The following is a 72,089-nucleotide window of genomic DNA, read 5'->3' on the forward strand; positions in this document are numbered from 1 at the left end:
GTCTCCAGGGACAATTATAAGGGCTCTACTGGATTTAGGAATTTGTACAAGAAGATAGTGTATGATCAATAGAGGATCTACCCCTTCCAGTGAAGGAAGAGAATGTTCAATACTGATCCACTTATGCTAGTTCAGGAATCTCTGGCCAGAGTGAATGAAATTAGAAAGGAGTTTCTAATTTACATTAAATAGAACTAAGCATAGTGAATGGGAAAGCGAGTGATTAAATAACATAGGCTTGACACAAGTTCCATGCGTTGTATTTAATCGTGACATTGCAGGGTAGAAAGAATTGATTGTACGATAACTACTCACTGAATAGGTTCTTGGTATTCTAAGCAGTGAATTCGTATTATCCAGATAGTCGCGATATGCTGAAAAGTATCCTTCTCGATGATAAAATAGAATAATGATAAAATAGTTATCTTATTATTAAATATTCCTTTTAATTAATTAATCATATTTAATGAATTAGAGAATTTATATAAATAATGATAAAATAGTTTTATTATTATTTATTTATACTACCGGCTTAATATTGAACCTACAGGGTCACACCATTAAAGAGAATGATTTAATGGTGGAAGAATTAATTAATAAGCTGAGAAGTATCCCTCACGATGTAGAATAAATATGATTAATTAATTAATCATATTTAATGAATTAGAGAATTTATATAAATAATGATAAAATAGTTTTATTATTATTTATTTCTACTACCGGCTTAATATTGAACCTACAGGGTCACACCATAAAAGAGAATGATTTAATGGTGGAGGAATTAATTAATAATGGCTGATAATTATTTATTTATGAAATAAATAATTAATTGGCAAAATTTAATAATTGATTAAATGAGATTTAATTGATTATAAATTAATTAAGAAAAAGTTCTTAATATTATTAATTAAGAATTTAATTTTTGGAAATCAAATCAAGTGAGAGAATTATTTCTAAACTGTTTAGAAAAAGGATTAATAATTAAAAGGTGTTTTAATTATTAGTGAGAATAATAAAGGGTTAATAATAATAATACTTTATTGGAAAATTTTCAGCTGAAAATTTTGCATATAAATATACTATTATAAACCCTATTTTTGCCTCAACCCAAAAGATTTACAAAATCCTAATTCTCTCCACCTCATCCTCCTTCATTAGATCGTTTTCTTGGTGGATACCGGTGGAGTGCTTCACACTTGGGGAGCAGCTGCTAAGGATCTCCGCTCGTTGTTCTTGGATCGCTTATAAAGGTTAGAAATCGATCCCTCGATTTTATTTACGATCTGTATTCATATTATATGGATTTTATATGTGCAAAATTGGTTTACCATGCTTCCGTGATAGATAAAATCCTACACATCTAAAGTTCGTCTTCCGCTAGCTTCAGGAATGTCCAACTATGAGGCCCAACCGCGAAGGCCCAAGGCTCGTCCGTAATCGCAGGACTTCACGGATAGTGCATCTTCCTGCACAAGGATAACACTCCGCTACAGCTATCTCCCTTGATTTACGGACGCAGGTATAGCCACGGTTTACCCCAAATGCCAGACGCGTCCCTGTCCCCCGATGAGGATAACCCACCAGATAGCAGGACAGGTGATCTCAAGCTCTTGGGTGCAAAGTGCAGGATGACTCCAAAGTTCTCCAACGAGGACACCCGTTGAATAAAAGAACAGAGTTCCCAAAGCACACACCAATGTTAACCCCACATCCCCAACGAGGACACCCGTTGAATACAGGAGGAGGCCTTCAATCATCAGGCATACCCCTGGAGGCCTTCAAGCTTTTCATGGATATCCCCCTCCCTGACCGTCTCGGGGGGAATTCTTCAAAGAGCACCTGCAATAAATACGTTAGTAAAAATAATCTCCACCGCTCCTCTCCATGCAAGCTTTGTCCTAAAGTCACCATTAAGAGTGATTGACCAAACACAGGACGCGTCCTAAGACTCTGGGCGCTTCCTCACCTTTATAAAGCCAGCATTGTTTCTTCAACAACTGTTTCTTACAGCATACCACAGCGACAAGACGTGTCCTAATAGAGACGGGCGCGTCCTCCAGCTTCCATTGTCAAAAGACCACATTTGCCAAGTAATTTCACCAATGTTGACGCATCCACAACGATTGGGCGCATCCTTTCCCAAGCATGCACTCCCAAGTTTCGCCATCACCAGACCATAAAACATCTCCTCAAACGTATGTGCGTCCTCCGTACCTGGACGCGTCCTTACCTTCTACAATATAATACTAGTTTTGACTGTACTTAATCCGCATTTGATCCGAATCAATCCAATGCCAAATTTTGGGTATAACAATATGCAACGAATATCTTGCAGAAGTTTAATATGGAAGGATGTAACCCAATTTTAACTCCGCTTGTTCAAAAATAAGAAGTTTAAAAAGCCTGTCAGATCACTATCTTTTAAATGTCGATCACTGTGTTTTCTTGGCTAATCCAAAAGCAAGATATAACAAGATTCAGTTGCAGATTATGCTGAGTATGTAGCAGCAGTTAATGATTTAATATAGCGAATAAGGATTTTGTTAGAGTAAGGTAGAAAACAAAGTCAGCAACTAAAATTATTGCGGTAGCACATTAGCAATTGCTATCGAAAAGAACCCGGTACAACACAGAAAGTCGAACACATTTAGGTAATATATCATTTTGTTCGAGAATCTAAAGGCGAAGGGAAGGTAGGCGTAGTTTACTGCAGTACAGAAGAACAATTAGTTTATATTTTTAAGAATCCACTTTCAAGAAGTTCCAATTTTTTAGGAACAAGCTTGGCGTACAAGGGAAGTTTTTCGAGGAGTGTTGAATAATGAAGATCTTCCCGATTTAGTAAAATGAATATAAGCTTACATGTAATGAAGCATGAATCTATATGAATTATAATGGTTGTAGATTTTTCTATAATCATCACAACAGTAGATACTATATCATTAGTTTACTGTAATATATGGACTCTACTCAATACTCAATAGTATGAACATTATGGATTGTTCCTTCTTTCTCCAGTTGGCAGGTCCCAGTTAGTAGTAGGGTGAAAACAAATATTGATGCTGCTATTGATAGGGATAAATAAACCCTGATTGCATAATTAAATATTACAGTTTGGGCTGCAAGGCCCAATAAGAAGATGTATGACATTCAGACCAGAAAGGTTAACTTGTTGATCAGGCCTGACGGACCAAATCAGGCCTGATGGAACAAAGAAGGCCCAAAAACCCTGATTATTTATTAATTTCGTAATTAATAAATAAGGGAGAAAAATAGCTATTAAGATAAGTCCTAGTGGGGATATAAATCCTTGTAGATTGGCCTCCAAGGAACCTCATGGAATAAGGAATCAGCTTCCTACTCCCTAGGACTCCTAAGTCTATCCTAATTCAGAGACTTGACCACCAAGTCTCATATACCAAGTCCAATTCAAGGACTCTCACACCTATATAAGGGGTCTCACCCCACAAATAAGAACTGCGTTTTTTGACTTGATCCTTGGCAATCAGCAAGGTACGTAGGCATCTTGTTAAGGCAGATTGAGTCACAAAACACAAGAGCAGTCAAAATCGAGCTTTGAAGCTCATGTTCCTTAGTATTAAATACAGCAATTATATATATTAGTTTTTAATCCATAACATTTGGCACCGTCTGTGGGAAAGCACAACAACAACCATGGCGAGAACACGGAGAACAACTAGAGCTCTGGAGGAAGAAACACCATCGGGCACAACCCAGGTGATTTCATCCATCGTGGAGATACCTCCCCACTCAACTTATGCATCTACTCAAGCGGAAGCCCAGGTAGGGGCAACTCAACCTCAGCCACAAGGGACGACTCCCCCGAATATTCAAGGTACGAATCCTTAAGTTCAACAAGTACATATACCTGTGAATTCTCGACCCGTCGGGTATTCAACTGTTGTTACTACTAACCCCCCTTATGGGATGCCCCTTTACCCCGAGGTTGGAGGAAGTGGATATGCTGGGTGAAGTGAAGCACGAGGGCAATCTCCCCCTATATAAGAGGTTTGGCTCTTATCCCCGAGGATCGGGAATTTTCTGGTCCTTACACTGAAAGAGACTCTGAATCTTCAGATGATGAAGTGGCCCCAAGAAGGAGGCGTCCTGGCAAAGAGCCGATGGCTGATGGAAGGCAACGCCCTCAAAGCACCCAAGGGGCAAATCCCCAAGAAGAGCAGGAAAGGATCAGGGCTCATGAGGCTGAGATCCAAAGGCTGAGACGTGACTTAGAAGCTCACCAGGCCACCAGGCCCCAGATACCTCCTAGGGGGAGAAATCCTCCTCCTGTCATAGACCTGGATGGTCCGGTACGGAGAAGGGCTGTTGTCCCAAGAACTGATCCAAGCAATCTCCTTCACCTTGGAGATCCTGATGATCCAACTCCACCTTTCACAGAAGAGATAATGAATGCCCATATCTCAAGGAAATTCAAGATGCCCACTATCAAAGCCTATGATGGCACGGGAGACCCCGCTAATCATGTTAGGACATTCTCTAATGCACTACTGCTGCAACCCGTGAATGATGCTATAAAGTGTCGGGCCTTCCCTCAAACCCTGTCGGGTATGGCTCAAAGATGGTACAGTCGCTTGCCCCCAAACTCTATTGGATCATTCAGAGAATTAAGTCAGGCTTTTATTAAGCAGTTCATCAGTGGGAGAGTCCATGAGAAAAGTTCAGCATCTCTTATGAGTATTGTGCAGGGAGCTAAGGAATTCTTGAGAGATTACCTGAATCGTTTCACAAAGGAGGCTTTAAAAGTCCCGGACCTTGATGATAAGGTAGCCATGATAGCACTGCAACAAGGAACTAGGGATGAGTTTTTCAAAATGTCCTTGGCCAAACGTCCCCCTGAAAGCATGTTGCAGCTCCAAGAGAGGGCAGGGAAGTATATCAAGGTTGAAGAAAGTATGAGGAAGACCGTAGTGAGTAATGAGCCTACTGGAAACAAGAAGCGGAAAACTGATTTAGAATATATTGCTAAGGACAAGTATCCTAGAACCGAACAAAATTCTGATTCAACCCCCAAGAAGGGAGGACCTGGGCAAAAGTTCACTGAATATGCTAAGCTGAATGCTCCTAGAAGCCAGATTTTGATGGAGATTGAGAAAGATAGAGATATTCGCTGGCCTAAGCCCTTGAAGGCTGATCCCACAAAACTAGATAAGAGCAAGTATTGCAGATTTCATAAAGATGTTGGCCATGACACCGATGAGTGTAGGCAATTAAAAGATGAAATTGAGTTTTTGATTCAAAAAGGAAGATTGAACAAGTATACTGGAGAAGGAGGGGACAGGAATAATAATGGAAGGAAGAACTTTGAAGATCGTAGAAGGGACCAAAACGATCAGGGGCGGAATCCCCAACCTAGAGGGACGGTTATAAATGCAATTTTTGGGGGGCCGCGACCTCGAGGGCCTGTGATAAACACGATCTTTGGGGGTCCAACTGCTGCTGGATTGTCCCAAAATTGTAGAAAGGCATATACCAGAGAGGTTATGCATATTGTTGGAGAAGCCCCGAAGAGGGCCAGGACAGAAGTAATATTGGCTTTTGATGATTCTGACCTAGAGGGTGTAAAGTTTCCTCATGACGACCCGCAGGTCATAACACCGATAATAGGAAATAGCTCGGTTAAGAGGGTCCTTGTGGATAATGGTGCATCTGTGGATATCTTGCTCCACGACACCTTTCTAAGGATGGGGTATAACGACTCCCAGTTGACACCAACCGACATGCCGATATATGGATTTGCTGGAGTAGAATGTCCTGTAGAAGGGATAATCAAATTGCCAACCACCATAGGTACGGAACCAAGGCAAGCAACGCAGATGTTGGATTTTGTGGTAATAAAGGCTAGTTCAACCTATAATGCTATCATGGGAAGAACAGGGATACATGCCTTCAAGGCAGTCCCTTCTTCCTACCATTCAGTCATGAAGTTTGTTATGAATATGTTGAGTACTTGATGATTACCTAAACAAAACATCTAAGTAGATTTTACTTAGTGAAATAATGTAGCACTCGACGGATAAGAATTATAGTCTCGACGGATAACTCATTATAGTCCCGACGGATGATTAACTTATTATCCATCGAGTGAGTAGCTTATGTAATAATAAGTTTGTAGCACAGTATTATATGCACCTTTGTATAGAATCTGGAGTAGCATATAAGTCATGTTGACTTTAACTAGATATGCAGAATAGGTTGATTAACTGTACATAAGCAATGTCTTGTAATTCTGTATAAGTGAAATGAAGTCAAGTGACAAAATAGCTACCAACGGATGATTAACAAAGCTTCGATGGATGACCAAAATAGCTACCAATGGATGCTTAACAAAGCTTCGACGGATGATCAAATGACTATCAACGGATGTTTAACATAGCAGTCGACGGATGATCAATTAAGTCATCGACGGATGATCTGAAAGTCGACAGATGATCATATCAAGATTCAAACATCAGTTGAACAGTGAAAGCTGACACACAGCCGTTGAGTTGGATACAAGTACACCGTGGAAGCCCATTAACTGGGTAATAGAGGACGAAAAGCAGCAAAGATCAAGACTGTTAGATTTTATATTTGTTCAGTTCTTTTGACTTTGTAATCTTGGTAATATATAAACCAAGAGAGTAGCAAATAGAAAAAAACTGAGAGAGCTAAGAAACAACAACAGAGAAATCTTTGTAAGCACTATCTTTAGCATTTCCTGTGTTCTTAGCAGTTCTATTTTTTGTAAGCAGTTGTGAGCATTTCTGCACACAGAGTCCTCTCGATATATTAAATATATCTCTGGTGGAATTGTTTAAATCCACCAGAAAGTTTTTAAAGACTCTTGTTTTTAATTACTTATGTTTTGATTCATTCAAGTTTACATTCCGCATTGTGCTAATCAAAACAAATATATCCATAATCGAGTTGAACATTTTTATTTCAAGAAAAAGGTTCAAGAATTCCATTCAACCCCCCTTCTGTAATTCTTGCTATATTGTTAAGGGACTAACAATTGGTATCAGAGCAGGCTCTTAATCTACAAAGAGTTTAAAGATCAAAACAATTCAGCAAGATGAACAAGAAAGATGTTGGAGTCAAGATTCCTTTTCTTGATAAAGATAATTACCATCATTGGAAGGTAAAGATGCATCTTCATATGCTTTCTCAAGATGAGGCCTTTGTGGACTGCATAGAAAGAGGCCCTCATGTTCCAATGAGAGCTGCAACAGGAAATGAACCATCTGTTCTAAAGCCAAGGCATGAATGGTCTTATCCTGATATTGAACAAGTCAGGAAAAATAAAAAGGCCATGAACATTCTGTTCAATGGTGTTGATGCAGACATGTTTGATAACATCATCAACTGCAAGACTGCCAAGGAAGTTTGGGACACAATACAGATAATCTGTGATGGTACCGAGCAAGTAAGAGAAAATAAAATGCAGCTCCTGATTCAGCAATATGAGCATTTTTATAATGAAGAAAGTGAGTCACTCACTGACATTTTTAGTAGATTCCAAAAGCTACTAAATGCTCTTAAATTGCATGGAAGAGTCTATCAGACTAAAGACTCCAATCTGAAATTTCTCAGGTCTCTTCCAAAGGAATGGAAACCAATGACAGTCTCATTGAGAAACTCACAAGATTATAAGGAGTTTATTTTGGAGAGACTGTATGGCATTCTGAAGACCTATGAGCTTGAGATAGAGCAGGATGAAAGAATGGAGAGAGGAAAGAAGAAAGGAGGATCCATTGCACTAGTAGCTGAACTGGAAAAGGAGAAGGAAGTGAAGATGGAAGCTGTGGAATCAACTTCAAAGGCCTGTGAAAGTAAGGGTAAAGGGCTAGCTGCAGAAAGTGAAGATTCATTGAGCCAAGATGACATGGAGGACATTGATGAGTACCTAGCATTCCTTTCAAGAAGATTTTCCAAGCTCAAGTTCAAGAAGAACTTTGGAGCTGCCAAGCCAAATAGAAACATGGTGGATAAATCAAAATTCAAGTGTTTCAAATGTGGCTTGGCAGGGCATTTTGCAAATGAGTGTAGAATGTCAGATTCCGGTAAGAAAAGATTTGAGTCTGTGGATTATAAGAAAAAATACTTTGATCTACTCAAACAGAAGGAAAGGGCTTTTATTACACAAGAGAATGACTGGGCAGCTAATGGTTTGGATGAAGATGAGGATGTCAGCTATGTCAATCTAGCCCTTATGGCCAAGTCTGATGAAACAGAGATAAGTTCCTCAAGAAATAAGGTAATCACTACAAACCTTGCACATTTATCTAAAGCTGAGTGTAATGATGCATTAAATGACATGTCTACAGAATTGTATCATTTGCAGGTTACACTTAAGTCCCTCACTAAAGAAAATGCTAAAATCAAAGAAAACAACTTATTTTTGAGTGAGAGGAATAATGTGCTTGAGTCTTAGTTTGTTGAGTTTGAGAAACTAAAAATTGAGTGTAGAATTGCCAAGGAGGAATTAACTGAGTCCTTGAAAAAGGAAGAAATTTTAAAGAAGTAGCTCGATCGTGAACAGGAGGTGATTAAAGCATGGAAAACATCCAGAGATGTTCATGCTCAAATCACCAAGGTTCAAGGAATTGAGTCTTTTTGTGATGAAGCCTGGAAAAAAAATAAGGAGAAACTAGAACCTATTTTGGTAGATGGATTGCTGACAGATGTAGACTCGACGGATGATGAGGACTATCCGTCGGATAACAAAAAGTGCTATCCGTCGAATGATAAAAATCCTCATCCGTCGGCTGTGAGCAAACCCATTAGCAAAGCCAAATTAACCAAGCTAAATGAAAAGTATGGGTCTGTTTCCAAGAACTTTGTTTCAGGAGAGTCAAGTCAAGCCAAGAAAGGGAAGAAGGCTAATGTTGGTCACATGACTGTCAAACAGTTAAGTGACAGACTTGAGAAGATAGAGGTAAAAACAGAGACTAAAAGGAAAAATAATAGGAATGGTAAAGTAGGGATTAACAAAACATAATAACTACACACCTGACAAATATGCTCCTAGAAAAATCTGTGTCAAGTGTGGTAGTATAAATCATTTGTCTGTTAATTGCAAATCTGCCATGCCTACTCCCATGTCTGTTCAGCCACAATTCTCTAACATGAATGCCATGCCTCCCATGCATGTTAATGCTATGGCTACACAGAACATGAATGCACAGTTTGCTAACATGCCATTTGCACCTAATCCATATTATGCTGCATATAATATGCCTCAAATGCCATTTAGCATGCCTTACTGGAATAACATGTTTGTACCAAGCATGCCATTTCCTGTTAGCCATAACATGCATGATAATTCTGTTGCATCTAGTGGTTTCAAAGGCCCAACCCAAATGACTAAGGAAGAATCTGAAATTCCTAAGTCAAATGAGTTAAGACCTAAGAAACAGAAGAAGAAAGCTAACAAGGCAGGACCCAAGGAAACTTGGGTACCAAAATCAACTTGATTTGATTTTGATGTGTGCAGGGAAACAGAAGGAATCTTTGGTACTTGGATAGTGGTTGTTCAAGACACATGACTGGTGATTCTACCCTGCTCACAGAGTTTGAAGAGAGAGATGGCCCAAGTATCACTTTTGGAGATGACAACAAAGGTTATACTGTGGGATATGGCTTGATTTCAAAGGACAATGTCATCATTGAAGAGGTTGCCTTAGTGGATGGTCTCAAACACAATCTGTTGAGTATCAGCCAGCTTTGTGATAAAGGCAACTCAGTAACCTTCAACAAAGAAACCTGTGTTGTGATTAATAATCAAAATAATAAAGTGGTTCTCACTGGTGTGAGAAGAGGAAATGTGTATCTAGCTGACTTCAACTCAACTAAAGCAGAATCTGTAACTTGTCTTCTTAGTAAAGCAAGTCAAGATGAAAGTTGGCTATGGCACAAGAAGCTATCCCATTTGAATTTCAAGACCATGAATGAGCTGGTAAAGAAAGAGCTAGTTAGAGGCATTCATATGGTGGAGTTTACAAAGGATGGACTGTGTGATGCTTTCCAAAAGGGGAAGCAGATTAAAGCATCATTCAGAAAGAAACTTGATTCAGCAATTGAAGAGCCTCTACAACTGCTTCACATGGATTTGTTTGGACCAGTCAATATATTGTCAATCTCAAAGAAAAGATTTTGCCTAGTAATTGTAGATGATTTCTTAAAGTTCTCTTGGACCTATTTCCTAAAGTTCAAAGATGAGGCTAGTGAAATCATCATCAATCACATAAGGCAAGTTAACAATCATCCTGATTTCAAAGTTAGAAGAATCAGGAGTGATAATGGAACTGAGTTCAAGAACTATGTCATGAGAGCATTTTGTGAGGAAAATGGAATCTTGCATGAGTTTTCAGCAACAAGGACTCCACAACGGAATGGAGTAGTGGAAAGAAAGAATAGATCTCTTATTGAAGCTGCAAGGACAATGCTTGAAGAATCAAAACTACCAACATACTTCTGGCCTGAAGCTGTAAACACTGCATGCTACACTCAGAACATTTCTCTGATTAATCAAGCAAGATGCATGACACCTTATCAATTGTTCAAGAACAAGAAGCCAACTCTGAACTTTCTTCATGTCTTTGGCTGTAAATGCTATATTCTGAGAAATCAAACTGATCAAAATGGGAAGTTTGATGCAAAAGCAGATGAAGAAATTTTTGTTGGATATGTTGTTGGTAAAGCATATAGAGTCTACAATCTAAGAACCAACATTGTTATTGAATCTATCCATGTTGTGTTTGATGATAAAAAGATTGAAGGACTAAAAGATGGAGATTACCATGAGAGCCTCAAATTCGACAATGTTGAGATGGTCAGTGATGAGAGTGATCAAGAAACAATGTCTAAGGATAATGCAGACAAATCTACTACAAATGAAGCACAAAACTCAACATCCGTCGAGTTACATAATGCTTCATCCGTCGGAAGGCAATCTGTATTATCCGTCGGAAGACAACCTGCCTCATCCGTCGGTACTCAAAATTCACCATCCGTCGGGTTATCAAAAGGAGCAGGAAGTCAAGGCAGATCACCCATAGAAAGCACCCCAATCTCAAATCAAAGATCCACAAACTCAGAGGGAGTTTCTAGCAATCAAAACTCAATCACACATCAAGACAACATTGAGGTCTCTTCATCTAGGGCTAATCTACCTCAACCAAGAAAATGGACAAAAGATCACCCCTTTGAACTGATTATTGGTGATGTTTCTTCCAGAGTTCAAACCAGGAGAGCAACTCAAGAAGAATGTCTATACAGCAGCTTCCTGTCTAAGGAAGAACCAAAGAAGGTAGAAGAAGCCTTGTTAGATCCTGATTGGATTTTAGCTATGCAGGAGGAGCTAAACTAATTTGAAAGGAATAAAGTTTGGAAGCTAGTACCCAAGCCTACAGGAAAGAATCCAATAGACACCAAATGGGTATTCAGAAACAAGATGGATGAAAATGGCATAGTAGTAAGGAACAAAGCAAGATTGGTTGCTAAAGGCTATTGTCAGCAAGAAGGAATAGATTTTGATGAAACATTTGCTCCTATTGCAAGACTTGAAGCCATCAGAATCTTCTTAGCCTATGCAGCCCATGTCAATTTCAAGGTCTATCAAATGGATGTCAAAAGTGCCTTTCTAAATGGAGATTTGGAGGAAGAAGTGTATGTAAGTCAACCTCCTGGCTTTGAAGATCTAAATTTCCCAGAGTATGTCTATTATCTACTGAAAGCACTTTATGGACTGAAGCAAGCACCTAGAGCCTAGTATGACACTTTATCAAAGTTCCTTTTGGAAAATCACTTCACAAGAGGTACTGTAGATAAAACTTTATTTTTCAGAAATGTGAATGGCTCTAGCATACTTGTTCAAATTTATGTAGATGATATTATTTTTGGCTCTACAGATGAGAAACTTTGTAAAAAGCTTGCCAAACTGATGTAGAGCAAGTATGAAATGAGTATGATGGAAGAACTAACTTACTTTCTTGGTTTACAAGTTAAGCAAGTTAGTGATGGAATATTCATTAGTCAAACTAAATATATTTTTGATCTTTTAAAGAAGTTTGATCTAATGGATTGTACATCTGCAAAAACTCCCATGGCCACTGCAACTAAGCTTGAACTAAACACTACTGAAAAGTCTGTGGATATTTCAAGTTATAGGGGCATGGTTGGCTCACTTCTGTATTAACAGCTAGTGGGCCAGATATAATGTTTGCTACATGTTTGTGTGCTAGATTTCAGGCTGATCCTAGAGAGTCTCATTTGATAGCTATTAAGAGAATTTTCAGATATCTCAAAGGAACACCAAACCTTGGCATTTGGTATCCTAGAGATTCTGGTTTTAATCTAACTGGTTATTCAGATGCAGATTATGCAGGTTGCAGAATTGATAGAAAAAGCACAACACGAACCTGTCAATTTTTAGGAGACAAGCTTGTGTCCTGGTTCAGTAAAAAGCAAAATTCAGTTTCTACTTCTACAGCTGAAGCTGAATATATTGCTGCTGGCAGTTGCTGTGCACAAATTTTATGGATGAAAAATCAATTGCTAGACTATGGTTTGCAAGTTGAAAGGATTCCTATTTTCTGTGACAACACAAGTGCAATTGCCATCACTGAAAATCCAGTGCAACATTCAAGGACAAAGCATATAGACATCAAGTACCATTTCATAAGGGAACATGTAATGAATGGTACTGTAGAGTTACATTTTGTTCCAAGTGAGAAGCAACTTGCAGATATTTTTACCAACCCACTGGATGAATCCACCTTTTCTAGGTTGGTAAGTGAGTTAGGTATGCTTAATTACTCTTGAATTTATCTGAATTATTTTGCAAGTTGAAAAGTAGCCAGAAATTTAACTGACTTTTAGTCTTGGATGAAAATTTTGGCTAAGTCAAAATTTGCATCTCGACGGATGACCATTATCCATCGAGTTGAGTCATCCGTCGATATACAAATTGTAAATAAAAATCAATTACTTTTCTGGAGTATTTTAAAGCTCGACGGATATCAACTTATCCTCATCCTTCGAAGTGTCTAAATCTTAACCGTTAATTCTCTGAACATTATCCAACGAGTATACTTACAATTTATAAGCATTACACGACGGATAATGGGTAGAATTTTTAAAGTTTATTGGGTAATTTACTTCTCTTTATTATTTTTATTAGTTGATTTTGAGTAAAGTATAAAAGCTTATTTCATTCTAATCATTTTCTTTTATCATTCTCAAATTCAACTGTGTCACTTCATTATCTCTCAAGAAAAAATCATCTTTCTCTTCAAGCTTTTCTTCTCTAATAATGGCACCCGTAGTTAAGATCATGTCACAGACTGGGTTCATCTATGAGAAGAACAACTTCACTGCCTTGGTCAATAAGGGGATTCAGCAATCTGAAGACTATCATAAGATGATGGACTTCGTGAACAACTGCAAGTTAAGTTTTGCCATGCTGGAATCACCCACAATTTATTGTGAAGTTGTTGAGGAAATGTGGACAACAGCAATCTATAACTCTACTGACAAAACCATCACTCTAACCATCAAAGGTAATAATTTCTGTATCAATAGTGATGTCATAAAAGCATGTTTCAAGATTCCTGACGATAATGTAACTGCACCACACACTGACACTGATATTGTCAATATGCTCAATTCCATTCATTATGCACTTCCTACTGCAAAACTAAGTGAAATTAGAAGACTAGGTCTTAGGAAGGAATGGAGTTACTTGTGTGATGTAGTAACTAAAGTCTTTTCTGGAAAAATCAGTAATTTTGATTCTGTGAACATTTCCTTGCTTAACATGCTATACATGCTAGTTACAGACAAATATTACAATTTCAGTGACCTTGTTATGTATGAATTAGGTTTTAAACTAGGTGACTTAGCCAAAAGAGGAAAGAATATTTACTATGCTAAATTTTTTATGCTTTTGGCTAACCATCTTTGTCAAGAGATTGAACTTGAGAACCCAAACAACAAATTAGCTTGTTGGGTTCAAGAGAGAAGAATCATTGCAGACTTGAACAGAGCCAACCATCACAAGGATGTGTCAATGTTCTATTTTCCTGTAATGCTGTCACCTCAAGTAAGTGAGGTAAGTTCATCCAGACCCTCAATTACTCCAATCTCTTCTATTTCTTTGACTTCAGGCTTAGCTATGCCAAGGCTGCCAAAACAACTGCAATTTCTAAATCCAAATCAAAGAAAACCCCCTCTGGTATCTCTCAAAAGGTACCAGTTGAAAAATCTACCAAAGCCAAAGAGGGGAGTGTGACGGAGGGTAAGATAGGTGAGGGAAGGGGTGAACATCAAAGAAACCCCAAGGATAAGGTTGGAGAGTTAAGTGAATCCCAGCCTAGCCACACTGCAGTTTCCCAACAAACTGTAGTGCTTAAAAAGGACAAAAGCTCACTTCTAGCTGCATCCTCCCAAAAGGATGTGGCTATTGAACAAAGCTCTCATCCAGAGCACAGGCCAAGAGGGTTAGGGACACAAGCTCACACCAAACTTACACTAGAAAGAAGAAATCCAAAATAACTGGGGATGCACAGGGCACACACTTAGTGCAAACTGGTGCTAAAGACACAGTCCCTGCACCTTCTCAAATTCAGATTGATGTGGCTCCAATAAATATGGAGTCACAGCCAAAATCTCTCATAATAGAAGCCAAGAAACACAATACTCACCAACTAACTCACTGGAAGTGGACATGATAAACACTTCAATTCCTGATTCCCCTTCTTTAACTCTGTTGGGGAAGCCAAAATCTAGTGCAAGTGAGTATCATCTTTTAGATGATTTGTTGGCTCACTTGCCAATTCTTTCTGATTCTATTGTGACATCTGTGCCTCAAATAACTTCAATCAACACAGAGTCAACAATAGTTTCTTTTCCCACCTCATTCATTTCTACTCTCTCGATGGATACTGCTCATCCGTCGAGTAGTGATTGTATCCCAACGAATAAACTTAACAGCAGTTATCCGTCGGATAGCTTTACCACTCACCCGACGGATATCACTTATCCGTCGAGTGTCTCTGCACAACTTCAAACTTCAATAATTTCAAGTGCGGAAGATTTGGTGGTAATACAATCACTCTTAGGACTGAGAGAGGAGAGTGCATTGAGTGAGAAGCTGGGTTGCTCCCAGGCAAAAGGAGAGGAAAAGAGTGAATCTCAACAATCCATTCATTCAGGATTGGCAAAAGTGAGTGAGAGGAGTCCCACCTTAGTAGGTGAAGGTGAGGGTGTGAGGGTGGGGAGCCAGGGTGAGACCCTGATGCAACAAAAGAGAGAATATGAGAGAAAGGCAGGTACTGGAGAAATAAGGATGAAACTAGCCATTGCTAGTGAGTCAATGATTGTGGATGATGCTGAAAAGGAAAGACAATTTCAGCAACATTACAAAGCTGTAATTGATAACATTTCCTTGGATGCTGACACTTTTACTCACCCTGTTTCAGCCTAACAACTATTGGCTGCTCAGGGCAATGTGGAGGCAGAGCAGACTTTGAATTTAGTGCACACCACAGAATCTCTTCAAAGAGATAAAGCTGCTGTGAACAGAATGCCTTCTCAAGCTGGAGAGCCATCTGAAGAATTTGGAATAAATTCTGATGATGATGACTCTGGTTCTTTGGTTGGAAGCATGAACTTAGGGGGAGCTGAAAGCCCAAGTTCTGCTTTCAGTTTACCTAAATGGGCATGGGCAAAGGAATTTTCACCAGGGTAATTTGAGGTGTCTTTGGTAAAACAAGTAATAGCTATTCAGCAGGCCCTTCAGGAAGCTTCAGATGCTGATACCAAGGCTGTTCTTCAAGCTCACCTAGACTCCTTACATTTAATGAAGATCCAACACTTAAGACAGAATCTCAGTGTGGATGAATTGAAAAAAGGATATAGCTGACTTAAAGACATATAACTTTGAGAAGCTGGATTTAATAATGCCATATGGTACCATGCATGATCTATTACTAAGATTAAGGAGAGAATCAGATTCTGACAAGAAGATAGCCAAGCTGGAGAACAGAGTTCAGGTTATTGAGAATTCAGTGGCTCTACTTCTTCAAAATCAACAGACTCAGACAAATCTTCTTATGCAACTGACTAAAGCACAAGGCCTAACTCCTCTACTTGATGATAACAAAAAGGGGGAGAGAGAATCAAGTAAGGGGGAGAAAGGACCAACTGAGGGGGAGAAACTTCTAGTTCAAATCAGCAAAGTAATTGTACCTTCAATTACTATCTCCAACCCACCAGTTGCAGATGGTATAGATCTTATAAATGCAGCAGCAGCAAATTTGAAAGATGCTGATAAAGGAGAGTTGACTCTGATCAACTGGAAAAAGATTGATGAGGAAATACAGAAAAAGTTTCAATTAGTCAAGGAACCAGATCAGTCAGCCATCCATCACTCTCATGTCAAACCAATCAATGTGAATGAGATGAGCATGAACTATCTGGAGAAAGGACAATCTTCCTGCATCAAGACTACAAAGGCTGAGATAATTCTTAAACCAAAGGCAAACTATCCAAAGTAATCTTTGAAGAACCCTATGGATTCTGTGTATGAGACACCCAAGCCTGATGAAAAGAAGCTTCTGTCAAGATCTATTCTCCTCTACAAAGATCCAGCTGATTCAGTCTCAAGAAAGAGAATTGCAAAGATATTCAGAAATGGGAAGGAAATTTGTGTGGTAGCTGGACATCCACAATTTGCTCATGCAAAGGAAGAAGAAAAAGCCAGATTAAAGCAGGAAAAGAGGCAAGCTGCTCTAGATGCAAAGAAGTCTAAACAAAAGAAAGAACAATTTGCTATCTTGGCCAAGCTACATGCTGTGAATTCTTCTCAACAAATTCCCTCTCAACTATCTCAAGCTACTGAATCAGAGAAGAAGATTGAAGAACAGAAGAAATCCTCAAGAAAGAAAGAACTGGTTAAAAGAACAAAAAGAAAGTTGGATGTTGTTGACAAGGAATTGGAAGATCAATTTCCTAAGGAATCCACTCAAGCTGAAACTCAAGCATCAAAGCCCTCTGTGGTGTTTGAAGACAAGGGTGGTGGACCCATACAGGAACATACATGGAGAGCCTATTGTGCCAAAGGATGAGCCAATAGAGTGGGATAAATTACCAATTCCTGACTTCAACTTGCCAATTCTTACTAAGCCAAGAAGGACAAAATCAAGGGCAGTCAAGAAAGTGAAGCTGTCACCTCTCAAATCCAAGTCAGTAGTCAAAGCTCAACCCAAGGTCAACAGGGGAGACTACTTGTACTTGTGTGACATCAAAGAATTCTCAGATCTAAACCTTTATCTGGAGGAGCTGGATGAGGAAAGGGCAATTGATGCATACAGAAACCTACCTGAAAGGTTGGTGTTCAAGTACAAAGGGGGAAGGGAGATTCAGTGGCCTCTTCACAGGATACTTCAAGAAAGCCAAGCTGTGTTGATCAAAGTCTATTCATCCTTCAAGAAAAACTTTGGGTTCAATGTAACTGCAAGAAGATTAGTATTGAAGAAGATTGAAGAGCTAAGGAGTGTTAGAGCCAAAGATGCACTACCCAAAACTCTTATCATCCCATACACAGGGAGAAGAGTGCATCTAAGGCCCTACTGGCTGATGGAATTCATGGATGACAAGGGTGTGAGAAGATTCTTCAGATTAGAAGACCAATTGAGTATCTCTAGCAATGAGACTCTCTTGGAGATGTAAAAAATATTAGATCTCTCAAAATCTGATGAATTAGAATTCCACAGACAGTTCCAGAATCAAATTGAAGAAAACAACAGAAAGCTTGGAAGAAGATCCAGACCTTCAAGAATCTAGAAAAATCTGCTCAGACTAGAGGAGCATCTTGAACTGACTGTGAGCCAAACCTTGTACATTTTTTAAATGGAAACACTTTCAGTTCTATCTACTTATCTTTAAAAATATATGTTTAGGATGTTTTGTTATCATCAAGTATCTCTTAATTTATGGCTACAATTCCAGTAGACATAAATTGGGGGAGATTGTTGTGAATATATTGAGTACTTGATGATTACCTAAACAAAACATCTAAGTAGATTCTACTTAGTGAAATAATGTAGCACTCGACGGATAAGAATTATAGTCTCGACGGATAACTCATTATAGTCCCGACGGATGATTAACTTATTATCCATCGAGTGAGTAGCTTATGTAATAATAAGTTTGTAGCATAGTGTTGTATGCACCTTTGTATAGAATCTGGAGTAGCATATAAGTCATGTTGACTTTAACTAGATATGCAGAATAGGTTGATTAACTGTACATAAGCAAAGTCTTGTAATTCTGTATAAGTGAAATGAAGTCAAGTGACAAAATAGCTACCAACGGATGATTAACAAAGCTTCGACGGATGACCAAAATAGCTACCAACGGATGCTTAACAAAGCTTCGACGGATGATCAAATGACTATCAACGGATGTTTAACATAGCAGTCGACGGATGATCAATTAAGACATCGACGGATGATCTGAAAGTCGACAGATGATCATATCAAGATTCAAACATCAGTTGAACAGTGAAAGCTGACACACAGCCGTTGAGTTGGACACAAGTACACTGTGGAAGCCCATTAACTGGGTAATAGAGGACGAAAAATAGCAAAGATCAAGACTGTTAGGTTTTATATTTGTTCCATTCTTTTGACTTTGTAATCTTGGTAATATATAAGCCAAGAGAGTAGCAAATAGAAAAAAACTGAGAGAGCTAAGAAACAACAACAGAGAAATCTTTGTAAGCGCATTTCCTGTGTTCTTAGCAGTTCTATTTTTTGTAAGCAGCTGTGAGCATTTCTGCACACAGAGTCCTCTCGATATATTAAATATATCTTTGGTGGAATTGTTTAAATCCACCAGAAAGTTTTTAAAGACTCTTGTTTTTAATTACTTATGTTTTGATTCATTCAAGTTTACATTCCGCATTGTGCTAATCAAAACAAATATATCCATAATCGAGTTGAACATTTTTATTTCAAGAAAAAGGTTCAAGAATTCCATTCAACCCCCCTTCTGTAATTCTTGCTATATTGTTAAGGGACTAACAAAGTTTCCCACCCGGAACGGGATTGGAGAAGAGAGAGGAGATCAAAAAATGGCTAGAAGCTGTTATGTGGCCTCTTTGAGGGCAGATGGAGTCGGGGGCAGGTTCTTCCTATTGAAGATATGGATGTCCGAGAAAATGACGAGAAGAGAGGAAAGCCAGCAGAAGACTTGGTTTCGGTTCCTTTAGACCCCGAGAATCCTGAGAGGATGACTTTCATTGGAGCCACATTAGAGGAGCCCCTTAGAGGGAAGTTGGTGAAATTTTTGCAAGAAAATAGTGATGTGTTTGCGTGGTCAGCAGCTGATATGTCAGGCATAGACCCGGAGCTGATTACTCACAAGTTAAATGTGGATCCAAGCCGGAAGACAGTGAAACAAAAGAAAAGAAATTTTGCCCCGGAAAGACAAGAGGCTATAAAACAGGAAGTAGAAAAGCTCTTAGAAGCTGGTTTCATTGAGGAGATTCAATTTCCGGAGTGGTTAGCAAACCCTGTAATGGTGAAGAAGGCTAATGGGAAGTGGAGGATGTGTATAGACTTCACTGATCTGAATGATGCATGCCCTAAAGACTGTTTTCCGTCGCCAAATATTGATACTTTGATTGATGCCACTGTTGGGCATGAGATGCTGAGTTTCATGGATGGATTTAGCGGATACAACCAGATCAAAATGCATAAGGATGACATTCCAAATGTATCATTCATCACTGATTTTGGTGTTTATTATTATCTTGTTATGGCATTTGGTCTTAAGAATGCAGGAGCCACCTATCAAAGGTTGGTAAATAAAATTTTTAAGGACCTTATTGGTAAGACTATGGAAGTCTATGTTGATGACATGTTAGTCAAGAGTCTGGCAAAGACTGATCATATAACCCATTTGAGGGAAGCTTTTGATGTTCTGAGGTACCATAAGATGATGTTAAACCCTACAAAATGTGCTTTCGGAGTAGGATCTGGAAAATTTTTGGGATTAATGGTCTCCAAGAGGGGGATAGAGGCTAACCCTGACAAAATAAAGGCAATCCTAGACATGGAACCACCAAAAACCGTCAAGGATGTTCAGAAGCTCACAGGAAAGGTTGTTGCGCTAGGACGATTCATCTCCAAGTCAGGAGACAAGTGCCTGTCATTCTTCAAGTCACTAAAGAACATCAAGGACTTTGTATGGAATGAGGAAAACCAGAAGGCATTCGAAGAGTTAAAGAAATATATGGCTCAGGCCCCGTTGTTAGCCAAACCATCTTTGAGTGAAGTTTTATTCTTGTACTTGGCTGTTTCAGAGAGCGCCTTGAGCGCGGTGTTGGTTAAGGAGGAGCTGAAAGTCCAGAAACCCGTATATTATGTCAGCAAAATTCTGCATGGTGCTGAGTTGAATTATTCAACTATTGAGAAATTTGCTCTAGCCTTGGTAATGGCTTCGAGAAAACTGCGTCCTTACTTTCAGGCTCATCAGATTGAGGTGCCAACAAATCAACCACTGAGAAATATCATTCACAGTCCCAAGGCAAGTGGGAGATTGATTAAGTGGGCAATAGAGCTGGGAGAATTCGGCCTCAAGTATAAGCCGCGAATGGCAATAAAAGCCCAGGCATTAGCTGACTTCGTGGTGGAATGTACCATACCCAACCAAGAAGTTGGGGGGAAGGAAGATACCATACCGCAAGATAAGGGAGTCGATAATGGGGACAGAGAAAAGGATGATAAGGAGAAAGAGTATTGGGTTCTCTATTTTGATGGAGCATCAAAAACAAACTCCAGTAGAGCAGGATTGGTATTACAAAGCCCTGATGGGTTCTTAATTGAGTATGCTATGAAGCTAGACTTCCCAACCACAAATAATGAGGTAGAATATGAAGCCCTGATAGCTGGCCTTGGCCTAGCTGGGACACTTAGAGTCAAAAACTTAAAGGTCTGTGGAGACTCGAAACTGATCATATCCCAGATAAAGGGAGAATTTGAGGCAAGGGATGATACGATGGCTAAGTATGTCCGCCTAGTAAGGGCTGTGATGACCCAATTTAATGAATGCCATGTTGAACGCATTCCAAGGGAAGAAAATGCTAAGGCAGATGCGTTATCAAAGTTTGCTTCATCTGAGATAGAAGAAAGTTCAGGAAGTGTGTACTTCCGTATTTTGAAGACACGAAGCATAGATGTTAAGCTTGTGGCTCCCGTAGGCCTGGGGACGTCATGGATTGATCCCATCAAGGCTAACATTCAAATCGGTTGGTTGCCAAGCGATGCAACTGAAGCATGGAAGTTAACTGTTCGAGCACTAAGGTACTCTTTGATAGATGAGATTCTGTATAAAAGATCTTTCATGGTTCCTTACTTGAGGTGTCTCAAGCCCGATGAGGCATGCTTGGCTCTGGAGGAAGTGCATGAAGGTATTTATGGGCAACACTTGGGGGGCAGGGCCTTGGCTCATAAGATAACCCGTTTAGGCTTCTATTGGCCAGAAATGATGGCTGATGCCAAAGAATATGTGAAAAAGTGTGATCGCTGTCAAAAGCATGCACCAATTGTTAGACAACCCTCCGAGATGCTGACCTCTATCAACTCGCCTATTCCCTTTGCTATGTGGGGGATGGATATTCTAGGGCCTTTCCCCATGGCCACGGCACAAAGAAAGTTCCTAATTATAGCCATTGATTATTTCACCAAATGGATTGAAGCCAAACCTTTGGCCAAGATCACAACTAAGCAGGTTGCACAATTCCTGTGGGAAAATATTATGTGCCGGTATGGAATTCCCCGTATCCTAGTCACCGACAATGGAACACAGTTTAAAAACGAGGAATTTAAGAAGTATTGTGAAGAAAATGAAATTGAGTTACGGTTCACCTCTGTGGCTCACCCGCAAGCCAATGGGCAAGCGGAGGTAGCAAATCGAATAATCTTGGATGGACTAAAGAAGAGGATCGAGAAATCAAGAAATAATTGGATGGATGAGATACTTCCAATATTATGGGCCTATAGGACTACCTGTAGAGTCACTACTGGAGCAACCCCCTTCATGTTGGCATATGGGGCAGAAGCAGTTGTTCCCGTGGAGATATCACATTCTTCTCCAAGGATTCAGGCTTTCAATGCTGAGGAAAATGAGGAAGGACAAAGGTTGGCTCTGGACTTAATCGATGAAGTGCGAGATGGGGCACATGCAAAGATAGTAGAGTATCAGAAGAAGGCTTCATTCTACTACAACCTAAGGGTTAAAGAAAGGTTCTTTAAACAAGGTGACCTAGTCTTGAGGAAGATAGAAGCTTCTGGGGTAGGACAGAAAGGGAAGCTTGCCCCGAATTGGGAAGGGCCGTACAAAGTCAAGAGCGTTCAAGGTAGAGGAACCTACAAGCTGGAGATAATGGATGGTTTTGAAGTCCCAAGAACTTGGCATGCACAAAACCTGAAGGTTTACTATGTGTAGGCAATTGAATACGATTCTCACTTGTTTGGATGACAAGTAGGTTGAAAAGCACCTTGAAGCTTTGCTTGCATAGGATTTTATATTCCATTAGAATTTACATTTTCAAGTTATTATTGTTAAGGGTCGAACCCATATTATGTAAGGTTTTGAAAAACCAGACTTCAAATTGAAGAGTTCGAAATTATTTCAACCTATGGATGTTTGAGTTTTGATAGTACTTGTATGGCCAATTAGTCTAAGTTTGAATGCATACTAAAGTATCGGAAAGATAAAGGAGAAAGATGCGAATAAGGAAAGTAGCATATAAAATAACCCCGGAGGGTAATAAGTTTTGATACAAACAAAAGTCCAGACATAAGTTAAGGATAAAATTACAAAATGATAAAACTACTCCTCCATGCGGGAGCCTTCATTCTCTTGCTCCTTATCAGCACCTTCAGCATCCTTCGCAGGAGAAGCGGGAGGAGAAGCAGTGTTAGGATCCAAGATGCGATCACCTGGCTGAGGGGAGTTGAAGAGGGCATCTATGCTGTCCTCCATCTCAGCCTGCTCAGGACTTATAAAGTCCTTAGAGTCGACTAAGCCCGGATGCCTCTCAGAAACCGCCTTTACGGCCGCATCCCATCCCTGAGTAAACTGTAGGGAATAAAGACCCTCATCATGAATCTCCATGAGATTCTTAAACTTGTCAGAATCCATGTAGTCATCAATGAGCTTATCCTTATCGCTCCTAAGTTTCACCAGCTCGGAGTGAGCCTTAGCCAGCTCCTCTTTCTTCGTGTCCAGCTTCTTCTCCGGGACCTTGGCTCTCTCCTCCCATTTCTTCAGCTCCTTCTCAAACTCATCAGAGTTACCCTTCCAGGACCTAGCCTGATGGAGGGCCGCCTGGAAGTAGGTATTACTCTGCAAAGAAATATGAGTTAACATAAGTTCGTTGAAATACGAGAAAGTTGGAATTCAAAGAAAAAAGAAAAAAGAAAAAAGAAAGTTACCGCAGCTTGGGCTTGAGAACCCAGAAGCTCAATAGTCTCGATATCACTCCCCGTAAAAATGTCAGTAAAATCGTGGGGAGTGATGGAATGCTACGACCAATCCTTAGCATGTTTGGTGGATCCAACCACCGTATCGCTCCTCCTGAAGCCCCAGTTAGGCCTGAAGGAATGTGCCTTAAGTGGAGGATCCACATCGTCTCCCAGCTCGACCACCGGGATGTGGGGCTTAAGGAAAGTAGGACCGTCAGGCTTGCTCCTGGGGTCCCTGTTTAGCTTGGCCCTCTTATGGCGGCCAGACTCCCCTTCCTTGGGTCTGTTGACGTTATTGATGGCCTCGCAAGCTGAAAGAAAAAGATAGAAGGAATATTAAATTGCAGGAGATAAAATGTTACAGTTAAAGGGAAGGAAAAATAGCTATCCAGTTATAAATTTACCCTTATCACTAGCCTGAGAGAGACCAACTTTCTTCAAGGAAAACTCCTCTAAGAGGGTCCAGGTGTCTGTTTTCCCATCATCTGAAATTAAGGCTTGATAGGCCACCTCCTCCTCATCAAATAACCTGATGCTACCTGGACTCCCATCTGACACTTTGCAAAAGGGCCTACGGAAGAGTGCGGCCCAATCACCCCCGGCCCAGGTCAGCCTAACGAACTCATCCCTCCATTTGGGGTTGTTCTCAACTATGGAATTACTATCAAAGATATGGGGGATTTTGGGCCGTTGACGAATTAAAACCCAACCCGGTTGACTCATGGAGCTATTATAGAATTGGAAAACTTTCCTAAAGACAGCTACGGAAAGAGGAAAATTGTTTCTAAGACAAAGGACCATAAAACAGATAATGTTCCTCCTAGCATTAGGAGGGAGTTGACAAGGGTTGATTTGTACATCAGCGAGTAAGCGAGGAATAAATTTATGGAATGGGAACCTAAGACCCGCGGTCAGGGCTCCTCGATAAATAAATAAGGTATCCCCCTCCCAGTTACATGTCCTATCTCCAGGGGCGGCTGGAGTAATCCTAAGGTGGGGTGGAAGTCTGTACAGGGTGTTCATGGACTCGATTCTACCATCTAACTCATGAAAGGTGTTACCATGGTTATACGAATCTAACTCAGATAGAGAGGGATATTTATCACCTCTAGAGTTAATCATATCAATTAGGGAAGTATACGGAGATTGAATTTGAATGTTTGTACCTCTCTTAGAAACATTCATCTTCTGCAAACGAGCCAAGTCACGATCCGCCATTGATATGCTTCGGTTGAATGCTTAAAACCCAGAAAAACTTGAGAAAGGTGGAGCTGCGGTGGCTGTGGTCGCCGAAAATCGCCTTCTCAAAGGGAGAACTCTAGAGAGAATTGTGAGAGAAAGTATGAGAAATGTGAAGTGAAGTGAAGGATTCTCACTTCACACTACACTTATATAGGCGCAAAGTTCGGAATACGAGGCATTTTTAGGCCCATTTAGCCAGGCCCAACCTAAAAGCCCATCTACCAGAAATATCAGGAATAATCTAGAAGCTCCCATGGAAAATGAAGGGTCGAAAATCGACCAGAATTTTAAGATGGTTCGATCAGAGTCCTGATTGACAAAGAAGTAAATCCTGATCGATATCTCATTCGACCAAAAGGGAAGAAATCTATTGAATTCAATCAGAGTCCTGATCGATAAAGAAGTAAATCCTGATCGATATTTCATTCGACCAAAAGGGAAGAAACCTATTAAATTCGATCAGAGTCCTGATCGACAAAGAATTAAATCCTGATCGATATTTCAATCGAACAAAAGGGTAGAAATTCACTTAGTTCGATCAGAGTCCTGATCGACAGAAGAGAAAATCCTGATCGATATTTTATTCGATCAGGGGGGTAAAAGTTCATTTAGTTCGATCAGAATCCTGATCGAAATCGATCAGAATCCTGATCGAAATCGATCAGGATTCCTGATCGATCCTGCGTAGATCCTGGTCGAAGATTTAATCGACTAGAGTGTCACTTTGAAGGCCAGTTCGATCAGAATCCTGATCGAAATCGATCAGGTATCCTGAACGATTCCGCATAGATCCTGATCGAAGATCCAATCGACCAGAATGTTATTTCCTGAGCTAGTTCGATCAGGATCCTGATCGAAACCGATCAGGAATCCTGATCGATTTGGTATACACCCTGATCGATTTTAAGGCAGAAAATAAGGATAAATCCCAGAAATTAAGGGAAAATCCAGAAAAATAGGGAAATTCCTTAAAGTATTTTCTGAAAAATGTTGGTATTTTCAGAAATTAGGGAAAAATCCAAAAAATTAAGGATAAATCCCTGAAAATTAGGGAAAATCCAGAAAATTAGGGAAAAATCCTGGAATTAAAGGAAAAATTCCTGGAGATTAGGATAATTCCTGAATAGAAGGAAAAATCGTTGTAAACGTGTAGGTCGCTCCACACTTTACACAGAAAAACGAAACCCTGTAAGGGAATAAATGAACTTAACTTTTGCGAAATCTTATACGGTTTCCCAAAAGTTGGGGGGTAAATGATAGGGATAAATAAACCCTGATTGCATAATTAAATATTACAGTTTGGGCTGCGAGGCTCAATAAAAAGATGTATGACATTCAGACCAGAAAGGTTAACATGTTGATCAGGCCTGACGGACCAGATCAGGCCTGATGGAACAAAGACGGCCCAAAAACCCTGATTATTTATTAATTTCGTAATTAATAAATAAGGGAGAAAAATAGCTATTAAGATAAGTTCTAGTGGAGATATAAATCCATGTAGATTGGCCTCCAAGGAACCTGATGGAATAAGGAATCAGCTTCCTACTCCCTAGGACTCCTAAGTCTATCCTAATTCAGAGACTTGACCACCAAGTCTCCTATACCAAGTCCAATTTAAGGACTCTCACACCTATATAAGGGGTCTCACCCCACAAATAAGAACTACGTTTTTTGACTTGATCCTTGGCAATCAGTAAGGTACGTAGACATCTTGTTAAGACAGATTAAATCAAAAAACACAAGAGCAGTCAAAATCGAGTTTTAAAGCTCACGTTCCTTAGTATTACAGCAATTATATATATTAGTTTTTAATCCATAACAGCTGTTAACAAAGTTGAATTTGGTCACATAAATATGAACTCTTATATATCCCAAATCCCTCCACAACCAATGAATTACTATAAGTCGACACGTGACATTAGAAAACTATTTTGAGTTAGCTCCTCCAAAAATCTTCATTTTTGGGAGACATCTAATGTTTATTGATTTGTAATTATGCGATTAATAGTGAGATAGCTAATTATTTGAGATCAACTAACATATGTTGGAAGTTGCGCTTTTGCCATTTAATTTATAATTTGTTCACCAAAGTAATCTTTTAATTGGAGAACACAGTTATGCACATGTAGGTTATCAGGAAGATGAAGATGAACACAGTGAAAGGCTTGTGGGAGTTACTGAAATTGCAATGTAGATGAGCGTTGTACTGGCTGTGACATTTGCGAGAGATGGTGTAGTGGAAAGTTTCTGGAAATAACACCTCCCAACGCTGAGAGCATAAAAACTATACAAATCCAATATTGAATGAAGAATGTGAGGACATTAGCACTATCATTAACACATTGTTGGGGGTCTTTACAGCTAGTGTTCATTTGGTGGCTCACAAAGTAGTAGACGTAAGTTGATGCTATATAATTAATCTATAGAACTTACTGTGACGAAATTGATGTGATTTTTGACTCATCGTCTCTCGTCGCTACTTGTATATACAAATTGCTTACTTCAGTATACAAATTACTTGTATTCTTGTCAGATACTTCAGTATGTACCTCTGCAGAGTGTCTCCTGTTTTGTTACTGGGCACAGCCGTACAGATGATATGAATACATGCTAATAAGTTCACTTGTATACTTAAACTGAAATATTCAAATGGTTAATTTTAACTTTACCGACTCCATTCTGTACGGCTGCCAATTTCTTAAAATCCAAATTCAGGTCATAAATTTGATTATCTTCACCAGGTGAAGTAAACTAGAGAACTTAGTTTGCAAAATGGTGGACTCTGTCTCTGCTTGATTCTGCGTACAGATTTTAGCATCTCCGAAACATTGTTCTACCATAGTGCCTGGAGTTTCTATAAAATTTGATGAATGTCAGCTTATTTGTAGAGTTATCATCTGTGTAGATCATAGATTGGGTGATTTTTGCGCAGCACCTAAGTGGGTTTGCATTTCCAACATGGATTTAAGTAGATCTGGTGGTGCAGGAAAAGAGCGACTGAAATGGACACAAGAGCTGCACAATCTCTTTGAAAATACAGTTAATCAGCTTGGAGGTCCTGATAGTAAGTGCAACGTTGAAACTAATCCTATAATCACTGATGCATGCATCGTGTTCCTAGGTTTTATTCCTGATCTTTTTCAGTAACATAAATTAGTTAGCAATCACCAAGTAATAAAGAAAAAGTTTCTTTCAGGGGTGACACCAAAAGGTATCTTGAATGCCATGGGTATTCCTGGCCTAACAATCTACCATGTCAAGAGTCACTTACAGGTGTGTGATGTCCACCTTCTTGTGCTTGTTGATTTTTATGCGTTCATGTTATACGACACTGGAATTGTTTTGTTGGGAACTTGACACGATCTTATCCAGAAGGGGATACCACAGGCCATACTTTGAGCATGACTGCTAATTTATTTAATGATTCATTATTTACAGTCATTTTGATTTGCATTGTCGTTTTTATTGTTGCACAATTCAAAATTCATGAACATAGATTTTTTTTTGTTTATAACATGTCAGCTTGAATTTGTCGATTTATTAATGTAATTGCTTTTCCTTTCGATCTTCAGAATTACAGGATGTCTAAATTTGTTCCAGAAACACCCAATAGTGAGTTCTTAAATTTATCTTTTTTCTTTCTTGAGAATCGAAGCAATAGCTCTTCATCTTGCAAGTCCCTATATTTAATTCTATTAATTCTGTGTAAATGCAGAGAACAAGTTTCCGAGAAGCAATTCACACATATTGCCAAATTTCAGTGAAACTGCGTGAGTTGTTATTTTTCTTTTTGGCTTGTAGTTACTCTTTTCATTATTACATCTTTACCAGTGTCTCTTTAGGTAGCATAGTTCAAGGCTTATAGTTAGAAATTTCATTATTGTATCTTAAACACGGTCATCTTCATATATGCAGTGGTGCTCAGCTTCATGAAGCATTACGGATGCAAATAGGAGTGCACAGGCGATTGAGTGATCAAAATGAGGTGCCATATTTTTTACTTAAATAGACCTGGTAGACAAAAATCAAGTTTTAATAGTTTCAAATGTATATATTATTAAGGTCCAGAGGAATCTGAAGGTTAAAGTCGAAGCTCAGGGGAGGTTCCTTGAGAGAATTGCTGAGGAGTATAAAAGCAGGTCAAATACTAATGTAAAGCCTAGCAAAGCTTTCATTCCCATTTCATTTCCATACCGTCTTAAAGAGTTGGTGTCTGAAATTAAAGAATCTGAATCTGATTCAGACATTGAAAGTTTTGTCATAAGGTCTGATGAGAAGTTGCAAGGACCGAAGAGGCTTCATGTTGATCAGAAAGATGTTGCACTGCCAAGATGTAAAAATTTTGCTCCAGGATCTCGTGCACAACAACTCATGTTTGTGCCTAGAGGTTGAAGAATACCATGTGGTGGGTCTCCAAATATGCTTTCCGCGGAATCCTGCTGTTGGTTGATTGCTAGTCACCTCTAATGCCATGATATCCTCCATTTTGTCAATACAAGGTTGCAGTTTTGCGTTCAGTAGCTTTAAGAGAAATGAATTTTTGTACCTCTACACTGTACAAGAAACTTGATCATATTATAAATAAGATCTAACCGACTTAATAGTAAGCACAAATTAAATAAACATCGTTTGTTTCCTTACAGATGTGAATATTGCAACTTATTGCTAATGTGGATTAGGATTTATTCTCAAGTTTAACTAGTTAGTTCTCTTAGAGTCTCTCTCATTAAGTTGTCCTTGGTATATGTCGATCTTAATGCAGACTTCGGTAAACAGGGATGGTGTAACTGTCCAGCTGAACTGCGTAAGTAGAATTGAGTTTTTTCCCCCTTGAGCAACCAAGAAAACTAACACAAGAAAATACAAGAACTTCATATCACATATCCATCGAGTCATTTGGAAGAGTTTTAGATATAATTCTCAATCCAACACTTGGTAGATACATTGAATTTTAAGAATTAATCGCCAAAATATGAGCAACTTTGCATCCTTTTCTGTACTTTAAAGACTAAAAGAGGACTGGTATATATTTTTCACTGACAAGGTATGTGCAATCTGTCAATTATTTTTAGAACAAACTAATATCTAATTGTAGCATGTTTTTTAGTATTAAAATTTTAAACAGTAAAGGTGAGACAAATATGCCGTCATCTCTAGACTTCCTCATTTGAACACTATATTACTGTAAATCAGCAAAACCATATTTTTACAAGATTAATCATTCAAACACAATCAATGTTGAAGGCCAATTAAATTAACTGATAACATGTTTCAATTCTGATAGAGTATATACTTCCATGCTCATAAAGCCCAGTAGGTATTTTATTCTATATTTTACATTGACATTTTCCTCTTTTCTCTGCTAACTCTTGCATGTTTTAATGCATATAGGCCTAATAGACCACCCATTTAGAAAAAAAACAGCATATATAACCAAGGTTTATATGATATACAGCTGCAATTTCAAATGAAGCATTCTCACTGCATCTCTTTATTAACTTAATCATGCTTTATAAAGCTTAAGAACATTTGCTTAATAATTATCGCGGTGACTTGAGTGATTCAACCTGAGATTTTCCACAAGGTCCTCTTGTTCTGATAAAAGTTCTGTATTCATTGAAAGTCATGGGGAGATATAAACAAGGAGAGTTCTCTGTAATGAGCTCCTTAATAGGTTCGATAGTTTTATCTCCCTTGGGATTATAAAAGAAAGCAAGAGAAACTCGTTCTGCAGCTGAATTTACTATCACTCTGTGTTCCACACTCTTGTAATTTCCATTACTTAGCACCTGTGTTACAGGAACAAGTTACACATTATAAACGGTTTAAAGTAATGAAATTAGGTACAATAATATACTGCTCTACCAATTATATAGTCCTGTTTGATGAATCCATCCCGAAAACGAAAACACATCGAGGGTTCGAATCTTAACAGACCAGTGCACGTCATGTGAAAAACTGTGACATTAAAAGATTTACCCCTAAAAGGAAATTAACATTTTTTGTTTGTGTAATTACGCGAAGATTATCTGCTAGGTGGTGTTTATTGACTTAAAGTTTCTTGTGTGTAAGTGTGTAATGATTCTAGGTACCATGAATATAAACCAGCATAGCCATACTTTTTTGTTTGTTAGACAATTTTCATTATTTGGTGTCAGGTATATTATCCATGTTATATGTAATGAATTCTACTAATATTTATGACAATTAATTATGTTTTTCTCATTATATGAGACAAAGAAACTATTATGAATGCAAACTTCATAACAAATTACTTAAAATATATGTTTCCCGGCAATTGCCTAGACACTGTGCTTCAGGTTATGACTGTGCATGCATGCATGCAATGGTCTCAAAACAATTTTAGTTAATTAAGCAATGTACTCTCAGATTACTAGATTAGCATAGCTATACTTATTTTTTTATATTATCTTTTTAATAAATTTGTGTGCATCTAATCATTTAAAAAGATTATCATGAACTAAATGCAGAGGTTCAAGATAGAAACTTGTTGTTAAGCAGAAACTATATATGATCATTACTTGGTTCGAATATTGCTTACAAAATAATTTGGGTGTCTTGGTCATAGTTTTGACGTATTTTTTTAATTAATATTTGGGTGGATACGTTACAGTAAGAAAATCTGATTCTGAAGGGAAAATATTGATATTAAAGTTATATAAACACACATGCGTAATGTGTATGCTCTTGCGGTCCTTCCTCGTGGATTAGGACTTTTCAGTATAAGTTTGTAGTTAAGGTTATATATCAAGTTCCACAAGGACTTTAAGTCAAATTTATGCTTCTTCCACTTTGACATATACATAAAGTTAAAGCAGGAGTACAAATTATTATAAAACATGATTTTTATATTTGCACATGTTGTAATTACTAGTTAATTAGAGATAATATACCTGAACTTGGTCACCTATATTGACAATGATAGCATTAGGAGCAGGCTTAACAGTGATCCAACTTTCATCTTTTCGCACTTGAAGTCCTGATACATTGTTGTCGACAAGGAGGAGAGTCAAGGCCCCGGGATCCGAATGCGGCGACAGCCCCAAAGTGAGGTCTGGTTGTGGGCACTTTGGGTAGAAATTCACCCTTAAGGAAGCGCCAACCTCTTCTCCTCCTAAAGCTTGTTGAAGCTGATCTTCGTCTAATCCCAGGTTTGTCGATAAAACCTTCATCAGCTTTTCAGCAAGTTCAGCCAATTCGGCATTGTAGTCCTCTACCAGTTCGCTGCAAAAAATGGTTACCAATCACGTGTTTAGTACTTCTCCGTCAGTGTGTGTGTGTGCGTGTTAATTTTTCAGCTGGTTTAACTAACGAGAAAAACAAAAAAGTTATGGTTATGCATGCAGGCACGTAAATTTCAACTCAGTACTAGACGCGGATCAACTTTCTAAGTGGGTTGCAGAAAATTGCATGTTTATGTAGTTATACATGTGATTTCTGTACAGGATATGAAAAAGATTAATCATGTCTCATATGAGGATTGAGAAATCAAAGTTTCCGCATTTTGCGTTTCGGTGCACAACATATAGTTCTCACAGTTTTACGATACTCTTAAGAATATCATGTGTATCATGTTAAATTATAAGAATTTCATACCAACACGAGGTAGGAAACTTGGGCCACTTATTCTGGTCCTTGAGATTAGTAGGAAGAAAATGAAGGAAGAAATAGTCACTCCAATCCAATTTGGCTCCTTTCTCGGTTCCGAGCCTACTTCCGTAACCTTCATACGTAGTCGGCGTATTGGCATAAGCTAGTTTCTCTTCAACCGGAAGGTGGAAAAATTTTCTCCAAGCCTCTCGAGTCTCCGCCATCAGTTGGTGACTAACACCATGATTCACCACCTGGAAAAATCCCCAGTCCTTGCATGCTTTGCCCACGGCAGCTACCGTGTCAGCACGTAACCTAGGCTGGTCAGAAAAAAGGTTTTGGAGATCAATGATGGGAATATTAGTGTGATTAGGCATTGGAGTGGTTAGTGAAAGTGAAGGTCTGTCTGTAGGTTTTTTAACGTAGCGGTCTGGAATTATTTTTATGCCACTGTCCGATAAGGATTGGACTCGGACAATCGGTTCCGGCCAACTCTGTAAGCAGTTCATGACTGAAAAACAAAAGGGATTAAAGAGAAATTATAGATAGTGAAGAGAGGGAGAGTGGTGATGCTTATGTTTATATTTTGGTTAATGCCTGCTGGTACCTATATATAGAAGAGTGATCGAGCTAGCTTAGTCACATAATTAACCTTGCTTATCTTTTTCAAGTTTTTACGTCTGTACGTTTAATCTTATCTTTTTGAAGTTTTTATGTGTTTTTAATCTATAAATTTAGGCTATATATATAAGGCTTAATATATTATTAACAGACAATATAAAACTAGTGAAAACATGTAATTAACTAGAGTAAAATGTATACTAGATATATACAGTCTTATATGAGCGAGCTAGCTATATATGTAGCGTGCATATATAGAGAAAAACGGCATCAAGTGATCTGAAATTGACCTTTCACTAAAGAAAAGTCTGTCCTTTCTTTTAAAAAGGATTAGTAAAAGTGTTTGCAGCTTAACATCTAAGATAAATTTGTTATAACAAACATGTGACTGTCGCAAGTATCTTTTCAAAAGGAGGCTATTAAGTTCTACAAATAATAATAATCGTTTTGTTTTTATTTTTATTTATATATATATAATTCACAATAATAATACTAGTATATAACCCGTGTGATATACGATCATTTTTATCATTATATATTATAAATTATAATATTAATAATATGTTACTTGTAGTATTCGATCTTATATCACTTGAATAATAATATTTAATATTATATCTAACGGTTCATCAATTTAATCTGACAACTAGATTGAATGATCAAGAACCACAAACCAAATTTTTAATATTACGTCTTTAATATAATAGTATAGATACTTTTGACGGAGTGTAAATTTGTCGTAACTTTCAACGCATTCATTCGGTGTAAATATTTGAGCTATACAAGATAATCTTTCATAAGATGGCCGTGAAGACTTTCTGCAGTAAATTTTCTGTTACAAAAGTTAAATTTGTTTGGAGCTTGAATATAAATTACGGAAAAAGTTATTAAATGATAACATATTGAGAAAATTATATGTATAATTGACATTAGAAAATATAAAACGATTTGCTTTGCCTTAAGATGGAGACAAAGAGAAAACATAAATGAGTGATTGATAGGGAATCAGCGAAGGACCATATGAAATGAGAGAGATGATTACATGGTTCCGGCGCCGTGATATATTTGAAAATGTGAGACATTGTAATATTCGTATTTTTAGCACGTGCTAAGTGTATATATACACTGTGAATGTAGGATATGAATGAACTGTTTAAATTTACAGCTTGAAATGTACACAGTGTTGGACATTTCCCATGCATGCATATATAGTAATTCTATTTTTTCTACATATAGTTGTGAATTAGATCTTTGAAATGTCGACTTGGGTTTGTGACTGATTTCATTCATTAAAGATAAAGGAGCATTATGCAGAGATGTGATTTATGTGGAGTTTTACTTAATAATTGAAATTGCTTAATTTAAAAGGATAATGATGGATACCTAAAGGGATCTATTTAAGTTGGTGTTTATTGAGTAATGTGGTACTTAATTTAGTTAAACCAAATATGGTTCATGTATCTAGTAAAGACGATGATTGATACCAAAAATGTTCCCCTAGACAAATTTATAATAATGTGTTTGGGAAATATCAAACTAAGTAATTTATAAATTAAAATGAATAAGTGTTTTTAAGTGAATATTATATTAATATTTAAAAATTATACAAGTATTTCAATTATTATACTTTTAATTTAGAGCTTTTTTATTAATAAATATTTTAAATATAATTATCTTTATTCATGAATTTTAAATTAAATTACATTTATGACATCAATCAATATAACTTTATATATATAAAGGAAAACCTCCGGAAGCTCCAAAATCGTCTGAAAATTATTTATTTATTTTTGTAGAGCTACTCAATTTTAATTCAATAAATTAAATTTCCTTTTATATATTAGAATTAATAGGAAGATAATAAATATTTGGAGGTCAATCATATTTATAATTTGTTTATTCGAATTATTTTGAATTAATAGGGAAGATAACAAATATTTAGAAATCAATTTTATTTAGAATTTGTTCGTTCGAATCAATTCGAATTAATAGGAAATATAACAAATATTTAGAAATCAATCATATTTAGAATTTGTTCATTCGAATCAATTCGAATTAATAGGAAAGATAATAAATATTTAGAAGTCAATCCTATTTAGAATTTATTTAAACAAATTTTTACCTTTTTCTCACATAACTTAAATCGTAATTTTCTATTTAAATTTGAAGTTCACTAAAAAATTGGAACTTCCTTATTTAGGTCCTATATTATAGAAAATAAAATTCAAATTCATGTAAAAGTAGAAATAAAATCCAAGTTTATATAGAGTACAAAATTTCCTTATTTAGTTTATATATTTTAGAAAATAAAATCCAAGTTCACGTACAAGTAAAAATAAAATTCAAGTTTATATAGAAGTAGAAATTTATTAAAATTCTATTCGAAATGGAAAACACTTATAATAATTAAAATTTGTTTTAACTTATTCGAAATTGTTGTAAAAGACATGTCTGCACTTTAACATGATTAAGACATTTTGTCAAATCTAAGTAAATTGTGTTGTTATCTTAATCTGTATTTTGTACTTGTAACATTTAAAGTCTGTAAAAAGGTCAAAGGAGCAGACTGAAGCCTTTTTTCATAAACAGTGTCAAGCCTCAGAATTCTATCTGGAAGAAGATCATGCCTCAGAAGAATTATGAAGAAGTTTGGAGTTAAATAAATCTATTTTAGGAAAAATACTCTAAGTCAAGATCTCTACAAGTCACAGATTTAATGTTGTAGAGAAGTCATTCGAGAACTCCAGAATGGCTTATCGAGAAGTCATGAAAGCTACTAGAGAACTCAGAGATATCGACAAGCCAAATTGAAGACATGAAGATTGGAGATATCGACAAGTCATTTCTTCACTAGAGAACTTAGAGTTATCGACAAGTCTACATTTATTAGAGAACTCTGAGTTATCGATAAGTTTAAGTCTACTAGAGAACTCAGAGATATCGATAAGTCAAAATTCACTAGAGAACTCTGAGATATCGACAAGTTAAATTTGACTAGAGAACTCTGAGATATCGACAAGTCAAGAAACTACTAGAGAACTAAGAGTTATCGATAAGTCAAAGTGAAGATGTGAAGACTAGAGATCTCGACAAGCCAAAATTCTCTTATAGAGAACTGAAGACCTCTACAAGCCAAACTAAATATAAAGTAGTAGAGATCTCGATAAGCCAATATACTTATCGAGATGTCAAGTGTTCTATAGACCTAAACTGGAGATCTCGAGGTACAATATCAAAGTACAAAATTGCAGATCAGTTCAATATCCAAGATAAACAATCAACAAACAATCCAACAGCTGGATTGACAAGTCTACAAAAAGCAGATTGAAGAATGTGGAAGATCAATGGTGAAGATTAACTGACAAAGGAAGATCAAAGTGAACACGGGATGCTAAAGATATGCTAAGCCAGAAATGGAAGATCTACTTTTCTATAAATAGAAATGAAAAGTGACAGTTTAGAAAAACTAATAGCATGTCTTATTACTCACTGTGTAAACCAACAGTTAACTGAGTTATAAAGTTAACACTGGTCCTTATTCAGTTGTAACAATTTAGATCAAATTTCTTGTAACACTCTCAAGAAGAAGCTAAGATCTTTATCAACAAAGAGCCTAAAATTTGTAGCAAAACAGTCTTAATTTTAATATAAAATTAAGTGAGTTTTGAAGATCAGTGTTCTTTATTTTCTACAAGCTCAAATTCTGCATGAACACGTTTCACTACAAGAATTAATTTATTTTGTTCAACCATAAACATTCAAGAAAAGCCTAAAAATAGTAAAACACATTCACCCCCTGTGTGTTATTCATTTCCTATCAAGTGGTATCAGAGCAAAATTTGAAGTAAAAAGATACAAGATCTTGGAAGAATGAATACACAGAAAATCAATAGTATCAAAATTCCTACATTTGACAAAGCTAATTACACTCTTTGGAAAAAGAAAATGATGCTGTTTATAAGGATGGCCATGTTGGATTTTAAACGCAGCGGGGGCATGACAAAACACTTTTACACATATAAAATCCAAATAAGAGCATACAGATCATGAATAAAAATTCGAGGGATCAAATCTAACCTTTAGAATAATTCGGAGACAACGATCAGAGATCCTTAGCAGTTGCTCCTCAAGTGTGAAGCACTCCACCGGTATCCACCAAGAAAACGATGTTAAGGAGGAGGAAGGAGGTGGAGAGAATTGGGTTTTCCAAACTTTTTGGGTTTATGGGGTTCGAATAAAAATAGGGTCTATAATAGTGTATTTATAGGCAAAATTTTCAGCTGAAATTTTTCCATAAATATTATTATTATTATCCCATTTATTATTCTCATTAATAATTAAAACACCTTTTAATTATTAATCCTTTTTCTAAACACTTTAGAAATAATTCTCTCTCTTGATTTAATTTCCAAAAATTAAATCCTTTAATTAATAATATTAAGAACTTTTCTTAATTAATTTATAATCAATTAAATCTCATTTAATCAATTATTAAATTTGCCAATTAATTATTTATTTCACAAATAAATAATTATTAGCCATTATTAATTAATTCCTCCACCATAAAACCATTCTTTTTATATGGTGTGACCCTGTAGGTTCAATATTAAGCCGGTAGTAGAAATAAATAATAATAAAACTATTTTATCATTATTTATATAAATTCTCTAATTTATTAAATATGATTAATTAATTAATCATATTTATTCTACATCGTGAGGGATACTTCTCAACATATCGCGACTATCCGGATAATATGAATTCACTGCTTAGAATACCAAGAACCTATTCAGTGAATAGTTACCGTACAATAAACTCCTTCTACCCTACAATGTCCCGATTAAATACAAGGCATGGATCTCGTGTCAAGCCTATCTAATTTAATCACTTGTTTATCATTTACTATGCTTAGTTCTATGCAAATTAGAAACTCCTTTGTAATTTTATTCACTCTGGCCAGAGATTCCTGAACTAGCATAAGTGGATCAGCCTTGAACATTCGCTTCCTTCACTGGAAGGGGTAGATCCTTTATTGATCATACACTATCTTCGTGTACAAATTCCTATACCCAGAAGAGCCCTAATAATTGTCCCTGGAGACTAAGAACTAAACCAAAGCATAGTTCAGTGTACACAAGATGACTATGATGACCTCAATTCTAAGGATACTTGTACAACTATCACTATGTGAACAACTGCTGACACGTGAGTGAACTCCATCAGTTGTTCAGCTGTGCGAGTCATGTTCAGTGAACTTATTCCATAATAAGCACCTACATACTAGCTATAGTGTCACCACACAAATGTCTATGAGAACAGACATCCTTCATAATGAAGCAAGCATAGTATGTACCGATCTCTGCGGATTATTAATTACCAGTTAGTAATCCTATGACCAGGAACTATTTAAGTTTAGAGTTATCATCTTTTTAGGTCTCACTATTATGATCTCATCATAATCCATAAAAAGCTTTACTCTAAACTATGGTATATCTTATTTAAACACTTAAATAGATAGAGCCCGTAATAAAAACAAAACAAGTCTTTTATTAATATCAATGAAATCAAAACAGATTACACAGGATGTTATTCCTAAATCCTAATACATGATTGGACTTAGGAAATATTACTTTCAATCTCCCACTTGTACTAAAGCCAATCACTCTGGTATCTAATACCCATCTTGTCTTTATGACGATCAAAGTGACTTTCATAAAGTAGCTTTATGAGTGGGTCTGCTATGTTGTTATGTGTGTCAACTCTAATTCAATACAATATAAGAAATGTTACCGCGCTCCCACTAACCCTTTTGTAGACGCATGGTTCATCTACGTTTTTGATAAAATCAAACTCTTTGATTGTCTCATCAAAACGAATGTTCCATCTACGAGAAGCTTGCTTTAAACCACATATGGTTCACAGTAGCTTACTCACTAGGCTTTCATTTCCCTTGGAAAGAAAACCATCTGGCTATATGCCAGATCTCATAGTCGTAGTAAGCAGCAATCGCAAGCAAAATCCGAACTGATTTTAACAGGGCTATAGGTAAAAAGTTTCATCAAAGTCAATCCATTGCTTTTGTCTGAATCCTTTTGCCAAAAGCTTGGCCTTAAAGGTCTCCACCTGGCCATCTTCTCCAATCATTCTTTCGTATACCGTATACATAGATTCCATTCCGGATTTCATGGCACTATGCCATTTCTCTGAGTCAACACTACTTATAGCCTCATTATAGGTCACAAGGTCGTCATCATCAATGATCGACAACTCATTGTCATTCTCAATGAGAAGGCCATATTACCTCTTGTTAGGGCGAAATCACGCACTAATATTCACGCAAGTATACGCGTTCGCAAGTAATATAGAATACTTTCTAGTTCGTTCCCTCAGAGACTCAGACTAATTTATTGTCTAATTTAACTCACTCACCAATGTATGACTACTTCTCAATGTTAAGATAATAACACTTAAAATTGTTGATTAAATATTAACTATAATTAACTACTTAATTAACCACTTAACTAACACTTCAATTTATCAATAATAAAACACTCATGAGATCACAACTTCATTATTACTTCCTTCTATAGCCATAGTTATTACCTTTAGCATGTGACAGTGATGATATTAATCGAATAACACGAAACTGATAAAAGCCAACTTTCATTGTACTAATACCATTCTACCAAACATCCACAATTAAGATAGAAGTTGAATAGTCATCAATTATGTTGAGTTCCTATATGTCTACAGAAATTGACAACACAACGATTTAAGCACAAGTTATTCCTTTTTTATTACATAGGGCAAATAAAACTGTTAGAGTTACCCACTAATCATGCACAACGTACATGAACCTATGCTAGCATGGCAAGTTCTAAATCTCAAGATCCACCGTCGCTTCACAAGAGATTAACACCCTATCTTATATGTTCGCGACGCACATAAGACGAATACGCACAACCAATACTAGATATCATGCAATCATCACATACTAAAGTATTAAACAATTAACTAAAGAATTCCATAATAAATCCGTTGCAACCCCATGATCACGATTAGACCATAATAGAACTTATCGCCATCATGGGTTCATATGAAATCATGATAAACAAACACAAGAAAATAATAACTAAACTGATTATATTAAAACAGAGTACGTCACAAGAGTAAATAAGTCAAAGCAAGAAAACTAGCATCCAACGTTATAACGAAACAAGAATCACAAGAATATATGCTTCCTCTTCGTTGCTGTGTGCTAAATCGGTCTTCTTCCTTATCTCCTTCGCTTCTTGCAAAACACAATCTAAAACATAATCTCCTCTTAATTCTCTGTGAAAAACGTCTCAAATCTACCTATATAATAGTCCCATAAAACTCAGATTACATAGAAGTTGGAAGCCAAACAGAAGTAGAAGTCTAAAATAATATATCTTTTTCCCCGACCCTGCGCGGCCGCTCAGCATTTCTGCGCGGGCGCGCAAGGCTGCTGCGCGGCCGCTCAGCATTGCTGCGCGGGCGCGCAGGACCCTTCTGGAAAAATTCCATGTTTGCTCCGTTTCTTCGCCGTAATCTGCCCGTTCTTTTCCTCTCGCAAAGGTGAACACATGCCAAGGCTTATTCTTGATGATTCCTCCTCCAAAATGCAACTAATACCCTGAAATGCATAAACACTAGAAAAACGCATCAAAATACACAAAATACTTGATTTCAAGACACCAATTTAAGCCATTTTAAGACGTTCTAAGTGGTATAAAATGCCACTTATCACACCCCCAAACTTAAATCGATGCTTGTCCTCAAGCGTCACAGACTCAAAACAAATAAAAATATGCATGAATGCAATCTATATCAAAATGCAACGATCCCCCTTACTACAATTAACCAACCAAATTGTCACGTCTCAACGAATGCAGTTAGACACTAAAGATCAATAAACTCATGCAAACGGACATACAGCCAGAAACATGGTGTGTGCAAATGCTTAACAGATATGCTTTGGAACTAGACCAATTACTATGACTAGACTATCCTCAAGGCAATCCTACGATTATACAAAGAATAAAAATTCTAGGCACAAAGTTATATACAACACTACAAGAACTCTGGAGCTTACTACGGAATCGTGCTTTTTATTTACAACTCAAATGCTTATTTGACCGTGCAATGAGTGAGGTCCACAAAAGACTTATACAATGTTATCCATGTAACGAGCGTTAGGTTAGCGGATCCCAGACTCTAAAAGCCTTAGGTAACTAGGCACAAAGTCCCCTAAGAACTTAATAACTCGAATACCAAAGAGCCCACTCTTGATCAATTATGCAAAAAAAAAATTTTTTTTTTTCCCCTTTTTTTTTTTCTCTGAGCAAGTGTGTTTCGCTCCATCTTGCTCAACCCTAGACTACTCGCATAACATGCGAGCCGGCTACTAGCCATTTGACGCCTAGCCACAACTAGCAACAAATTCCATTTTTACTCCATTTTTTTTCTTTTTCATGCCTTTACCACTAAGAACCTATTATCAAATTCTAAGCATAATAAATAGATTATCCTCGAAAATAATCAGATCATAACAACAATCTAGTCCTTAAGCATTCTCTAAGACTTAGTGACAATACAAGTGCTTCTAGCATGCATACCAACCTACACAACTTAATAACACTTTAATGCTATCACTACACTCGCATCAATATCACAATTCAGTCGATAAATCATTGCAAAAGGGATCATGGTATATGCATGAGCTATATGATATGACAAACAAATAAAGCTATATATAAAAAAAACTATATGGCAAAAATTATGGAACTATATGAACTAACTATCATGAATATGCAGCTATATGACACACACAAAATATTCCTTAAATACCACCCCCAAACTTAAAATCTTCACTGTCCCCAGTGAAGGTAGTAGAAAGGAACACAGGGTATACCTACTCGGAGTCATCACCATCATCACCCTCAGTGGGTGGAGTATCAGGCGGCGGGTATGCAGAGTCCTCACCAAAAACTGGCCACTGGATATCAGCTCCAAGGCCTCGAAAAGCAGTCCCTAACGCAAGAGTGAGCTCCTGAGCAAACCTGCTCTGCGTCTCATACATGGCATCCATCCGCCGTGAAAGCCTCCTATACTGGGCATCACCCATCCCCGCACCCTCCTGAGCTCTCGAAGAACTAGCCTCACCACGCCCTGGCCTGACCATAGTAGCACCCCGTGCTGGACGCCCTCCTGAAAGACGATAACCCAGCCCATGCTCCTCAGGCTCACCACCGGTCCACTCCTGCATCCCATTCAGAGTGCCAGAATCTATCGGAGCTGCTGGCAACTGCAACTGCTCATGAGCCGGCCAGTTCACTCCTACTGCTCGGTATAGCTTTGTAACCGTGGATGCATAAGGGATGTTCATATGCTTTGCTCCCCTCAAAAACTTCAGAATTCCTTGGTAGATAAACTCACCAAGGTCCACATAGTGTTCCTCATTCAGAATTCCCCACAACAACTGTGCTCTCTCAACTGTGACCTCGTGTGCATGTGAAGAAGGCAAAATATTAGCACATATAAATGCATTCCATGCACGGGCATACCTGTTCATGGCGATCGCCGGAAAGTGACGATACTCATTATTGGCTGGACTGCGGTTCCAAACTGTGCCCGGTCGACAGAGAGTCGCACAAATCAAATCCAAGTCAAAATCCTCAGCAGTCTTTTCATTCCAGTTCTCCTCCTCGGGCTTTCTCTCTCGTTGTCCAATCACACGGCGAATCGCCGCAGGATGATAATCAATCGTCAGCCCACGAACTACAGAAAACCCATTCTTTTCAGCCTTCGCGTTCGCGTAGAACTCGCGAACCACACTCATCGGTACTGCTTCGGGTGACTCACAAAAAGCTATCCACCCCTTCTCTGCAATCATGGGTAACAACTCACCATCCCTCCCTGATGGTAAAAACCCCCTCTCCTTCAGAATCGGCTTCCCCAACAGCCTAGTGTACTCCTCCTCCGCAGCTCTGTCAGTTAACCGAGGCCTTGCAGCAGTACCCCTTGATGAATCAGCAGTAGGAACTGTGCTGCTGCTGTCAATAGTGTGTGCTCTCTTGGGTGCCATTGATTTGTGAATAAAAGTGTGTAAGAACTGATTTTTGATGTTTATGAGAGGGTTTAAGTGTAGGAAGTTGTGGGAGATATGTAGGATAGGTGTATGTATATATAGGGTGTGGAGTAGGTTAAATTAGATTAGGAGTGGGGTTGAGGGATAAAATCATGGGGTAATGGGAAAAGAATTCATGGGTTTATGGGCTGTGATGGGTTTTTGTGTTTTTGTTTTTTTTCTTTTTTTTTTTTCTGAACTGCAAAAAATTTTCTGGAACTCGACCCCTGCGCGGCCGCTCAGCATTTCTGCGCGGGCGCGCAGAAAGCTGCGCGGCCGCTCAGCATAGCTGCGCGGGCGCGCAGAGGGTCTCTGGAAAAAAAAATTTTCAGCCCCTTTTTTCTGATTTTTTTTTGTTTTTGGATAGGTTATTAACTTCTAAGGGGTCCTGTAACAACAATTCATGGGTTGCCTCCCATGCAGCGCTTCTTTTTCGTCATTAGCTTGATGTTCCGTACCTTTCTCAAGTAGTCAACAAAATGGCACTAACCACCTCTCGGTTTGCCATGTCCCCATAGTAGTGCTTCAACCGCTGACCGTTAACCTTGAATGCTTGGTCCGAATCATTCTCAAAAATTTCCACCGCTCCATGTGGAAACACAGTTTTGACAATAAAAGGTCCAGACCACCTTGATTTCAACTTCCCAGGAAAAAGTCGGAGCCGAGAGTTGAATAACAGAACTTGTTGCCCTGGCACAAATAACTTAGGATGTAGCTTCCTATCGTGCCACCTCTTCACCTTTTACTTATATATTTTGTTATTCTCGTACGCTTGAAGTCGAAATTCATCAAGTTCATTAAGCTGAAGCATTCTTTTCTTACCAGCTGCATCTAAATCCAGGTTCAATTTCTTCAATGCCCAGTAGGCCTTATGCTCAAGCTCCGCCGGTAGATGACATCCCTTACCGTACACCAACTGAAACGGTGACATCCCAAGTGGAGTTTTGTATGCTGTTCTGTAAGCCCAAACAGCTTCATCGAGCTTTAAAGACCAATCCTTCCTTGACGGACAAACAACCTTCTCTAGAATGTGCTTTATCTCTCTGTTAGACACTTCCGCTTGACCATTTGTTTGCGGATGATAGGCAGTAGCTACTCGATGATTCACATTATAACGCCGCATCATAGAAGTGAACTTACGGTTGCAAAAATGCGATCCTTCATCACTTATGATTACACGAGGTGTTCCAAACCTTGTGAAAATTTGCTTATGAAGAAAATTTAGCACTGCCTTTGCATCATTTGTCGGTAAAGCTTTAACTTCGACCCATTTTGAGACATAATCAACTGCCAGCTAGATGTACTGATTATTGCAAGACGAGATAAAAGGCCCCATAAAATCGATTCCCCATACATCAAAGACCTCGACTTCAAGCATCACATTTAATGGCATCTCATCCTTCCTTGACAAATTTCCCACTCTTTGGCAACGATCACACCTTAAAACAAACTGATGAGCATCCTTGAACAAAGTAGGCCAGAAAAAACCTGCTTGCAGAATACGAGCTGCCGTATTCTCACCTCCATAGTGTTCACCATAAACCGTGGAATGGCAGTCTCGTAATATCCCCTCCGTCTCACAGAACGGGATACATCTCCTGATGATCTGGTCAGCTCCCTGTCTAAACAAATATGGTTCATCCCACATATACCACTTCACCTCATGCAGAAACTTCTTCTTTTGAGCGGACGTCAAATTAAGCGGCATTATATTGCTGACAAGATAGTTTACAATATCTGCAAACCATGGTTCTTCCTCCTGAATTGCAAACAACTGCTCATCCGGAAAAGATTCATTGATTAACGTCCTATCTTGTGAAGTAGAATCGGGATTCTCCAACCTAGAGAGATGGTCAGCTACTTGATTCTCAGTACCTTTTCTATCTTTGATCTCTAACTCAAATTCTTGAAGTAAAAGCACCCAACGAATGAGTCTCGGCTTCGAATCCTTCTTAGAAACCAGATAGCGAATAGCTGCATGATCAGTGAATACTGTCACTTTCGTACCAAGCAGATAAGATCGAAATTTCTCAAAGCCAAAGACTATAGCCAAAAGCTCCTTCTCAGTAGTGGTGTAGTTCAATTGGGCCCCATTTAAAGTCTTACTCGCATAGTAGACCACATGGAAGAGATTTTTCTTGCGCTGTCCCAGAACTGCACCTACCGCATAGTCACTTGCATCACACATCATCTCAAACGGTTCTGTCCAATCTGGTGCTGTAATAACTGGTGTCGTGATCAAACTCTCCTTGAGAGTCTCGAATGCTGCCAAACATTCATCATCAAATTTAAAAGGCACATCTTTCTCAAGTAAATTGCACAACGGCTTAGATATCTTTGAAAAGTCCTTGATGAATCGCCGATAAAAACCCGCATGACCGAGAAAACTACGGATTCCTTTCACCGAATTAGGTGGGGGAAGATTTTCAATGACTCCCACCTTGGCCTTGTCCACCTCCAGACCTTTGCTAGAGACCTTATGCCCAAGGATAATGCCTTCACGCACCATAAAATGACATTTCTCCCAATTAAGCACCAAATTAGTTTCCACGCATCTTTTGAGTACGGCGCGCAGATTATTTAAACATTCATCATATGAGTGTCCAAAGACGGAGAAGTCATCCATGAACACTTCGACGTTATTTCTAATCATGTCAGAGAATATAGCCATCATACATCTCTGAAAGGTGGCCGGGGCGCCACATAACCCAAACGAAACTCTTCGAAAAGCAAATGTGCCAAATGGACAAGTGAAGGTAGTCTTTTCCTGATCCTCTGGTGCAATACAAATCTGATTATACCCGGAATAACCATCCAGAAGACAAAAATACTCATGTCCCGCCAATCTGTCAAGCATTTGATCAATAAATGGAAGAGGGAAGTGATCCTTCCTTGTGGCTTTGTTCAATTTTCTATAATCCATGCATACTCTCCATCCTGTAACTGTTCGAGTAGGGATGAGCTCATTCTTTTCATTTGCGACCACAGTGATACCTCCTTTCTTAGGTACACATTGCACGGGGCTCACCCACGAGCTGTCAGAAATAGGATAAATGATGCCTGCATCTAGCCATTTCAAAATTTCTTTCTTCACCACCTCCTTCATGATCGGGTTCAGTCTTCACTGCTGTTCCACAGTTGGCTTACTTCCTTCCTCTAGCAGAATTTTATGCATACAATATGAAGGACTTATCCCCTTGATGTCTGCTATGGTCCATCCTATAGCCGATTTGAATTCTCTCAAAATCCTTAAGAGCTTGTCTTCCTCACTACCTGAAAGGTCAGCTGAAATAATAACAGGTAACGTAGATGAATCACCTAAAAAAGCATACCTCAAGTGTTCAGGTAATGGTTTGAGCTCTAAGGTAGGCGCTTCCTCTATTGATGGTTTGAGCTTCCCTTCAGCGTTCTTGAGGTCAGAAGTACCAAGAGATTCAAATGGTATATCCAGCTTTCGCTTCCAGGGAGAAGCGTTCAGATATTGTAATTGCTCGTTGCTATCTTCATCATCACTGTCAAATTCCCCCACTAAGGTCTTTTCCAATGCATCAAACATTAGCATGTGCTCGAGTTCCGAAGTAACTGCGGAATCAATCACATCCATTTTTAAGCACTCCTCATCTTCTGTAGGGAATTTCATTGCCTTGAATACGTTGAAGGTCACATCCTGGTCTTGGACTCGCATAGTAAGTTCCCCTTTTTGCACATCTATCAAGGTACGGCCAGTAGCCAAGAAAGGCATCCCCAAGATTATGGGAATCTTCTTATCTTCCTCAAAATCCAGAATAACAAAATCTGCAGAAAAGAAGAGCTTATCCACCTTGACGAGCACATCCTCAACTATGCCCCTTGGGTAAGTAATGGAACGGTCAGCCAATTGTAGCGACATGTATGTGGGTTTTGGATCAGGCAGATCCAGCTTTTTAAAGATCGACAAGGGCATCAGATTAATGCTTGCTCCCAAATCACAAAGGCACTTGTCAAAAGTTAGATTGCCAATGGTGCAAGGAATGGTGAAGCTTCCTGGATCTTTCAGTTTTGGTGGTAACTTTTGCTGCAGAACAGCGCTGCATTCTTCCGTGAGAGCAACGGTTTCAAGGTCATCCAGTTTCACCTTCCTTGAAAGAATAGTCTTCATAAACTTCGCATAACTAGGCATTTGTTCCAGAGCCTCAGCGAAAGGTATATTGATGTGAAGTTTCTTGAACACCTCCAGAAACTTCCTGAACTGTCTATCCAGCTTTTGTTGTTGCAATCTCTTAGGAAAAGGTGGTGGAGGATAGAGCTGTTTCTCCCCTGTATTAGCCTCAGGCAAAGTGTGTGCAACAGTAGTCTTCCTTGGTTCCGCCGCTTTCTCCTTTTGCTTAAATTCTTCATCTCTAACTTCAGCTTCGACTTCTTTTGCCTTTTCAGCATCAGCTACTTTTCCAGACCTTAAGGTAATAGCCTTGACTTGCTCTTTAGCTTCCTTCCTGCCTGGTACTTCCGTGTCACTGGGAAGAGTGCCAGGTTGACGATTGAGCACTGCATTGGCTAATTGACCGATTTGATTTTCCAAGGTCTTGATAGAAACCGCCTGACTCTTGCTCAACAGCTTAAGTTCCTCAAAATCAGCACTAGTAGGTGCAGCTGCACTTCCTTGTTGAGGATATGATTGCCTTGTAGCATACTGCTGTAGTTGCTGGAATCCAGGTGCGTTAAACTGTTTACTCACTCCTTGCTGATATGGTGGCTGAATAGCATTCTGATTATTCCCCCAGCTGAAATTTGGATGATTTCTGTTGTTAGGATGATAGGTCGCTGGCACAGGCTGCTGTTGTCACTGATAATTATTCACATACTGAACAGATTCATTGACAAGAGAACACTGATCCGTAGCATGAGAACCTGCACAAAGCTCACAAACCATAGCTATTTGATTAACTCCATACGTAGCCAAAGAATCAACCTTCATTGATAGCGCTTGGAGCTGGGCTGCAATAGCGGTGGCTGCATCAACTTCCAGAATACCTGCAACCTTGCCTGATGTCATCCTCTGAGTTGGGTTTTGATGCTCATTTACAGCCATCGTCTCGATAAGATTATACGCCTCAGTATAGCTTTTAGCCCATAAGGCGCCTCCAGCTGCTGCATCGAGCATGGGCCGAGATTGGGCCCCCAAACCATTATAAAAACCAGTGATTACCATCCAATCCGGCATTCCATGATGTGGACATTTTCTCAACATTTCCTTGTAGCGTTCCCAAGCCTCGCACATAAATTCTGTAGGTTGCTGCGCAAACTGAGTAAGAGCACTCCTCATAGCAGCAGTCTTTGCCATTGGATAAAACTTCACCAGAAACTTTTGCGCAAGATCTTGCCACGTAGTGATGGACCCAGCTGGTTCAGAATGTAACCAGTCTTTAGCTTTATCCCTCAGTGAGAATGGGAAAAGCCTCAACTTGATAGCCTCATCAGTCACGCCATTATACTTAAAAGTGCTGCAGATCTCGACAAAATTCCTTATGTGCATGTTGGAGTCTTCAGTTGCCGCTCCTCCAAAAGAAACAGAATTCTGCACCATCTGAATAGTGCCCGGCTTGATTTCAAAGGTGTTAGCTTGAATAGCCGGATGAAGGATGCTTGACTGAATGTCATCAATTTTAGGCCGAGAAAAATCCATAAGAGCTGGATCAGCTTGAACAATACGATCTCCCATGTTTACTGGTTCTTTTTGCTCAGTTCCTGAATCCGAATCCTCAAAATCTAACTTCTCCGGTGTATCAAGAACTTCGTCTTTCTCCTCAGCTGTATCTAAGGTCCTCTTGCGAGCACGAGAACGAGTTTGCATAAACGCTTGCTAAAGTACCTGAAACACAACCGAAAAGAGTAATTAACTACTACGTCCTAATCACTGAGTCCTAATGACCAATGATGGTAAGTACATAAACTAAACAAATACGCCGAGTCCCCGGCAGCGGCGCCAAAAACTTGTTAGGGCGAAATCACGCACTAATATTAACGCAAGTATACGCGTTCGCAAGTAATATAGAATACTTTCTAGTTCGTTCCCTCAGAGACTCAGACTAACTTATTTTCTAATTTAACTCACTCACCAATGTATGACTACTTCTCAATGTTAAGATAATAACACTTAAAATTGTTGATTAAATATTAACTATAATTAACTACTTAATTAACCACTTAACTAACACTTCAATTTATCAATAATAAAACACTCATGAGATCACAACTTCGTTATTACTTCCTTCTATAGCCATAGTTATTACCTTTAGCATGTGACAGTGATGATATTAATCGAATAACACGAAACTGATAAAAGCCAACTTTCATTGTACTAATACCATTCTACCAAACATCCACAATTAAGATAGAAGTTGAATAGTCATCAATTATGTTGAGTTCCTATATGTCTACAGAAATTGACAACACAACGATTTAAGCACAAGTTATTCCTTTTTGATTACATAGGGCAAATAAAACTGTTAGAGTTACCACTAATCATGCACAACGTACATGAACCTATGCTAGCATGGCAAGTTCTAAATCTCAAGATCCACCGTCACTTCACAAGAGATTAACACCCTATCTTATATGTTCGCGACGCACATAAGACGAATACGCACAACCAATACTAGATATCATGCAATCATCACATACTAAAGTATTAAACAATTAACTAAAGAATTCCATAATAAATCCGTTGCAACCCCATGATCACGATTAGCCCATAATAGAACTTATCGCCATCATGGGTTCATATGAAATCATGATAAACAAACACAAGAAAATAATAACTAAACTGATTATATTAAAACAGAGTACGTCACAAGAGTAAATAAGTCAAAGCAAGAAAACTAGCATCCAACGTTACAATGAAACAAGAATCACAAGAATATATGCTTCCTCTTCGTTGCTGTGTGCTAAATCGGTCTTCTTCCTTATCTCCTTCGCTTCTTGCAAAACACAATCTAAAACATAATCTCCTCTTAATTCTCTGTAAAAAACGTCTCAAATCTACCTATATAATAGTCCCATAAAACTCAGATTACATAGAAGTTGGAAGCCAAACAGAAGTAGAAGTCTAAAATAATATATCTTTTTCCCCGACCCTGCGCGGCCGCTCAGCATTTCTGCGCGGGCGCGCAAGGCTGCTGCGCGGTCGCTCAGCATTGCTGCGCGGGCGCGCAGGACCCTTCTGGAAAAATTCCATGTTTGCTCCGTTTCTTCGCCGTAATCTGCCCGTTCTTTTCCTCTCGCAAAGGTGAATACATGCCAAGGCTTATTCTTGATGATTCCTCCTCCAAAATGCAACTAATACCCTGAAATGCATAAACACTAGAAAAACGCATCAAATACACAAAATACTTGATTTCAAGACACCAATTTAAGCCATTTTAAGACGTTCTAAGTGGTATAAAATGCCACTTATCACCTCTCAGGTTGGCGAGACACTCTCCCTGATCTATGAATGGGCTGTTTCACAAAAGGTTGTTCAGTCAGAAAAGGTGTTTCCATTTGATCTGTAGTAGTTTGTGCTTCTTGAACTTCATCAAGTTCAATTTTGCTCCCACTGTTTCCTTCAAGGATAAACTCCTTTTCCAAGAAGGTAGCATGTCTGAAGACAAACACCCGATGATCGGTGCAAAAGTAATACCCTAAAGTCTCTTTAGGATATCCCACAAAACTACATTTTATGGATCGATATTCCAGCTTATCTGGGTCAACTTTCTTGACATAAGCTGGACATCCCCAAATCTTAAGGTGTTTAAGACTCGGTTTCCTTTCTTTCCATATCTCATACGAAGTTTGAGGAACAGATTTTGGAAGGCACCTTATTCAGTTAATATGTTGAGGTTTCCAATGCATAACCCCATAGGAATACTGGAAGATTTGCATAGCTCATCATGGACCGAACTATGTCTAACAAAGTTCGATTTCTCCTTTCAGATACCAATCTGGAGGAGTCCACTGGGAGACTATACCATTTACTTTGAGATAATCTACAAACACTCCATTAAAGTATTCAGCACCTCGATCTGATCGAAGAGTTATAATACTATGTTTGATTGTTTCTCCATTTCATACTTATATTCTTTGAAATTTTCAAAGGCCTCAGACTTGTGTTTCATCAAACACATATCTGAATCTAGATCTATCATCTATGAAAGTAATGAAGTATGAAAATCCACCCATGGCTTGCTTAGACATTGGTCCACATACATCTGTGTGTACCATTCCTAGCAAATTTGCAGTCCTCTCTCCATGTCTACTAAATGGAGACTGCGGTGCCACTATAAAGTGAGATTTTCATCATCCCTTTTCTTTTATTAGTTTGTTCAATATGAAGTAAATTATGTCACATATATACAGACCATTATTTAAAGTACAACGTCCATAAAAAATATTATCTCTAAGAATAGAACATTCATTATTCTCAATAATAAATGAAAATCCAGCCAAGTCTAACATGGGAATAATATTCCTCACAATCGAGGGAACAAAATAACACTTATTTAAAACAATAGTCTTGCCCGTAGGCATATGTAAATGAAATGATTCTACATCTTCAGCAGCAACTCTTGCTCTATTTCCCCTCAGTAGAATCACCCCCTCTTCCTCAAGAGTCCTACTTCTCCTTGGTCCCTGCAACAAATTACAGATTTGAGAACCACAGGCGGTATCTAATACCCAAGTAGAAATTTGATTTAATGACATATTCACTTCTATTATGAATATACCTGAATCAGAAGCGGTAGTCTCACTACCCTTCTTCTTCTTCAATTCTGCAAGGTAAACCTTGCAGTTCCTCTTCTAGTGCCCCACCTTGTTACAGTGAAAGCAAACAACTTTGCTCTTAGGGTCTTCAGCTTTTGGTGGAACCGGCATTTTCTCACCTACTTTCTTCTTCTTGGAAGAGTTCCTCTTCATTTTCTTAGGATTGGAACCTTCACCAATTAGAAGAACAGAACTCTTCTTAGGGGGAAAATTTGATTCTGCAGTCTTCAACATGTTGTGGAGTTCAGGAAGGCTGACATCCAACTTATTCATGTGAAAGTTCACAACAAACTGCGAGAACGAACTCGGAAGCGATTGCAAGACCAAGTCTTGGCTCAGCTCCCCATCCATGGCAAAACCAAGTTGTCCAAGACGTTCAATCAAATTGATCATCTTAAGTACATGGTCATTCACGGATGCTCCCTCAGACATCCTACAACCGAACAACTCCTTCGATATCTCATATCAAGCTGTCCTCCCCGCCACATCATACAACTCTTGTAGATGTATTAGGATAGTGTGAGCATCCATATGCTCATGTTGCTTCTGTAGCTCAATGTTCATGGAAGCTAGCATGATGCATTGAGCAACATTTGCATCATCTATCCACTTACGATACACAACATGTTCATCATTATGTGCATCACTGGCAGGTTCAGTAGGCTTAGGTGAGTCAATCACGTATTCCAGCTTCTCAATCCTGAGAACAATTCTCAAGTTTCGAAGCCAGTCAGCATAATTAGGACCAGTCAATTTGTGAGCATCTAGTATGCTCCTGAGTGATAGTGCAGAAGACATAACGTGCAAAGTAAATCTGTAAATGATAATCACATAACAACACTTAGCAAATATTCGATTTCATTTCAAAACACTATATGAATCGGGTCTTTATTCATAAGTGGCTCCCACTAGTTTATCTAATTTATTCAACCCCCTACGTGAAAAATAAGCATTCATAATGCTAGTGGGAATAGGGATCCTACATTCCATTATACAACCCCGGCTGTGGCACGAAACGCCATGTAATGTTCAATAGGCAGACAACTCTTGTCAATTACATCTAATGTTATTCCCTAATCAAACTTTAGCCTCTTGAATAATTGAGTCACGGCTGTGGCATGACAAACTCAATATTCTAAGTCAAGTCTAACCCAACATTTCGTACAATTGAATCAGTCCCCAAAGGCCCACGGCTGTGGCACGTAACGACCTTTAGATTCTTATTCAATGTACACATCTCTATGTAATAGACAAGTATTTCTTATTTCGAAATCAAAACCCTCGGCTGTGGCACGAAACGACAATGATTTAAAAATAAGAACTACTTTCTATCATGTTGGAAGGCTATGACCGACACAAGCCCGTTGTGTCATTGGCCAATTACTACTTGATATCATTTAATTTTAAAGGGATTATATTACGTTACAATCATAATCATATTATAAAGAGATTCTTCCTTTTAAATTAAATATTTCAAATCAATAATCAATAATCAGATGATTCCCACATCGGGTGGAGCATTGTCAAGAGGCGTCACTTAATAACCCTTTCTTACAGATAGAAATCTGTTGTTGACAGAATCATCCTTTCTCTCATATTGAAAATTCATATTCAATTACGTGTTTCATAAACACAAGAATCTCATGATTTTATTCATAATATTGTTATTAAGGTTATGAAACAATTTCACTATACTAGGTTATCTAACAAACGCCTTATGTTCATTTAAGTTCACCTAAATCTATCATCGCATGATAAACTAAGCATATATCACATATATAAACATGAATAAACATCAAGGTTGGCATGTTACATCATCTAGCATATTAGTCTCAGCATTATACATCTCTATGTATCACATGAAGCATTTAAAAGCAATTAAAACAGTCAAAAACAGCTTTAAAACACTTCATGGAAATATAAACAGTTCAAAACTTTTATATAAACTAAAATTGATCACTCCATTAGATCCATCTCGGAAAAACGAATCCAACGGTATATTGCACGCCCAAAACGGAGTTACGAAACTCCCTGAAAATCAATTTTAATGTAAACAGTCGGGCTGTAACGCATTACATCTGCTACTGTTACTGTGCTGCTGCTGCACGGAGAAAGAGACAAGGTACAGAGGTCTGACAAGGTACGGCGGCTGCTGCAAAAAAAACAAAAAAAAAGGGATGATGAAAATCTCACTTTATAGTGGCACTGCAGTCTCCATTTAGTAGACATGGAGAGAGGACTGCAAATTTTCTAGGAATGGTACACACAGATGTATGTGGACCAATGTCTAAGCAAGCCATGGGTGGATTTTCATACTTCATTACTTTTTTTTTATTAGTTTGTTCAATCTGAAGTAAATTATGTCATATATATACAGACCATTATTTAAAGTACCACGTCCATAAAGAATATTATCTCTAAGAATAGAACATTCATTATTCTCAATAATAAATGAAAATCCATCCAAGTCTAACATGGGAATAATATTCCTCACAATCGAGGGAACAAAACAACAATGAAATCAAAACAGATTACACAGGAAGTTATTCCTAAATCCTAATACATGATTGGACTTAGGACATATTCCTTTCAATCTCCCACTTGTACTAAAGCCAATCACTCTGGTATCTAATACCCATCTTGTCTTTATGACGATCAAAGTGACTTTCATAAAGTAGCTTTGTGAGTGGGTCTGCTATGTTGTTATGTGTGTCAACTCTAATTCAATACAATATAAGAAATGTTACCGCGCTCCCACTAACCCTTTTGTAGACGCATGGTTCATCTACGTTTTTGATAAAATCAAACTCTTTGATTGTCTCATCAAAACAAATGTTCCATCTACGAGAAGCTTGCTTTAAACCACATATGGTTCGCAGTAGCTTACACACTAGGCTTTCATTTCCCTTGGAAAGAAAACCATCTGGCTATATGCCAGATCTCATAGTCGTAGTAAGCACCAATCGCAAGCAAAATCCGAACTGATTTTAACAGGGCTATAGGTAAAAAGTTTCATCAAAGTCAATCCATTGCCTTTGTTTGAATCTTTTGTGCCAAAAGCCTGGCCTTAAAGGTCTCCACCTAGCCATCTGCTCCAATCATTCTTTCGTATACCGTATACATAGATTCCATTCCGGATTTCATGGCACTATGCCATTTCTCTGAGTCAACACTACTCATAGCCTCATTATAGGTCACAGGGTCGTCATCATCAATGATCGACAATTGTTCAGCTGTGCGAGTCATGTTCAGTGAACTTATTCCATAATAAGCACCTACATACTAGCTATAGTGTCACCACAGAAATATCTATGAGAACAGACATCCTTCATAATGAAGCAAGCATAGTATGTACCGATCTCTGCGGATTATTAATTACCAGTTAGTAATCCTACGACCAGGAACTATTTAAGTTTAGAGTTATCATCTTTTTAGGTCTCACTATTATGATCTCATCATAATCCATAAAAAGCTTTACTCTAAACTATGGTATATCTTATTTAAACACTTAAATAGATAGAGCCTGTAATAAAAACAAAACAAGTCTTTTATTAATATCAATGAAATCAAAACAGATTACACAGGAAGTTATTCCTAAATCCTAATACATGATTGGACTTAGGACATATTCCTTTCAGGCCAATCCACTCTACATTCAGATCCTCAAGAATGGACCCTTCATTCCTATGGTTAAAGTTGAGGAATCTACAGATGGATACATGGTCATCCCAGCTCATTTTGCTCCAAAAGATCCTTCTGAGTATTCTGACCCTGAAAAGGAGAAAGTATCCCTGGATAGTAGCTTGCAATTTATATTGATTGAGTCACTTGACAATTTGATGTACAACAACATTGTCAAATGTGACACTGCCAAGCAAATATGGGAAAAGATTGAGATACTCTATAAAAAAACTGAAGAAGTTAGGTCAAACCAAAGAAGAATACTGATTTCACAGTATGAGGGTTTTATGGCAAAGCCAAAGGAAAGTATTACCGATGTGTTTGAAAGGTTTAACAAGCTGATAAATGATTTGCAGTTTCATGACAAATATTACGAAGCCGAAGAAGTGAACCTGAAGTTCTTGCTTACTCTCCCTGATCATTTGGAACAAAAAATCTCAGCAATCAGGGAAGGAAGAGACTTAAGTAGGATAACACTGGAAGTTCTATATGGAATTCTCAAAACATATGAACTTGAAATGATTCAGAGAAAATCATTGAGATCTGACCAATGACATGTTGTAGATGGTTCAAGTGCTTTAACTATCAATGAAATCCAAACATCGACTGATGATTAAAGATCTCAAATACCAGTTTCCTCAACAAGTGAGCAAAGAACAAATGATTCACAGGAACAAGTCATTCTGGAATTAGAAAAAGATGAGTTCTACAAGCTTGAAAAACTGGATGAGCTAGATCGGTCAATGGCCTATTTGGCTAGAAAATTCTCTAATATTAGAGTAAAGAAGCCAAGATACTTCAGGAGTAAAGGACAGACTTTCAATAAAGACAACAGCTGGAAAGAAAAAGGGAAGTATAATTCTGATAGCAAGAATGGCTACAAAACTGGATATGTTGACAGATCTAATATAAGATGCTTCAATTGTGATGAACAAGGCCACTTTGCTACAGAAAGCAGGAAACCCAAGAAAGCAAAGAAAGACAAGGCATATCTTGAACTTGAAGCAAAGTATGAAGCTCTTCTAAGGAAACAACAAAGTAAAGCTTATATTGCAGAGGGTAAAAGTTGGGATGACTCTAAGAATGATGAAGATGAAGAATTTGGTAATTATGAACTTATGGCCCTGGAGTAAGGAAAATCATTCTCATCTAAATCACAGACACCAACTCTTACCACTATTGATTTAAATATGAATCAATATAAGGAAACTGTTGAAAAGATGAGCACATAAATTTTTCACATTCACATAAGCATGGTTGCTGATAATGAAGAAGTTAGAAGATTAAAAAAGATAAATGAGAAGCTTGAAAGTGAGAAGTAAGAAACTGAATTGTTGTTGGTGGAGCTTGAAGCTTTAAATAAGAAAATGCTTATCTAAAGAACAAGCTCAAGTGTGCAAATAAAATTGAAGCAGTGTTAAGGGAGAAGCTGGAAAGAATGAAGTGAAGATGAAATCTTTCAGAAATGCATCTGAACTGGTCAGACAGTATCATGAGAAGAATAAGCCATGTGCAAACATTGCTATTGGCCTTGACTATGATGCCATGAATGACAAAAAGAAGACTATAGGTGACAAAGGGAAAGCAAAGAAAACTGAGAATGCTCCAACCTTTTTGAAAGAGGTTAATACACCTATATTCAAAGTATGTGAAGTCAACTTCAGTGAAGAAGAATTGATTATCAAGCAAGAAATTGCTGATAAAGATAAAGAGAAGAAAACTGAGGAATCAGTTCAGTCTTCCAATACTGAAGAGAAGCTCATGAACAAACAAAGTCCCAAGACTCTTGTTAAAAAAACCAGAACTGAAGATGGAAGAAAGAAAAGGAAAAATAGAATTAGGAAAATAGGGATAAACAAAAGCAATAATTTTGCTTATGTTGCAAATGCTCCTAGAAAGAAGTGTGAAAATTGTGGCTCTGCAAATCATCTAACTCGCCTTTGTAAAAAGGTTGTTAGCAAGCCAACTGAAGGAACTTGCAAATACAATGAAGCAGATTCAAATGATCCTTATTCATTCTATAACAAGTTTGACTACATTCCTTACAACTTAAAAGTAATGAAGAGTTGCCACAAACTGAGAGTAGACCTTAAAGAAACAAGAAATGAGTCCACATCATAAGGAAAACACGCACAACAGTCACTGAATTCTATTTTTTTTAAAACAACTCATTTTACTTCTGCTGAACAAGTTACTAAGAAGAAACTACCCAACACTACTTGGGTTTTCAAACACACTTAAGACTCATTGTGTGCAGGGCATAGTGTAGAGAGTCATCTGGATCATAGACAGTGGATGTTCCAGGCATATGACAGGTGATAAGGCTCTGCTATCACAATTTGAGGAGAAAGCTGACCCTTTGGTGACCTTTGGAGGCAACAACAAAGGATTCACGATGGGATATGACAAGATTATTTCTGAAAATATTGTCTTTGATGATGTAGCACTGGTAGCTGGCCTTGAAGTAAATCTTCTCAGAGTTAGCAAATTTGCAGACAAAGGCCTTCAGTCTTACTCAACAAAGAAGAATGCACTGTTATCAGTAAGAAAACTGGTGAAGTTGCTCTGAAAGGAGCAAGGAAAGGAAGCTTGTTTGTTGTAGATTTTGACTCAACAAATAAGGATGGTGTTTGTTGCTTCCACACCAAGCCATGAGAAGAAGTAAATAAGCTATGGCATAAAAATCTGTCGCACTTGAATTTCAAGGAAATTAACACCTTGTCAAAAAGGAGTTAGTAAGAGACATGCCTAAGCTGGAGTTTGATCAAGTTGAAGTTTGTGTAGTTTGTCAGAAAAGAAAGATGAAGAAACTACTCAACAGGAAAATCATGAAAATGGAAGCTCATCTCATACACTGTCAATTTCTTGGACAAAGAATTGTATCCTGGTATAGCAAGAAACAACAATGAGTATCAACTTCTACAGCTGAAGCTGAATATTGTACCAACTAAAAAAATAATTAGCTGACATTTTTACTAAACCTTTGGATGAAGTAACTTTCACTACACTTGTAGGTGAAATTGGAATGCTTAACTCTTCATCCTAAGGCAAGAACTCAGCTAATGTTTTGCAACAGATTAATCTCTAGTAAATCAAAATTAATTTGATTAAATTGGAAATTAACTGAAATATGAATTATAAATATTTCAGAAATATCTGCATATTTATTTTTCAAATTCAAATTCAACTTGGAATTTTTCAAATTATAAGTAAACTGCTCAGCTGTTAATTTATATTCTTAATATATAAAATTAACACAAGGCAGAATTACAAAAATCAAAAGTATATAGAGAACTGAGTTCTCGATAAGTAAAAGTTTACTTCTCGACAAGTCATTTTAGGACTTCTCAAGTGAGTCCTCGATAAGTCAATTACTGACTTCTCGAGTGACTTTTCTATAGGCTTAATATGACTTATCGATAAGTCTTTGTAGAGTTCTCTAGTAGTATTAATTCATAGAGTTCTCTACAAGTGTAATTTTTGACTTATCAATAACTCAGAACTGAAATAATTTAATTTAATAAATTATTTTGGTAAAATACTTTTGGAAAATTCATTCTAGTTTTATTTTGAATTTATTCAAATAAAAGTTGGAATTAATTCAGTCCACTTTTTGGACAAACTTGGTATTTTTTTGACATCTTGATAAGTCAATTTTGAGTTCTCTAAAAGAGTAATTTAAAATGACTTCTAGATATGTATTTCATTTCTTAAAATGACTTCTCGATAGACAAACTCCAAACGTTTATTTTTGAGTTCTGGACAAGTCATTTACTTTTACTATAAATGTCTAGACTTCTCGATACATACACATACTTACAACTTTGAGATCTAAATTGACCTAGCCTTTCAAGCAAAAATCCATTTCTCTCTCGTTTCTACTCCTTTCTCAAAAATTCTTCTTACCCATTCTCTCTTACTATACTACAATGGCACAAAACACTATTAGAGCAACTATCCCAGAAAAAGGAACAAACTACATGGATTTTACTGATGCTAACCATGCCCCTGACAGTTTCAAGGGGTTTGTGAAATTTCTGTCTGAATCTTATATTGCAGGAGCCTTGGCTGCTAATCAAGTGTTGTACCTGGATGTGTTACATGCTTTTTGGACTACAGCTTTGGTGAGGACTGTGATGCATGATGATGTTGTATCCTCGGTAGTGACTTTCTCAGTTGGAGGTCAACAAATTGAGTTTAATGAGCAGGATGTGAACCTAGCTTTGGGACTGCTTACTTCAAATCTGGTGGAGGTGCCAACTCCTGATGAGCTAATTGAGTTTATGGACTTCATCAACTATGGTGGAAGAATCAACTTATCAAGCCTAAACAGAACTAATCTAAGGAAAGAGTGGTCATTCATTTTTTATTCAGTGGTGAGAGCCTTCACATGCAGGAAGACAGGATATGACAACATCTCAAGTGTGGTGCAAAAGCTGGTGTATTCAATTTCCCATAACAAACACTTGAATGTTGGTCTGCAGATCCTGGAAGAACTTGCAACCAGGCTAATTATGCCCCTATCAGCTAGAGATAAGGAAATTTTATTTTCTAGATTTATTATGTCCACTTTAAATAATAAAGTAGCTGACATACACATACTGAATGGTATAGATAGTACTAAAATAGGCAACTGTAAGCAAGTGTCCAAAATAATATTTGGCTCACTTACTACAAAGAATAAGGTCAATATAAGTCTGAAAGTCACTCCATTTATGTTGGAGTACCCTTATCTTATGCCTGACATGAGATCTAATGCGCAATCTAGCACAACTATGATTCCTGAACCTGTGGAAGTACAAACACAGGAACATCAACAGGGATCTTCCCAAGATGCAACCATTCTTTCACAACTTTTAGAAGTTAGGAAACCAACTACCTCATCTTATCAAAAGGATGAGGTCAGTAAAAAGAAGAGAAAAGGGATAAACCTAACTGCAATAACTGAGAGTGGTAAGGAGATAGCTGAAAAAGAATCACCTCTGATCAAAAGATCCAAAAGAAGTAAATAACCTGAGCTGACCACTCTAGCCACCTTTGCATCCTCCCAACAGGATGCAGTTGTAAAAACAACCAGGAGTGAGTCTGCACAGCCTGCACAAAAAGCAATTCAAGTGTATGGTAGAAGAAATAAGGAAGGCACACACAGTGAGAGCACATCTCTTGAAGCTCCCTCATTTACTCAGGGGGGCTGTCAACACTCACAACTGAGCACCAAATTCTTATGACTCAAATTTCTTCTATTCCAATTCCACTTGAATCCACTTCTCAAGTGCAACAAAAATCAAGTGACTTAACTCAAGAAGCTTTGCTCACCATCCAGACACTCCATTTAGATGGTGAGAGGCTACATGTTGGGGTAGACCTTGATGACGCTATCACAAACATGGGGATTCATCAGTTTTTACTGAAGACTCCATTGGCACTTCTAATGCACCTTCATGTGCAAAACAGTCTTCACAGACTGAAAGGTTTGAGGGTAGTACTCCTGAGGGAGAGCTATCTAAATCCTCTCCAATTCAATTGGAGGTTCCTCAAAAAGGGACAACTCCCCTCACAACTCTAGCAGGTATTGCCTTGGCAGTTGAAGCTAGAAGTACAATTGTCCATGATCCTGTCATAGGGGAGGCAAGCATAGCACATTCAAGTGTTAGTGTGTTGCAAGACACACAAGGGTTTGAGGGTGGTGTACATGACAGTAACCCAGTCAAATCCCCTCCAATTCAATTGGAGGTTCCCACAACAAGTGGAGGACAACACACTGTCAAAACCACAGAGCAATCTATGAGTCAAACTGTGACCCCAGTCACAGGTGTTTTTGATAAACCATCCACCTCACAACCTCAACAACCTCACATACTCTCTCAGTGGCTACAAGAATCTGCTTCTCAACCAAGTTCTGTAGATGATATACTAGTAGAGCAGATATCTGGACTGGCCAACATCTCACAGCATCTCCTGACTTCAAATATGAGCAACCAGGACTATCAAGCTATCATGCTTACTTACAATGAAGAGGTTGAGGAGCAAAAGGAGAAAATTGTCAATGATACTGAGCAAGATGGAAATGTGGATGCATGGCTGTCTGATGATTTTGCCTTGGAGATGAATCAAGTTCTGGCCAGATTTAGATAAGAGTATGTTACTATTCTGGGAAGCAATGTAAAAGAATTGAGTCCAGAAGCTGTCTATGATGCCATTACAGATGTATACAAAGCTCATCTCTAAGTATTTCATCTATTTGGTAAAACTCTTGAAATCAAGCTTATTGGCCATGAAGACATAATAACAAAATTGGTGGATGAGAAGATGGACAAGATCATACCATCTCAAGAGCAGATCTCTTCTAAATTCAAGCATTTTACTGAGCAAATGGCTAGGATGGATCTTGCCTCTATTGAGAAGGAAGTCAAAAACCTAAAACTATCTTTCACCAATCTCCATACAGTGATCCAGAAACAAATCACTCACTCAAATGAGACCAAGGTCCAGCTGGATCAACTTCACCAGAGCATATATAAGCCTTCAACTTTGCTAATGGAAGGGATCAAACATGTTGTAGAAGAACACATTGGCACATCTAGCAGCTCTTATCAGCTTGGATCCACTTCAATAAATCTGCAAATTCAGTCTCTACAAGGTCAAATCACAGCATTGCAAGACTCCAACTCTTCTCTCACTGCACAAGTTCAGTCCTTGACATCTCTTGTCAAGAGCCAACAAACAAATATCCAAACCCTGGTGGACTCCCATAAGCATCTTCAAATGCAGAATTTTATAGCTTTGGGAGCCATCATGGGTAAACTCAACATACCACTACTTCTCTGAATGAACAAGTAAGGCCTGAAATTTCTACTCCCCTTCTAATGCCTGTCAATAAGACTAAGGGGGAGATAGATGCTAGGTTGACACGATCACGGTCATCTCAACAGCAAGTCCAGGGTGCTGAAAAGAAATCTAAAAAATTTGATCTTGACATGGAGAGACTTATTAGGTCTACTGAAGGACCTAGTCTGAGCAGAGAGTTTGAAGAACTACTCAAAGCCTTAAAAGATTCTCTCAACAATAATCACTTCACATATAAAAAGGCCCTAGACAAGACAATCAATTTCATAAGAGTGATCAAGGTTAATAAGGACAACTTTCTGGAAGAAAAGATAGTGGTTAATGCAAAAGACTGAGGGACAGACAGATGTATGCATGTGTCCCTCAATTGTCTTGTCTCAAGGAGGGCATCTGAGTTAGATATCTTTATCAACAAAGTTAGAGTTCTAACTCGTGAAGATACCATGCTATTAACTGCACTGAGAGATGCGCAAGTAGCTGCCTTCCCTGAAGCATATCTACAGCCAAGTAAGGGTATAACATACATATGTCCAACCACCAGACAATTCAGACATTTCAATATCCCCAAATACTGTGTCATGAGCAACAAGAAGCTTATTATGATCCTAGGAACTAGCTTAAAAGCTAAGAAAAAAAAATAATAGTGATATGGAAATGATAAAGCTACTGAGGAGATATCTGGAAAATGCAGAAGCCAACTTGCCCAAAACACAGTTCAACAAGGATGACTTGGATGATAATGAGCAGAAGAAGAATGATCAAAATTCTTCTGGCTCAAATCCTAGTTAGTCCAGTAAGCCATCTGGGAGTAAGGGTGGAGAGAAGAAGAAGGAGGATGACAAGAAAGATGAAGAAAAGAAGATAAGAGGTGAGAGGAAGAGCAGAAAGCCTCATGATGATTCAAAAACTCAGAAAATCCTAAAAATCCAAACACAACCAACTCAAACCTCAGCTCAACCTACAACATCAACTATCTCAAACATTAAACCTTCCCAACCATCTAAGCCAAAATTTCTCTATAAACAAACATCAAATTCTTTCCTAAAAATTCCAATCACCTCAAGCCACATCAATCTCAAAAAAAATGACAACCCTACCTTTAGCCAAACTTTCACTAAAATTTAAGCACAAATGTGTTGGCAGAAAGCCTAAGAAAGTCAATCCTGCAAAGAAAGTGGAAGTCACTGAAAGGGCCATCTGGAAGTGCTTTAAAGAATCTGAATTTCTACCTCTAAATTGGTACATCTTAGATGAAGACCATTTCCAACATCTAGCTGAGGAAATTGTTAGAGTCTGGATTGTATCCCTGAGAGAAGTTAGAATTTATTTTAAGGATGGTACATTCACTCTTCTAAACAAAGAGTTAATGGATTCTTTGGCTTCTACAGAAATTAAGAGAGTGATAAGTTTGTTAAAGGACAAGGATACTGCTACAAGGGCATGGAGATCATCTCTAGCTGAATGGTTGATTGAAAGGGAGGAAACAGAGAAAAGGGATGAGGCTGAAGCTGAAGAAAGAAGGAGGCATGATGAAGAAATAGACATGTTCATAAAAAGATCAGAAGAGTTGCAAGCAAAAGGAATGAGCAGAATTTCTAAAGATGGGAGATTTCTAAACATCAGAATTGATGGATTCTCAAGATTCTGCCTAAAGGTTCTGGACCAAGGTTATCCTAAGGAAGCAAGACAAAACTTGTAGAAGCTCTAAGTGGAACATTTATCATAGAAGAACTTGAAATTCTTGACCATTTGAAGGATAAACTTAGAGAATAAGCAGATGTAAAAACTGTCTTTACCCGAGTCTTGTAATCATTGAACCTTGTGAATCTTATGTTGTACAAGTTGTAATTCTATCAAGCTCTATGTATTAATTTTATTCTCCATCATTTCAAACTTGGGGTTAGTCTTCTTAACAGGCATGAATTTATATTAAGCAATTTTCTCACAAATTGGGGGAGATTGTTATAAAAGACATGCCTGCACTTTAACAAGACTAAGACATTTTGTCAGCCCTAAGTAAGTTGTATTGTTATCTTAATCTGTATTTTGTACTTGTAATATTTAAAGTCTGTAAAAAGGTCAAAGGAGCACAGTGGAGCCTTTTTCTATAAACATTGTCAAGCCTAAGAATTCTATCTGGAAGAAGATCAAGAAAACCATGCCTCAGAAGAATTATGAAGAAACTTGGAGTTGAATAAATTTGTTTTAGGAAAAATACTCCAAGTCAAGATATCTACAAGTCACAGATTTAATGTTATAGAGAAGTCATTCGAGAACTCCAGAATGGCTTATCAAGAAGTCAGGAAAGCTACTAGAGAACTCAGAGATATCGACAAGCCAAATTGAAGACATGAAGATTGGAGATATCGACAAGTCATTTATTTACTAGAGAACTCAGAGTTATCGACAAGTCTACATTTATTAGGTAACTCTGAGTTATCGATAAGTCTAAGTCTACTAGAGAAATCAGAGATATCGATAAGTCAAAATTCACTAGAGAACTCAGAGACATCGACAAGTTAAATTTCGACTAGAGAACTTTGAGATATCGACAAGTTAAATTTGACTAGAGAACTATGAGATATCGACAAGTCAAGAAGATACTATGGAACTAAGAGTTATCGATAAGTCAAAGTGAAGATGTGAAGACTAGAGATCTCGACAAGCCAAAATTCTCTTGTAGAAAACCGAAGACCTCTACAAGCCAAACTAAATATAGAGTACTAGAGATCTCGTTAAGCCAATATACTTATCGAGATGTCAAGTGTTCTATAGACCTAAACTGGAGATCTCGAGGTACAATCTCAAAGTACAAAGTTGCAGATCAGTTCAATATCCAAGATTAATAATCAACAAACAATCCAACAGCTGGATTGACAAGTCTACAAAATGCAGCTTGAAGAATGTGCAAGATCAATGATGAAGATTAACTGACAAAGAAAGATCAAAGTGAACACGGGATGCTAAAGATATGCTAAGCCAGAAATGGAAGATCTACTTTTCTTTAAATAGAAATGACAAGTGACAGTTTAGAAAAGCTAATAGCATATCTTATTACACACTGTGTAAACCAGCAGTTAACTTAGTTATAAAGTTAACACTGGTCCTTAGTCAGTTGTAACAATTTAGATCAAATTTCTTGTAACACTCTCAAGAAGAAGCTAAGCTCTTTATTAACAAAGAGCCTAGAAATTTTGTAACAAAACAGTCTTTATTTTAATAAAAAATTAAGTGAGTTTTGAAGATCTGTGTTCTTTATTTTCTGCAAGCTCAAATTCTTGATGAACACATTTCACTATAAGAATTAATTTACTTTGTTCAACCAACCATAAACATTCAAAAAATGCCTAAAAACAGTAAAACACTTTCATCCCCCTTTGTGTGTTATTCATTTCCTAACAGAAATAGAAAAGAAAAATTAGTTAATACTAACATATTCGAAATATAAAAGAAAAAATAAATTACAACAATTATATATATATGAAGATTCTTCGAAAATGATGATATTTAAACAATTCCCTGCATACAAACAGCGAGGAAGGACCCATGATCATGGAGTTAAAAGAAATCGATAGACCTTCCACGTACAAATCTTTAATATTGTTTATTGTAACGTTCTTATTTATTTATTTATTTAATTTTGCACGTCGTTGGCTCTCGATTGTAAAGTCTTAAATTTTAGGTAAGGTTATAATTATTAAAATTTATTTTAATTTATTCAAAATAAAAAAATTTGATAGTAACATATTCGAAATGGAAAATATTTATCATAATTAAAAATTATTTTAATTTATTCGAAATATAAAAGAAAAATAAATCGCTACTGACATATTCAAAATAGAAGAGAAAACAAAATTTCAACAACTACAAATAAGTGAAGATTCTTCAAATATGTATGATATTTAAACAATTCTCTGCATACAAACAGTCAGGAAAGGCCCATGGTCATGGGAGTTAAAAGGGGTCGATGGACCTCGATGTACAAATCTTTAAAATTGTTTATCGTAACCTTATTTGTTTTATTTAATATTGGAGGATGTTGACTGTGGAGTGTATATAAAATTATCCAATACAAGTTCTTTATTCGTAAAAGTTTGCATCTGTTTATTTTTTCAATATTTAATTTAAATATTTTTTGTCTAAATAATAATATTTTTTTTAGTATTGTATTTGACGGATGGACGGCTCAACCTAAATTTTATATAAATTATAATATTTTTTCATTAGTATTGTGTTTGACGGGAGTGCGGATCAAACTAAATCTTATCTTAATTTAAATAATCTTTTCTTTAGTACTGTGTTTGAAGGGAATGTGTCACAAACTAAATTTTATCTAAATTTTAATGATCTTTTTCATTAGAATTGTGTTTGACGGTAGTGAGGCTCAAACTAATTTTTATCTAAATCATAATAAATATTTAATAGTTTTGTGTTTGACGGAAGAGAGGACCAAACTAATTTTTATTTAAATTATAATATTAGTTTATATTAGAATTTATCTAATTAATATTTTTTAATTACAACAGGAGTCGGCCTAACAAAACCCCATAATTAGTACGATTATTATTGACTTATGAAGACGTGATATAAACTTGTATCATGAAAACAATGTATCTACTTTGTTATGTTATGTATATTATAACATGTGTCGGCCTAACAAAGCGTGACACAAAATTGGCAATAATAATGAATAATTTTTTTTTAATTATTGTTCATGTTTTTCTTAAATAATCTTTCTATTAATTTTTTAAGAATTCTTTTAGGGCCGCAGCGCAGCGCGGTTTTGTCGACTAGTACTTATATAAAAGAGAAGATGAGGGCGCTAGGCGGCGCCTCTCCAAGTTATCGCATTCTATTTTCTAACTTTCTCAATTTTTTAAGTTAATAGATATCAAAAACTACAATTACATGATATTCTTCTAAATTTATTATCATCATCGGTAATATTCTCCTAAAATTTCTACATCTTTCATTAACAGTTTTGAAATAAACACATCACCGTACTATTTTCCTTAAACTTCTACTTTATCTTTAAATAAACTTATCATCTTGATATTCGCCTATTTTTTTATTTCTATTTCTTTTCCTTTTCCTAAAATCAACTTAATATATTATATTTTCCTAAAAATTTTCTTTTAATTTTTAGCCTATGAAATATTTCAAAGACAAATATCTATAAATATTTATCATCATTTGTAATATTCTTTTGGGATTTTCACAATATCTTCCATTCAGATTTTGAAATCAACTTAAAATTATAATATTCTCCTAAAATCTTACTTTCTCTTTAAATCAACTTACCATCTCGATATTTTTCTAAATTACTTTATTTAGTACCCATTTCTCCTTTTTTTCTAAAATAAAATAATCTGTCTGTCCCATTAAATTCATCACATGGGGGTTTGCACGGAGGTTAAAAAAAAGTAATTTAGTGTAAAAAGGTAAAAAAAATTGGTAAAGTGATGAGACCGATCAATCTTTAATGTATCTAATGTATATGATGGAATAAAATAGTGAATGTAGTTGATTAATAAAAATTTACTATTTTTGAAAGGTAGAGAATTGAGAGATATACCTAAAAAAGAAATGTGTAGAGAAATGAATGTGATAGATATATCATATTTTCCTTGAACTTTTCTCTTTAGTTTTTAGTCTATGAAATATTATAAATACAAGTATCACTAAATATGTATTTTCAATATTTTTTAAAATCATTTATATTGTATTATATGTTACACGTGTAAAGGAGAAGACGGGGCAATGCCACGTATATCGTTTCAATCTATTTTTATAATTTTCTTAAATTTTTATATAATTAAATAGAAAAAACATTACATTCACTATTGACTAATAAATAATATAACTTTATGATATTAGATTTGTGAGTAATGAGAACATGTTTAACGAGAGAACGACTTTTTAAACTTCTTAATTTACTATATTTATTTACTATTCATATTTAAAATGACCAAGATCAAATAAAAAATATAAAAAATATTATTTTAGCACAATGCTGTGAAATGCAGCTTAATAAACTAGTACATTTTAAAATTAGAGTTAGTAAAAAAGCAAGTTTAAATAAGTTGAGAAAATACATTGTTACCAATATCTAACTTATCATTTTATATATTATAAATTTGACTTTTAACAAGTTTAAATAAGTTGAGAAAATATATTGTTACCAATATCTAACTTATCATTTTAAATATTATAAATTTGACTTTTAAGTTAGTATCGACAAATATCATCAAATAAATCGATACAGACTTGTAAATTATAAGCTGACGTAGCTGCCTAGATCCGTGAACCGTTTGCTCTTCGGTGACCAAATAAGTCAAGCCAAATTCGAAATTTTGAACTTAAATTTTCTTTATTCGAGATTATGTTCCATCTTCGATAGGCAGAATTCACATGCAAGTAGCAAGTTTGGCAATTTAATTAGGCATCGATAATATGATTAAAATTAGATCAATATCAATCAAAGTATCAAACCCACAAAGTTTTGTTCATTATTAGGTATTAAGAAACAATTACCAAAATTTTAAGGACAGGCCATGATAATTATGAAATTAGGACTCATTTGCACATGAAGATATGCCTAATAAATAGGACATTTTACACAATATAGGTGCTACTAAACATTATTAATGTATGAAATTAAATAACTTTATGGAATTAATAAATCTTGAATAAGATGCACTTTCTCATGAAAGTTGCTAAGACACAAATCTTACTAAAAGATTTAGAGTATTCATTTAGGAGTGTCATTTTAGTTAGGAACACTAGTAATAGACTTGAGAATGTTTATACAGTAACCTATGGCATTGCAGTTTATAGCCCATGTATACATATGATGCAACCATATATTGTACTACCCCAATAAAATCAACAAGATTTTGTCCCTATTTAGACGATAGGATTGATTTGCCATTTCAGAAATTCAAATATATTTTGTTAAAAATTAGATTGTCTGGATTCCAAATAAACTCCGCACTCCTCTACGTTTGATTTTATGTTAGAGTTCCACAAATGTTTCGTAAAAATTCGTATAATTCGGTTCGTAAACGAAAGAATAATTATTCGGCTCAAACTGTCTAGTCCAATGATCCGAACACAAATTTTATTTTGTGAAATCGGAACGGGTCCGGAACCGGACCGGTCCGAACCGGGTAATTTGCCTGGCACGCTCATGTAAAGAATATGTATAAACCTGCTCACCTTTTCAGCTTCCAATTTTCTTATACTACCAACCCTTTATACTTGTTTTTTCTGATTTTGTCAATCCTTGGGTTTATTCAAATAAAAAGAATTCTGACAGATTTCATTATTCTAGATTGTCAGAGTAATTTGTTGACTGATAGCCACCAAATCAGAGTTTCCATATATAAAATTCGGAAGAAAAATCATGATATTTCAAAAACTAACTTTATTTTTCAAAACTAACAAATTTATTTTTCAAAAACTAACTTTTTAAAAATACGATTAAAAATAAAATTTTACTAATCTAATAATATAATGTTAAAAATGTTGAAATATGTTAAAAATCGATGATAATCGTTTTCAATATAAGAAAATGTAAATAAAAAAAAGAAAACCAAAAAAAATAAAATAAAAACAGAAATTCACCGAAACATAAATGTAAAAATGTAGTTGACTGTAAAAATAAAAATCAAAACATAAAAAATGTAGTACAATGTACAAGTACAAAACAAAACATAAAAAATTTTTAGTACACTGTACAGCAGTACAAGTAAAAAACAAAATATAAAAAAAAAGGCGAGTCACTGGCGCCACACCCAACCTAACAGAAGTCACAGAACACAAACACAATTCTACTCGTTATTCGTTATTCGCCTATTCATTCATTCATTCGTTATTCATTTATTCTCCAGATCGTCAAATTCGTTCTATTCACGATCCGTTTACGGTTTCATATTCCTTCTAACCAGCCTAGCCCGGCACGACACGCTCAACTTCACGGGTCGTCCACGAGTTAATTGAGTGATGAACCGGAGCGCCGGAAATTAGGCCCGGCCCGCACGGACCGACCGTTTGACCGGCTCTACTCGTACTGCGACACTCAGTCAAATAGTGTATCTTTTACTCCATACTATTGAGACCGATCGTGTGCATGTCCCGGGACAGATTCAGAAATTGTTATTTAGGGGGATATCTCTAAATTTTGAGAAGATGTTTTTATATTTTAAATTTTTAAGGGGTCATTTTTATGTTTTTTGTAAATTTAATTAATAATAAAAAAATTAAAATTTGATTTAATAATGCCCCTTACTACAGACTCCCGGTGCATGTCTTAATATATAATATAATGGATCTAGTTGTTGAAACATCAGTGCTAAAAGATATTACGATTATGCATGGGTGATAAATAACACTACTGCATTTGCAGTCTTATAATTCCCGTCTCTTTAAACTTTGTTTTTCCATTTCCATACAGGTACAGAGACGCAGACATATATCGGCGTCGGTGTTCACTAAACTAAGCTTTCATCGACATGCAGACACTGTTAGTACTTATAAAGTACATAGTTCTAGTGATCAAACACCATGACGAAACATCCAATCAATATATTCGTGGTGTTGTAAATCGAATTATAGTAATGAAAGTCCAAGATAAGAAGATGCTTTTCATCACATTGCAAAATACTACTAATGTTTAACAGAACTAATTGAGCATTTTGTTTAATGGATCAAGCGCATTATCAATGCACTTGTAAAATATCCTCGTTTAGTAGGGAATTAAAATATCCTCGTTTGGTAGGGAATTGGATCCTGTAGACGTTTAGTAGCGATTGGATCTGTTACCTGTATAGCCTACTAATTTTAATTAAACTTTACTACCACTTACACTCCGTAATTATTGTTCAAAATTAACAATCACAATTTTCGATATTCAACCTTACTGCATATATATTCTTGAATTTAGTATCTTCAGAAATTTAAATTATTTGTTGTAGGTTATTTAAATGTTGGTGAATATTGTGAAAAATATATATATGGAAGATAATTAAATTTATTCATAAATAAAAATTTGGTTGTCGTAAAAATTAATTATGTGATAGGAAAATTATGATTTTTTTCATTTGATGCATCACAAAAAAATGTACATATATAAAAATAAATTTGAAAAATTGTAAAAAAAAATTACCAGAATATAAGGAAGACATATTATATTGATTATAATTTTGACAAAATTGAAATGAACAAAAAGAACTTCTAAAATTGTCACTATAATTACAGACGAAGTTGACAGAACTTAATGTGGTAGAATTTAATTAACGATAATAAGCAGTATATATTAAATCTCGACACAGATGTCATGAGCTGTCATATGCCAAATCAGCTCATAGATCTGAATGTTAGTTAGATATATGTGTGACTAGTGTGCCAATTACTTTCTCTGAATTTTCTTTTACTGTAATTCTGATCATTCTGCAATCTCTACATTCCTTCTGTAACAATGGTTCTATGAACAATCTTATTTTTCATATATCAATATATACATTTCTTTTAGCTTGTAAACACTTACAAATCTGTGCTAAACACTAAACAGTTGAGACTAGAAGCGGTAGATTTTCATGTTA

General features: G+C 37.0%; 2 protein-coding genes and 1 non-coding gene across 3 annotated transcripts; 2 read left to right on the plus strand and 1 right to left on the minus strand.

Annotated features, from left to right (window-relative positions):
• The first annotated feature begins 27,758 nt into the window (after positions 1-27,758).
• LOC141690324 (myb family transcription factor RLI1-like) lies at positions 27,759-29,192 on the plus strand. Its single transcript, XM_074495075.1, has 4 exons — positions 27,759-27,864; positions 28,516-28,570; positions 28,716-28,785; positions 28,863-29,192. Exons 1-4 carry the CDS (start codon positions 27,759-27,761, stop codon positions 29,190-29,192), a joined length of 561 nt encoding a protein of 186 aa, XP_074351176.1.
• Positions 29,193-30,055: 863 nt separating this feature from the next.
• Positions 30,056-32,977, minus strand: LOC141705965 (jasmonate-induced oxygenase 2-like). Its single transcript, XM_074508821.1, has 3 exons — positions 32,418-32,977; positions 31,715-32,045; positions 30,056-30,589 (listed from the first exon to the last, which is right to left on the minus strand). Exons 1-3 carry the CDS (start codon positions 32,918-32,920, stop codon positions 30,341-30,343), a joined length of 1,083 nt encoding a protein of 360 aa, XP_074364922.1. The 5' UTR covers positions 32,921-32,977; the 3' UTR covers positions 30,056-30,340.
• Positions 32,978-48,380: 15,403 nt separating this feature from the next.
• LOC141709612 (small nucleolar RNA R71) lies at positions 48,381-48,487 on the plus strand. The gene has a single exon (XR_012570178.1). It is a non-coding gene; the product is annotated as a small nucleolar RNA R71 (small nucleolar RNA).
• The last annotated feature ends 23,602 nt before the right edge of the window (positions 48,488-72,089 follow it).

Source organism: Apium graveolens, chromosome 2, assembly GCF_009905375.1.
Source record: "Apium graveolens cultivar Ventura chromosome 2, ASM990537v1, whole genome shotgun sequence".
In the NCBI taxonomy this organism is placed as follows: domain Eukaryota; kingdom Viridiplantae; phylum Streptophyta; class Magnoliopsida; order Apiales; family Apiaceae; genus Apium; species Apium graveolens.

Bases quoted from the DNA above. Each gene is read 5' to 3' on its own strand.
- LOC141705965 (XM_074508821.1), bottom strand. From the start codon at position 32,920: ATGAACTGCTTACAGAGTTGGCCGGAACCGATTGTCCGAGTCCAATCC. The intron at 32,046-32,417 runs GTATGAAATTCT...CATTTTTTGCAG, and splicing joins AAGTTTCCTACCTCGTGTTG to CGAACTGGTAGAGGACTACA. The intron at 30,590-31,714 runs GTATATTATCTC...CCTGTAACACAG, and splicing joins ATATAGGTGACCAAGTTCAG to GTGCTAAGTAATGGAAATTA.
- LOC141690324 (XM_074495075.1), top strand. From the start codon at position 27,759: ATGGATTTAAGTAGATCTGGTGGTGCAGGAAAAGAGCGACTGAAATGG. The intron at 28,571-28,715 runs GTGAGTTGTTAT...TCATATATGCAG, and splicing joins CCAAATTTCAGTGAAACTGC to TGGTGCTCAGCTTCATGAAG. The intron at 28,786-28,862 runs GTGCCATATTTT...TATATTATTAAG, and splicing joins GATTGAGTGATCAAAATGAG to GTCCAGAGGAATCTGAAGGT.